The sequence below is a fragment of the Lepidochelys olivacea genome (genome assembly GCF_965140295.1).
Source record: "Lepidochelys olivacea isolate rLepOli2 genome assembly, chromosome: 2".
Taxonomy (NCBI): domain Eukaryota; kingdom Metazoa; phylum Chordata; order Testudines; family Cheloniidae; genus Lepidochelys; species Lepidochelys olivacea.
The window spans coordinates 156789322-156850269 of record NC_140412.1 but is presented as its reverse complement, the minus strand read 5'-3'; the positions used below and the strand labels follow the sequence as shown (position 1 = coordinate 156850269).

At 44.8% G+C, this 60948-nt stretch overlaps 1 protein-coding gene across 1 annotated transcript; it reads left to right on the top strand.

Annotated features, from left to right (window-relative positions):
* The first annotated feature begins 1729 nt into the window (after positions 1-1729).
* Positions 1730-44788, top strand: GLIPR2 (GLI pathogenesis related 2). The gene is made up of 5 exons (XM_084619927.1): positions 1730-1895; positions 17608-17716; positions 22823-22926; positions 41725-41802; positions 42965-44788. The coding sequence occupies exons 1-5, from the start codon at positions 1883-1885 to the stop codon at positions 43123-43125; spliced, it is 465 nt and encodes a 154-aa protein (XP_084476053.1). The 5' UTR covers positions 1730-1882; the 3' UTR covers positions 43126-44788.
* The last annotated feature ends 16160 nt before the right edge of the window (positions 44789-60948 follow it).

Below are 60948 nucleotides of genomic sequence, written 5' to 3'. Positions count from 1 at the left end.
AAGGCCAGGAGATATGCCTCTGTGTCATCCTCCCCCGTTATTTTCTGCAGGCAATTGCTGGCCCGTATGATCCGCGTCCCATCACGGCCGTGGTTCATCTCCGTAAGGGCTTTCACTTGATTTACCAGTTCCCTCAACATAGCACGGTCTTGAGCAGCCTGGTCCATCAGATGGCGATTAGTCTCTTGCTGCAGCCATACTGCCTCCTGTTGGGCGGCTGCCTGGACACGGGTAGCCTCCTGCTGGGCAGCTTTGGCTTGTATCAGTGTTCGCACTACCTCCTCCATGGTGGTGAAAAAAAATAAATAAACCCTCTCTCTTTTTTTTTTAAATAATAACACCCTCCTTCTGCTGCGCTGTGCGCACCAAATCCCACTCCTGACACGAGTTGTGACAAAGTTCCTCCTCTGCCTTGGTGGGTCCTGTGCTTATTGGCGGATTTTCTCGCCTCAGAGGTTCACAGCAGCCCTCAGTTGGCCACTTTCGTGGCTCAAATCTGCCGTGCACTCAGTTAGCCTCATCACTGGCCAGCATGGGGAAAGGAAGAAGAACAATCCCCGCAGTCTCTGCTGATCCACCTAGTAGACTGGGGAACAGGCCAGAGACCTTCCCCTCTGGTGGAACCCACAGTCCAGTTCAACTCCTCTGGTATGAAGTAGGGAGTTGCGGGGGATGGAGGGATGGGGGGGAACCCGGGCCCACCCTCTACTGCATTGTATACAGTAAGGTGGTTACTCTTCCCTTTATATTTATGACAACCTTACCCAGGGAAAAGGGACCAACTTAACCTGGGGCTAATATATCTGCCTTCTATTACTCTCCTGTTGCCATCTGGACCGACCCTGTCACATGCTTTACAAACATAGGAAAGAAAAGTCCTTAGTGCTAAACATTCATAATTGAATATCTATATACCAAAAAGAAAAAACAGCAGCAACAACAACAAAAACTGGTTGTTTGAGGTGATAGTGTAACAAACCAGGAGGAGACATGAAAACTTTAGTATGAGGGATGTGATAGGATGACTCCCCAGTTCAAAATTAGTTTATACGACTTGGTAGTTTTGCTAGATTTACATTCTTATTTCCTCTGTTTATACAGACTCCGGGTGGCTGGGCAGTGCAGCCGCAGCGCTCCCAGCCCCATGTGCTGGACGGCCAGCCCCAGAGTGCCGGCTGGCACAGCTGCAGCACCCCCAGCCCTGGTGCGCCAGCTCAGCACCAGCTGCCCTGAGTGTGGGAGGCAGACAAGCCAGCCATGGCAGAGCACTGGGCACTGCATGGGGGGCCTGGCCTGGGGCCAGAGCGTGGGTGGGGCCATGCTAGGCTGTTTGGGGAGGCACAGCCTCCCCCTGCCTACCATACCCACCACCCATGCCCCCAGGGCCCCAGTCACACTCTAAAATATCTAGTTATTTTTACCTTAATGAAATTGACACACCCAATTTAAAGTAAGTTAACTTCTTTTTTATTGTACTGTTGTGAAGCCTGTTGTGCCAGTTCCCATATGGTTTAGTATTTTGTTTGTAACAACTTAGTGTATCAGCAATGGTCTGTTATTACTAAACTAAATTGGTATGTGGATGCACATGGTGGTTTTTGAGCTGCTTGGTTTCTGTGGAAGATAAATAACCCCAACTCTAAGCTGGAATCTTGCTAAGAAAAGAATTTGCCTTATTCCTTATAAGGCATGGGCAGGCTCATAAATGGGTGTAGTTACACTTTCTTTGTGCTGTGAGCGCACTCTAGCACTGTCAGCTCTGCAGGCAGTCTCTGCAGGCTTGGAGCTCTACAAGGAAATTACAGTCAGCTCAAAACACATCTTAATCTTATAAGAGAAACTAAGTCAACAGAAGCTTCAGGTAACAATCAAGAACGTGGTCATGGGAAAGTCAGGTTGGTGAATATTTATATGGAGCTTGTTGTGAATACTTAATCTGTAGATTATGTAAACAAAGCTTGTATGCTAAAATCTTTCCTTGTGGTTTAAGAATTGCAAAAATGTTAGTGGCTTTGTCTTGTATAAGCTGATTGCTTTTATGCATACAATAACAGGAGTTTCTTTGTTTTGTGACAAAGGAATGTTTTCATTAGATTTAAAAATACTGTACAAAATGTATAAGACAAAACCAGTTACCATATTAGATATGACAGGTTTCAGAGTAACAGCCGTGTTAGTCTGTATTCGCAAAAAGAAAAGGAGTACTTGTGGTTAGTCTCTAAGGTGCCACAAATACTCCTTTTTGCATATTAGATATGGTGACTTTAATATTTAAGGTAGCTTTGCTTTTATGTATGCAGTTAGACTAACTATACAGTATTTGAAGCAGGATATTTATAATGATAAGCACCTTAGTTTTAAAACTGCAGTTGGTGTGTGGCTCTTACGTATAACTGAGGCAAATCATGTAGTTATAAATACGCTTATTGAATTAAGTTAAGTATTTCTTGCCTAGATGACCATATTCAGGAAACTGTTAGGATCAGCCTTTGGCTACAATTCAGCAGAATATAGTCTCTGGCTCTGCAGGGTTCATAGGTTTCACAGCTGTGTATCCTCCTCCCTGTTGTGAGGATGAAATCTACCCCCTCTGCTGCATTAGACATTCCACAGCTGTCCTCTTTGCACGGCTGAAGTCTGTGGATATGATTCTGATATCTCTAATGCTGGTGTAGATCAGAACAAATTCCACTGAAGTCACTGGAAATACACCTGTTTTACACCAGTGTGTCTGAGATCAGAACTGGGCCTAGGGCCAGCATGATGTCTTTATATTAGTTATCAGATTTATGGAGCCGATGGAGATTTGCTTATTATGTTCAGTCGAGTCTATTAATGTGGGGATATGAGTTTTACCCAGTTGATTTTATATCTGTTAGTCTGAAGAATTTGAAAGGGCTCATGCCGCAAAGATACTAAACTATCTCACTGAAACTGCATTTCAGAGAAGGGGAAGAAGGGCATTATGCAATTTAAAGATTAATGCTCTGTCTACACACACAGTTGACAGGAACTGAAAACCAAACATAGCAGAAGAGGAGTTCTGACTCCAGTAAAATAGCTTTTAGATGGTGGAACAGAAGTTTCCTCTAATACAAATAGGTAACTTGAAAAAAAAATAGTCTAAGCACAGGCCAGGCCAGGCTTCAATCATGCCGTCCCCTGGCGGACACACAGGAGAAGTTACTCCACTAGAACACTTGTAACTCTCTTGCTCACATGGGGATATTGACTGTTCTGAGAAAAATAAGGGGCTAGTTGGGCATGAAAAATGGGGAACTTATTTACATATTCTCACCGCTGTGAAGCTGAATCATTTCTTTTGACACAAACAATGGATGGTCACCAATAAATGGCATATATAGGGCCTAGAAACTAGAACAGAGGACTTTCAGTTCTTAAAAATGCAGGCCTCTCCCAGTTAAGCTCAAGAAACATCTTCATTATCTGTCAGTTATGGTAGGGCTTTTTGACCTTATCTGTTTATTGGGAGTTGAATTGTGCCTTTAATCCTTGGAAGACCATATACCAGGTGCCATATCGTCAAAACCACTCAGCACCAATAATTAGGATCAGATTTTCAGACAGCTTATCATGTTGAGTGCTGAGGTCTTTAGAAAATCTGGTCATAAAAGATGAGACAATTGCAAAAACCTGAGCAGGACTTAATCCATCCAACAGAGGGAAGTAGGATACATACATTCTATGTCAGATGTTACGTGGCTAGCAAGTGAGTGCTCTTTGTAGTCACATGGCTCTGAAGGCTATAGACATTTTCAAATGGATTAGGTCCTTAGTAAATATGTTTGTGATTTAAATACCTATCCTGGTTCACCACTTCCAAATTTAACTATACAATTTTTAGATTGGAATAACAGTTTTATGCTATCAAGTTTTATGCTATCAAGTTAGTCTGTATCCACAAAAACAACAAGGAGTCTGGTAGCACCTTAAAGACTAACTGATTTATTTGGCCATGCATCTGAAGAAGTGCTTTTTTACCCACGAAAGCTTATGTCCAAATAAATCTGTTAGTCTTTAAGGTGCCACCAGACTCCTTGTTACTTTTATGGTAGTAGAATAAAAACAACAATCATCAGATAAATTAATAACTCAGTGCTACACCAATAAAGATTATGTTTAATTGGGCAAAAGTGGTGGAAATCAAAATAGGTGGAATCCAATTACAATTTGATTAAAATCTTTTTATCTTGGCATGGACATGGTCCATGTTTGAATACTGGTAATTCTGTGGATGATGAGATTAATCTCTGTAATAAATAACCGATTATGTTTCCCTGATACTTATTATTGAGCGTCAGTTGTGGCTTTTTTTCTGAAATTACTTCCAGTCTCTTACTGGTTTTTTTTAGTTTGCCAATCTTGACCGTTCTTGTGGGTGTAGTTTTTAGATAACCATTATACAAATACATCCCAGAAGTGGATTTTCTTTGGTTACTTAATAGGTGGTCCTCCTCCTTTTGAATCAGCACTGGGTGACCCAGCATGCTATCAGTGGGCAGTGTGTGTTGCTGGGGGTACATTCAGATATGATATATAAGTGAGGTCCTCATAGGTGCTGCTACAACCCCTGGCTTGACGTGGTTTCCATCACATACAGGACGTACAGTTTGGTTCAATCTCTCCGTACCTGCACTATACAAATTGTTCCAGCACCACTGGAGATCCTGACCATCTATCATTAAAAATCTTCCAGGCATACAATAAGAGTAGGGGTGTTGAGCCCTATGTCCTGGCCCTGTTCCCTCTTAGACAATTAGATTCACTGACTAATTTCTCTGTGCAATTTCAATTTGATGTAGTATTCTTCATTTCCTGTCCTGAACCATTCTGTGGTCTTTGCTCTTTAAATAACTGTGTGTTCCATACAGGTGGCTGCATTTCAGTGATAGGTGAACTGATTCCTAGTATATATTCAATGTTGTGAAGCTTAATTAATATTTGTAAAGCCCTTTAGGTAAAGATCCAAACTCCTGTGCAAATGTAATGTGCTCCACAGATCACATTTCTCATCCCAAATACCAAAGCATTCAATTAATGCTACCTCCTCACCAGCTACAAACTAAATCAGTTTATGAGTTCCCTAGGACAAGTAAATGCTAAACAGCCCTTACCTCCTTAACAAATTGATTTGTGCTGGCCCTACACACACAACCTTCTGGTGAGAGGATGGGGCAGGAGGCTTCCCCCCATTCCCCTACTCAGCCCTTGATGGGGCAGTATTGGCAGGAGGCCCCCCATACAAGCAGAGCTTTCTGCTCCAGGAGCTATATAGAACAAATTTTTTTTCAATGAAGAGTACATTTACCGAAAAATGCATTTGTGGAGGCACCCAAACTGTTTATGAATTCAAGTCAAATTTGGCAAATAGTTTAACCTGGAAAAACAGCCAGAAAACAAAAGTTTTGAAAATATTGAAATGTTTTGAATCAACATTTCAGGAAAGAAATGAAGATTTGACTTGACAGTTTGTTTGACATTCCGAATTTTCCGTTTCAACTCAAATGACTTTTTTTGTTTTGAGAAAAACCGAAAGAGTTGTTTCTGTTTGAAATTAATTTGTTTTTCCAGTTTGCCCATGGAACCAAAAGAAATCAATGATTCACTCAGTTCAGAGTCACAGGCTGGCCAAAGAACCGTACTCCTAACAGCAGCAGCTGTGCCCCTCCTACCGAGCACCTAATCTCAGTGGTTCTCAAAGTTTTGTTCTGGTGATCCCTTTCACACAGGAAGCCTCTGAGTACAACCCCCCTTATAAATTAAAAACACGTTTTAAATATATCTAACACTATTATAAATGCTGGAGGCAAAGCAGGATTTGGGGTGAAGGCTGATAGCTCACAACCCCCTGTGTAATAACCTCACGACCCCCAGTTTGAGCACCCCTGCCTTATCTGCAATGCCAGCCAGGTTCCCCCCTTACAGAGGCAGTTGCTCTCACCCTGCTCCCAAACAGTGGTGTGGGTAGTAGAACCATCTCTCTGAGCCTGCGGACAGATATCGCTACATGGGATATGTTTAGAAGATTTTGTTTGAAACTTTAAGGGCATTTTTAAAAAAAAAGGTAAGCCGAGGTTCTGCAGAAATTGATGCAAAGATTGCTATTTGCTGTGGGTGAGTGGGTTTTTCAAGCCCTAGTAGCGATATTTCTAAATTCCTAGCCTAGCAGTCAGACTGCCTTCTCGCTTTGTAATTTTAGAACATTGAACATGATAGCAATACTCCCGTCAGGACTAGAACATCCCCTCCCATGAAAATAACCCACTGGAGGACACACCAGTCAGGAAACTCCCCAGATTTTACCTACGTTTTCAGGAAATCATTCCTTTGGGGACAGTATTTGGGGCAGCCTTTCAACTCCATGAATCCTGGGGATCTGAAAGGAAAAGAATCTCTACATACTTCTTGACAAGAAATGACCACACCAGGGGCTGGCAATTCTATGCTGCTCTGTTGCTGTTGACCTCCACTCAGCAAGATTCCTAACAGCTGAATCCACTGCAGCTGTGCAGGGGCTCTGCAGCTTTAACTCCCATTTGGATGTCTGTAGGGCCAGCTGGCAATGATGTTTCAGAGAGGAGCTGGTTGCCAACCCCACCCTAGGCTCTGAGGAGCCTGATCCTTGCTGAGAACCCATAAATAAGCTTCTAAAGGTCCCTAGTGAAGGGGTGGAAGAATATTGCAAAACTGGCACTGCCTTTCTCTCCCTCCCCCTGCCCACTTTCCAGGCTCCAAGAAAGGCATTTTTAATTTGGGCGTTTTCTACTCCTGAGCAGACGGGATGGCCCGGGGATCTGTCACTAACTGCTCTTTGAAGTAATCTTGTTAATGTGGTATAAAATAACATCACATTAGGGGAGATTCAATAAGGAGTGACTCAGTAGATATTTTTCAGAGTAACAGCCGTGTTAGTCTGTATTCGCAAAAAGAAAAGGAGTACTTGTGGCACCTTAGAGACTAACCAATTTATTAGAGCATAAGCTTTCGTGAGCTACAGCTCACTTCATCAGATGCATATCGTGGAAACTGCAGCAGACTTTATATATACACAGAGAATATGAACCAATACCTCCTCCCACCCCACTGTCCTGCTGGTAATAGCTTATCTAAAGTGATCATCAGGTGGGCCATTTCCAGCACAAATCCAGGTTTTCTCACCGTCCACCCCCCCCACACAAATTCACTCTCCTGCTGGTGATAGCCCATCCAAAGTGACAACTCTTTACACAATGTGCATGACAATCAAGTTGGGCTATTGCAAGGTAGCCTGTTTCCTCTTGTTTTTTCCTACCCCCCCCTCCAGATGTTCTGGTTTAACTTGGATTTAAACTTGAAGAGTGGTCAGTTTGGATGAGCTATTACCAGCAGGAGAGTGAGTTTGTGTGTGTATGGGGGTGGGGGGATGTGAGAACCTGGATTTGTGCAGGAAATAGCCCAACTTGACCCACTCCCCCACACCCTGCCTCCCAGCCACACTCACCTACTCTGCTGGGAGGCTGAGACAGCAGCATAGCCAGGGCTGGTCCCGGGGTGGGGAATCGCTCTGGCCCCTCGGGAGTGACGTGATCAGCCGGCCCTAGCTGGGCTCCCTCAAAACGCACTTGCCTGGAGAGGCCCAGCCAAGCCCCCCACATTGTTCCCCCCACCCCCACCTGGCTGAGACTGGCCGGGCTTCTGCACCAGTCCCAGGTGGCTCAGGTCTGGGTGCCCCACAGGTGGTAGGAAGCAGAGACTTCCTGGAGCCGGAGATGCATTGGGGTCTGGCCAGGGGGCAGAGAGGAGCGGGGGAGTGGCGTGGGGGGGGTGGGGCCAGGGGTCGGAGAGAAGCCCTCGGCCAAGTGGTGGGCAGGCCAAGAGGAGCAACTGGTGGGCGGGGGGAACCAGTGGGGTCTCGGGGCGCAGTGCAAGTGGAGCAGGCTGGGGCCCCTTATGAGCATGGGCCCGGCTCCATGGCGCCACTGACGCCATTGTAAACCCGGCACTGCCTTTGGCGGTTCCCGGTCAGCCACGCAGCGGGGTGATAAGGCAGGCTTCCTGCCTGTCCTGGCATCGCGGACCCAGAAGGGGCCAGCAGCAGGTCCGGCTCCAACCCGCAGTTTAAAAACCACTGTTGTATATCCTCTTACATAGCCTTCTGTAAATATGAGTCAGAATTGAAAACAAAATAACTGTATCCGTGAGAAGTGAGTGAGCACTAGGAGTATCCTAGGTTGTACTGCCAGTTGAGCCAGTACAACAAATAAATAACTGATAAAATCCAAAAAGAATACAAATGATTACAAAAGAAAAACAAATTACTTTTCAGAATTTGTTTTAAACACAGTTACAGCTTTAGAAGCAAATGTCATTTTTCTCTTTAAGAAATGGGGGATAAATGCAACTTCTGGAAATATTCAAATGCCTTCCATTTCTTTATGCAGAGTGAGATACATCTTAAAGTGAGCTAAAATTCATGTCCCTGTTATGAAGCTGTTACACAAAATGTCTTTCGACACTTGTTGCAACTGCCTTGTTCTCGCTCGTAAGGAAAGTATCACAAGTTCACTGGAGACCCCATCTATTCATTTTCTGTGAAACCTGATGCACACAGGCTACCAAAATGATCATTCATTTTCTGTGTTTGTATGTTTTACCAGACCAGAGGGGATAGACAGGAGATGATGAATTAGTCTGTTAGCAACAGGATGTCCATGTTCAGGACCATTAGGGCAATTGCTGATCTTAGAAATGTTATCTCTTCTTATTATCTAAGGCTCTTTCTATACAAGGGATAGACTAAAAAAAGTGCTTTTTTTAAATCAAGCTACTTAATCCAGTTAAAAACACACAGACCTGCTTTTAGTCTGTTCCTTGTGTGGAAAGGCCCTAAATCAAACAAAGGATTCGAGATGCTATGTTTAAAAAAAATCAAAATACAGTATTCCTAACCAGCAAATAATGCTTTAGGCCAAAATCTGTCTTGCACTCCATGTAACCCTGCTGAAGTCAAAGGAGCTGCATGGTGTGTAAGAGAGTGCAGAATTTGGCTCTAATTTTGCATAGCACTTGCCCTTTAAACATGAGACTCACCAATGTTGCAGTAGATTGTGGCATATCTCCAATTCTTCCTGTTTATTGAAGGTTAAGTGCAGCCCACCTGTGCTCAAAACTGAAAAATGCTTAGAGCAAACATATCCGAGCAATTTAAAAGAGCAAGACAGACTGTACTTGTATGCAGTTCTATCTCAAGGTTCTTCATAAAGTAGAACTGCAAAACATGCTCTCTTTGTTGCTTTCTCCTAATCCAAAGGAAAACCGTTGGGTTTTTTTCAACAAGTTAATAAGGCATCACAAACATTTTTCCTTTACTAAAATTAGGTGAAAGTTATTCATCCAAGCAATGAGTCTTCTGGCGGTGTTGCCAAGTGGACAGAGCACTGGACTAGGATTGAGACCTGTGTTCTGTTCCCAGCTATGCCACTGGTTTCCTAGGTGACCTTGTACAGGTCACTTCAACACTGTGCTTTAGCTTGCCTGTCTGTACAATGGAGGTAATGATATTTATCTCCTTTGTACATTGTTTTGAGATCTAGTGATGACAAATGCTATATGAATGTGAGGTATTATTATTGTTATTATTATTATTTTATTTATTAATACAGTGGTAGTTTCTGCCTTTGCTTGTGTGGGTTTGAATTGCACATAATCACTGCTTCATATACACTGGAGAATCAGAAGTTTGGGTGGGAGAGAGTGTGCTATTTTGTATGTGTGCCATGCAGACTTAAGAGTGTGCCCACCTTCAGGAAGGTCATCATAGTAGTAGAGATAGCATCTGGTGCAAAAACTGCTGACAGGACCTTATGCATACAAAGACCACCCGATTGCAGTAATCCAGCCTTCAGGGCTTTATTGTGTCTATGTTGTGCACGTGTTCCAGAGTGTTCTGTGATATCTGACCCCAGAGTGAGGTAAGTCACATAAGTGCTAGCAGTGGGACTGAAGGAGTATTTCATAGTTCTAGTTTCATAGTGCAGCAGAAATCCAGGGATGTGAGTGTGCAAGGTAGATTACCAACTCCTTTTAAAGATTCATCCCATGGATTTAGAGGATGGCACACTGGTGTCCCCTCCCCCCTTGAGTTTCCTTTCCCCACTCTCCTCCCCAAGGGAAGGGCCCGATGTCAGGTAGCTGCTCCCCTAAAGAAATATGGAGGTGAGGGAGGGGGCCTGTAGGGGCAAGGTTGTGGAAGATTGGCGAGGAGCTAAGTGGTGGACTATGTGACTGGATGTAAGCGGAGGATGCAGGCAGTTTCAATTAACTTTCTCTGACAGACCCTGCCAAAATATATTGTTGCATAGCTCAGCATAGTTTTGCCTGTAAACAAGTTAGTTTATATAATAAGCATAAAGCAAACATATAAGAATGTAACCAGCTGTTGACCCCATGTAACCCCGAGATAAGCGCGGAGAATATAGCGCCGCAGAGGACTCCCCCCTGGCGGAGTCCTGCCTGGTCAACTGTCCCGAACGGCCAGAGTCCCCTGCAGCCCCTCCGCGCGTCCTAGGGGCTCTCCACGCAGATTGGAGCGTAAGTTCTTCTTTCCTTCCTTCAATAAAGCGTAGTTTACTATTCTTAGGCCTGAGTGTCCTCCTTTCACTGGTGTCTCCCGCCCAGCCCTTGCGGGCACAGGGCCAAAGGCTGCTATTCTCCCCCAAACCCTCAGAAGATCAAAATAAGGAAGGAGCAGGATGAGTCATTTGGAGGAAGAGGTTTTGGGCCTGCCTGAGGTCAACACAAATCTCTAAAGTTCACTGACAAGGAACCAGAATGAGTTTTAGATTTCCATAGAAACCATGTAATTTTCATGTGGTCTCAGGTTTCAGTGTGATCAGTTCACACAGCCATGTGTACTGCGCAAATAAATTATGGTATGATAAGGTAACTTGGAAGATAACCTGTGCCATCACTCTGGAGTCTTATGCAGCTGTTACTGTGATGGAGGGGTTCACAAATGATTTTATAATTAGAAAAAGCTCTTTAGGGTATGGACTGCTTCTGAATGTGTTTGTACAGTGGTTAGCCCAAATGGGGCCCAATCCTGGCTGGAGTCTCTAGGTCCTACTGTCATACAAATACTGTAATGAAATAAATTGGACCACATCTTCACAGAGTGTTGTGTGGACATTTTCCGTCCCTGTGGCAAATACAACAATTGTCTATGTGGTAAAAAAAAGTTAGGAAACTATTTAATGTATTTTAAGCGTATTTTAATGTGATCTAGAAACTGGAAAGAAGGAGCAATAAATCTCCATGGACAAGCAGCAAGACCTTGTTACGTGATGTGGCACATATACTATTGCATAGCCAGTGTAATGTAGAGAGAAATAGTGTGATGAGAAGAGATTCTGTCTTAACTTTAATGAGAGCTTGAGAGACATGAGCCTCACTGAAAATATAGCCCCCCCCCATGTTGAGAAATGTGTAAGAAAAGGCAAGATGGGAGGGGAAAAAAATACAAAAATAGATCAAGGAAAATCCTCACCAAAAGGGATCTCATAGATTGAAATGAATGCTATTTTGAGCAGGTCTAACACACACACAAGAAAGTCCAGCATAAAAAAAAAAAACCCAGTGTTCCTGGAAACTGCGTCCCTTCCAGTCCATGTATAACTATAACCCCAAAACCTCTAGTGCCTTTTGGCAATACTTTCTCTGTGAACTTGAGGTACCGCACCAGGAGGTATTTTTTCTTAACTCCTGCCATGTGCAGGAAGTTACAAGAATGCTCCTCCCATTTTCTGGAAAGATGGAGTTGCCTCTTTGCTCTCCTAATACAGCATCCTTCACCCTGTGCGTACATAACTTTTTATTGCTTCTGTGTTTCCCATAATTATTGCAATTATTTCTTTTATTTGAAAGAGGGGAGCCTTAACAGTGGGAAAATTCAAAGTTTTGAAATGAGGGGAAGGAGAAATTCTATAATATTAAAATGGAGTAAGAAATATGAAATTTTAACTCCTTGATAGCATTCCAAAAGGTTTCATAATTAAAGTAGCAAAAATCCCCAATGGCCATGTGGTACTAGATGGAGAGGGCTCTAAGTTACTACAGATAATTCTTTCCCAGGTATCTGCCTTATGGGTCTTGCTCAAATGCTCAGGGTCTAACTGATTGCCATATTTGGGGTTAGGAAGGAATTTCTCCCCAGATCAGATTGGCAGAGACTCTGGGAGCTTTTTGCCTTCTTCTGCAGCATGGGGCACTGGTCACTTGCAGGTTTAAACTACTGTAAATGGTGGATTCTGTGTAACTTGAAGTCTTTAAACCATGATCTGAGGACTAGTAACTCATCCAGAGGTTATGGGTCTATTTCAGAAGTGGATGAGTGAGGTTCTGTGGCCTGCAACGTGCAGGAGGTCAGACTAGATGATCACAATGGTCCCTTCTGGCCTTAGAGTCTATAAAGACCATCCTGAGGCCTTTGGGACCTTAGGCATGTGGAACAAAGTGAGGCACAGGATAGGTATAGCTGTGGACTTTTAACTTCTCACCCAAATCAGAAATCTCAGGTATTTCTCCACAGAAGGGCTGTTATTGTAGGGGAATAAAATGATTAAATAAAGATTACTGTAGCTGGTCTTGCTTCAGAGTAGGACGTTTGTCCCAGTACATTTAATTATATCTGTACTATGTGTTATGATATTCCCATTTTTATTTCAGAGTCATAGCTTTACTAATAAAAGGTAAGTTATAAAATACCTATCATAGGTGAACACAATATGACATGTACAAACCAGCACAGCTTCTACTAAGGCTCTGAAGCACCTTTCTAATCCCCTGATCCTGGGTCAAACAAAGACCAAGAGAGCTCCTGGCATAATTTAGCCTGGAAATTCTCACTAACTCTTACTTTCAGTGTCTGGCTTCTCAGTTAATGGCATGTCACTGAAATGGAAAACTAGAATTCCTTCCAAAACAAACTAAAAGATTTTTGGCAGTTTGGAGTCTCTACTTGCATATCAGAGCACACAGATCCTTGGGTGGGACGGGGGGAGCAAAAATAGCACATGGCCCTGAGATCATGGTGGATAATTGCTCATTTATATAGTTGTTCTATAGTAGCTTTTTTGTGGGAGTGGGAAAAGAGCAGAGAAAGAGACAGAGAAACTCTAGGCAAAATTAAGTAATCTTTGCTAAGCCTTGAGGAAATTGTTGGTATTGTCAGCTGTGTCTGTTACTTATTTGCTTTTGTAAGCCAAAATGTGAGTGCAAAAATAATTTTCAGTGCTATGTTTCTGCTAATACGTTGAGTGACTATTTACATGATCTTGTAAATCTCTGGACTCTTTGGCTAGTATTTTTCTCTTTTGCTCTTGCTGTTATTGGAGATATTTGTGTCACAGTTCCTGAGTTAACTATACTTCCAAACCTCCATGGTCCCCATGAGTGTATCTCATTAGGTCTTAGGCCTTTAGCTGTCACCTTTCTCAGGGCAAGATCCCACAATCCTCTCCCTCCAGACATGACTACATACCTGTCATTCTGTGATCACCTCAGCACCTCTCACTTCAGAGGCAATGACAAGGTTATTCAGTGACCAACCAGCTCTCATAAAGTAGCATACTATTTTTTTAGAACAAAAACATTTCAGCTCAAACATATCTTAAAAAACAATAAACAGCTCATAAGCTCATGGTTTTTCAGGTGGTCATCCATCTTTCATATGGAAACCCTGGCAGGCTTTAAAGCACTTCAGGTCCTCTCACAGGGCCTGTCTATGGGCACAGACTCATGTCAGCTCTTTGATCAAGTGTGAATGACCCTCTCCCAGGTCAGGGCTGTCACTGTGTACAGTTTCAGGTCCTCTGTATTCATAGGCTTCTTGAACTAGGTCAAACCAATATACGCTATTTCTGCAAGGAGACGTAATTTCAAAAACTTATCTGCATTGTTTCAGAATTGGGGATGTTCATTAACTGTCATCCATTGATTTACTGCAGGAAACATTTTTAACTTACCCATTGAGCCAGGGATGCTCACTTGCAAGCCCACAAAGATACATATAACATTTATATAATAGTCATTGAATAGTCCATGTTGTTAGGGGGCTTATTCCTTCACCCGCTTACTTCCATGGTCCTTCTCGCATGAACAGAGAGCAACAATAACCGAAGTCCGAAGGTGCAAACAATTCAATGTTTATTGGGGTAAACTTCCAGCAAGCAATGATTCCAATTTCCTTCCTTAGTGTCCCCCTTCCCAGCTCTGACACCACAGAGCCTTGCCTGTGTCCCTGTTCCCATTCCCCCCTTCAGCAAAACATGATTCCAATTCCCCCACCCCCATTCCTTGTTCCCATTCCACCCCTTACTTCCTGATTGACTGTAGACTATATAGTAAAACTTGAGTTCGGCTGAGCTATACCTTAACCAATCATTTTACTGAAATTTAACTAACCAATCCTAACATATTGTAACATGATTATCTAACCAATTATATCCCACCACCTTATTTAGTTTACACCCAGCAAAATTAATTATACAGCAGACAGAAACAATCACAGAACCAAACAGAGATTATACAGACAAACAATAGGGAAATAGGGACTACAGTGATAGAACAACAAAGAAATGAGGATTTCACATCCCACCTATTGATAAGTGAGTTCTTGCCGGATAGGGTGCTATCAAACTAAGTTTCCTTTAAATCTTCTAGGCTCTTCCCTTTCTCTGGAGGTGATAGATCCGATCACCTTTTTAAGAGCCCTAGATTGCCTTATTTCAATGTGACGAGTTTGATATGTGAGGATGTGACCATACACTTCCCAGCTTATGGCTGCCTCTGCTGCTTAGCCAAAGATCTTAGCCTAAGAACATGGCCTTAGACGATCATAGTGAGAGAAGGCCTATAAACAGGTAGACTGTGATTTTGATTCTTGTTTTGTACCTCTATAACTAGCTAAGTGATAAGAATACACCTAAAGTTTTAAAGTATAGGCCTTTACAGATAGGCCTGAATATCTATATCCTAACACATGTTTCAAAAGCATCTGTCACAATTTGTATTTGAATAAAAGCTCTCTCCCTTGCTGTCCAAGATTTTCCACTGTTTGATACAGGACAGAAGTGCTAATCCACTGTAGATGACATCAGTCAGTCATCGTGGAATTTGATTAGTTGTTGCATGCAGTAGTATGGCTCTTATTCCGGCAAGTGCAGCTTGGAGCATGCAGATGCAACTCCTAAAGCAATCTCTGAGCCAAATTCAGTGATAACAAAAATGGTGGCGTAAATTGTTCAGAAAATGGGTGTATGTGAGTTTAAGAGGAAAAGTGGTATAACTGGCACCAATTTGGCATTTAAAGGTATGAAAAGTGAGTACAGAATACAAGTGGAAGGAAAAACATCTTACAGGAAGATGTAGGGGAGGATGCTAGGCTGGTTTCTTTTAATAAAGTTACATCACCCAGAAAACTCCCATTGCCAAATTCAGACCTGCATAAGTGAACACAAGTCACATTGACTTCAGTGGAAGTTGTTAATCTTTATTTCAGGGATTAGTTTAATGTTTATTTAATGTCAAACTGGTGCAAATCACACTGTTCTGCCACTCAACACTCATTCATAGTGTCTTCTGACGAATGTACACCTGTCATTTTACTGTACATAACTAAGGCTAAAATTTTTCCATGGAGGTCACAGAAGACACGGAATCCATGACTTCCAGCGACCTCCATGAATTCAGCCCTGTCAGCCAGGAGCTGCAGGTTCTCCTGCCACCCTCCGTGGCCACAGGCCCCTCGGAGCGTCCAGCCGCCACGGGAGCGGGGATGTAGCTCCTGGCCGCCGCAGGCAGCAGGGGCCCCCAGTAGCTCCCGGCCAGTGGTGTGGGCCCTCTGAGAGCTCCTGGCCGATGTGGTCGGCAGGGGCCCCCACAGCTCTGAGCTGTTTCAGGTGGCCGCCTCCCTCCCCCGCTCCCAGCCCAACGCAGGCGGTGGGGCCCCCAGAGCTCGGAGCGGCAAGGGACCCAGGAGCTTCGAGCCACCCTGGGTCCTTCAAAGCTCCCGGCCCCTGCAGGTGGTGGGGGGACCCTGGAGCTCCGAACCTGCACAGGCAGTGGGGGCCCCCAGAGCTCGGAGTGGCCCACTCAGCTCCCCAGCCTCTGCAGGCAGTGTATTGAGAAGAAATTTAGGAAAACATAAGGTTAATAACAGGAAAAACTTCCCAACCAGGAGGTGAAATAAACTGGAAATGATTTTACAGGGGAAGAGTTGGAAGTCCTGTTGTTTAGGATATTTAAAAATAGACTCGATAAAACATAATTAAATGGATAATAGTGAACAATTCTGCATCACTGGGGAGTTGGAATTAACATTCTAATGGGAATTGTCCTCTTGTAGAGCAGCAGTAGTTAAAGTTGAAACTAGCTTCCCATTTAAGGTTTGTATATATATTTTTTTCTTTTTCAAATCCAAACCGTCTCCAAAAGAAACTGAAACTTCACACACCACAGCTTATCCTAAAGTATAGTTTCTCTGTGAAGTTTGGAAAAATTCAGCAAAACCGTTGTAAATCTATGATGTCTCAAAATTTCCCTTGTTCATTTTTTGAAACCTTTCCTAATGGCTTTTTGGCTCATTGCATCTAGGAAACTCCAGTCTCTGCAAACTTCTTACTGCCGTCAACAAAGTGAGTTGCTCCTGCTTCACTATTCCAGTGACACCATATATCACTACTTATTCACCCCTTGTTTGCTGTCTTAAAGGTGAAGATTACCAGGGTATAAAAATAAACATCTTAAAGTTTTTGAAAAAGCAAATTTTTACAAGAAACAAAACAATCCTTTCCTGTCTCGCCTCTCAATATTTGTGGTGATTGTTTCAGTCTTTAACCCCTGATTTGTATTTTCAATTCCTCATACATTTTTTTTCTAGTACTGGGTGATGGGGAGTGGTGTTGGGGGGAGAGTGACTTTATGCAATGTATACTTCAAAATATTTGCATATATCTTAACATAGTCTTTTGACTATCTGTACAGGGGGAGTTGACATATGTAGAATGGTCCTGTATAAAAAACTCCTTTATTTTTATTCATCATCATAATATAATGCTACTTATATAGTGTCCTTCCAAAAAAGTATCTCAAAGGGCCTGATTCTGATTTACACTCAGGTTACACTTATGACCTAGCAGTATAAAAGGGCCTTAAATTATGCTTACTTTAAGACCTCTTTACACTGCTACCGTGGTGTAAAAGAGCCTTATTGTTCTGTGTTCTGCAGGCATTAATCAATAATGATCAATTAATAATCAATTAACCCACATAACTCCCTCTTGAGATCATAGGTAGGTATTTAAATATATATAACACCTTTCGAAATTCTTAGATGTAAAGCACTTGCTATATTTCTGGCTTCATTTCATTCTGCTCATAGGTAATTAGGGTGGTACAGCTCTGTTGTTATTTCACTGAACAGCGCACACAGTATTCTTTGGATTCATTCAGAGTGCTCTACCAGCTTCCCAATATATTTCAAGTTTTCTTTTCCTGATTTTAATGAAGCCTGTATTTGATAGACCTTTCCAATATTTTGCATTATTTCAGCTTCCAAACAATTTGCTGAAGAGGTCTTAAAAGCCCACAATGACTACAGGAAGAAGCATGGCGTCCCGCCACTGAAGCTTTGCAAGAAGTTAAACAGTGGAGCACAACAGTGAGTTCAACCTTTCCTTTCTTGTAATGAGACTTTTATCACATATATGAATTACGCATAGCACATTCTATTTATTCTATTACCCAGCGCTGGGATTGCCTATGCATAGCCCAGAAATATGTGCACTTTGCCATGTATTGTCTTTTGTTGAGGTGTTGCCTCCAATGTATGATGCTTCCATAAATGATGCTTCCGTACCAGTGAATCTCTCATGGTGGTGGAGGTATTCATATTCCTAGCTTCTAAGGCCAGAAGGGACCATTCTGATAGTCTAGTCTGACCTCCTGTATAGCACAGACCATAGAACTTCCCCCAAATAATTCCTAAAGCAGATCTTTTAGCAAAACATCCAGTTTTGATTTTAAAAATGCCAGTAATGGAGAACCCACCACGACCTTTGGTAAAATTGTTCCAATGGTTAATTACTCTCACTGTTAAAAATTTACACCTTATTTCCAGTCTGAATTGGTCTAACTTCAACTTCCATCCATTGGAGTGTGTTACATCTTTCTCTGTTAGACTGAAGAGTCCATTATTAAATATTGGTTTCCCTCATAGGTACTTATACATGGCAATCAAGTTACCTCTTAATCTTCTCTTAAGATAAATAGATTTTGCTTCTTGAGTCTTATCACTGTAAGGCATGTTTTCTAATGCTTTAATCATTCTTATGGTTCTTCTCTGAACCCTCTCCAGTTTATCAACATTCTTCACAAATTGTGGGCACCAGAATTGGACACAGTATTCCACTAGTGGTTGCACCAGTACCAAATACAGGGATAAAATAACCTCTCTACTCCTACTCGAGATTCCCCTGTCTATGCATCCCAGGATCCTACTCTTGTCATCTCCAAAAGTACCCTATTCTGGAGATGGAATAGTGGAGAGATACAATAATTTCACATAGCTTTGACTAATATAATAAGACCAGAGCTTTGATTAATACACATTTTTGTGAGACTACTATTTTGTGCTCTGAGGGAAGGAGGACGGAAGAAATCCTCTTTTAGAAACGTAGGAACTACCACACTGCATCAGCACACTAGTCTTTCTAGGGTCCCTGAAAGTAGGTGTACTAGAACATACAAAAGAAGGTATACAAAATCTGAGAATGGACAATATATGAAATAACCGACCCTTAAAATAAGTTTCTTTCTACTCCTGACAGATAGATAGTGGTTGGTTTGTGTCCTAAAGCATGTAAGCTTATATCCTTTTATCCTTCTAATGTAACTGTGTAGTAAACAAGTCTTCTTGTTATCTATATCAATAAATCATTTTTGAGTATTACTAAATTTTGACCTCAATAAATCATGCAGTAGTGAGAACCCCAGGTTAATTAGGGCTTGATTTTAAAAAATGCTTCAAAATTTGTTGTGTTATAATTATATCTGATGTCCCCTTGTTTTATTTGAGATGCTTCCAATTGCCTTTCTCTACACCATTAATTATTGTACATCTCTCTTGGGTTCCCTTATATTTGTCTTCTCTCTAAAATGAATAGTCCTGCTATTTTCAGTCTTTCCTTCAGGAGCCTCCCCATTTCTACAGTCCTTTTCATTGGCCACTTTTGGACGACTCCTACTTCTCTCATATTCTTTTTGAGATGCAGTGACCAGTATGCAGTTTCCACAGTATGCATCCGAGTCCTGTAGTGAGCTGTAGCTCACGAAAGCTTATGCTCAAATAAATTGGTTAGTCTCTAAGGTGCCACAAGTATTCCTTTTCTTTAAGTGACCAGAACTTAGCCCCATATTCCAGGTGGTGCCACACTATTGATTGTATATAAACAGTAATATTCTTACTGTTCTCTAACCCATTCTTTATGCATCCTAAATTTTTGGTATTTTAACTGATTGCCTTACACTGGGTTGTCCACAGCCACCCTAGGTCTTCTCGTGCATGATTACAGTTAATATAAACAACAATGTTTATGAATAGCTCAAATTATTCTTTCAAATGTGTATTACCTTGCATTTGTCTCTATTGAATGTCATCTGCCATTGTGCTGCCCAATTGTGTAGTATTGTTAAGTTCTGGAATTCCTCACAATCCTCTCTGTTCTTGACTAATTTACCACTTAACTTTTCCCAGTATGGCATGGAACGGAGAGAAACCTTTGCTTGACTGATGTTAGTCGCCTTGGTGTACAGTATTTATTTATTTTAACTTTGGAAGGCACTCAGATACTAGTGTAAACAGGCACTACAAGCACCTAATAACTTTTGTGTCATTGCAGATGTAAGCCCCTATTCCAATCATTAATATATTAAATACCGGTCCTAGTAGAGCACCTTGGACAACTTCGCTGTACACCCTCAATCAAGCAATTCCCTGTCATTAACTGATGCCTCCCACTGTGCAGAAGACTTCACAGAAAACTTGGGCATTGGTGGCACCTTGGTCTCTCCTCTTCTGCTTGTGGCACACAACAGTTTAGTCTCCTGATGACTGAAATGCTTTTTTTATTAAAAAAAATTAATACATCACTGGGTTCAGTTTAGAGGTCTCTGTGTGAAATGCCGAGTGATAGACATGAGGACAGAGTAGATCTATGGCTCCCAAACTGGACTGATTCACATACTACCTTCCTAAAAAAATTTATGTTTGAGATACCACATGAAAATTTGTCCTTGTTGTGCATATTTATTTTAGGCCTTAATAGGCTTACCTTATGCATTTCCAGAATCTATAGAAAAATAAATGCATACAGAAGCCTAAAATATTTGATTATAATATCATTTGAAAACATCTCAGGTTTTTAGACAGTGCAACAAGAAGCAGCACATTGAAGCAGCCATTATTATAATTGGCCTTTTGTAGTACTCGGATTACAAGGAAACAGTTAAATATCTCATCCATGATGCATTGATCTGTGTCAGTATGCGGTTGTACTACATGCAGTGGCTTGACTTTTTAAATCATCTCATTTAAATTCAGAGTTCCTGCTAATTCTTATCTGGATGGTCACTGAACACAAGCCAAAGGTCACGTTGTTTTCCTTTCGCAAGATGTAAATCAAGAAAAACACAAAATACTTTGAGTAGCTCTCAGAGAAAAAGAACAGTACCATTAATGAAAAGGGGGCGTATATGTGTGAAAGGGCTGGGGGACTCAGGGGGTAGGGTAGAGAGGTGAGGACAGTGCTTAAAGTTGTCTGAAAGAAGGGGTGGGGGTTCTATCATAACCTGGGAGCAGCACCTTTGGTAAAACAGTGCTTACAGTGCACCCCTCAGCAACCCAGCTTGAGTTTAAATTTCTTTTGCTAGGTCTGTCATCTTTTGCATGCTCCTTCCTGCCCCCTCCACTTTAAGCGATGGTGGAAGAGTCTTTGCTGGAAGTTGGGGCCTTTATCTGGGCACCAGGCAGGTTCAGCTCCAGGAGACCTTTTGCTCCTCAGCAGTTCTAGCCTCCACGCCCAAACAGGGCCCATGGACATCTGCAATCCTGGGCAAACTGCACAGTGGCCCCCACTCTTAGGATGAAGCTCAGATTGCAGCCAGAGCACTGTGACTCTGCTTAGTCCTGTAGCCAGGCTTTTATTCACTGGACTTGACCAGCTGCCACCCCACCCTCCTGGCCTCCCTGCAGAGACAGGGGGCATTCTGCATGCATCCCCTGCCTTCCAGCTCTGCAGGGGTCAGGCCTCAGCCTCTGTGGGGCAGGAAGTGCAAAGGAACTCTGCAGCGGTTACTTATGTGTGTGGTGGGGGTAAGGAGGCCTTCAATCCCATGGTTCCCTGTGACTGTGAGCTTTGCAGCTGCCCTGAACCAGCCCTGCCTGTCTGTGTCTTTTCGGATGAGAGGAGCTCTTGTGGCACGACAGGGAACTTTGCGAGTTTGCTACAATAACTTGAGCAGTGCAGCCCAGTACAAGTAGAAGACTAGTCTGGCCTTCTGTTCTGTGTGCAGTGCCTAGCACAACTGGGGCCTTGTCCGTGACTGAGGCTCCTAGGCACTACAGTGACGCAAATAATAATATATCAGAAAGGCAGCTAGCTGGGTGTCTGGTGAGAGTAGAGCGCCCCTGTGGACAGCCACAGCACTCAGCACACCACCGAATAAAACTACTGCACCGGAGCAATTGGCAAGTCATTCACCTTTGTGGCTGAAAGTGCCATGTGGCTTCTTGAAGTCCAGTGGCACCTTAAAGACTAACAGATTTATTGGGGTAAAAAAAAGCTTTCATGGTGCATCTGAAGAAGTGGGTTTTTTAGCCACGAAAGCCTTTGCCCAAATAAATCTATTAGTCTTTAAGGTGCCACCAGACTCCTCATTGGTTTTGTGGACACAGACTAACATGGCTACCCCCGATACATGTTGCTTCTTGGGCATTTTTTGGCCTCCGCAGTGCAGGCAACGACTGTTCCTTTGAAACCGAAAGGGTTTTTTAGAGTTTTGGATGTAACCCTTCCAACAGGCTCCCATCCCGTGTTCATGTACTGCGGTTTGGGAGTCGCTGGACTAGATGATCTAATGGTTCTTCTGGGCTTAAATGCTTTGAAATCACCTCTGTCCACACTGAAAATGGACTATTTATTTACTGCTCACTCTTTTTTGTCTCTTAAACAGTCTCTAATCCATGACTATTTACCTCTTATACCACAATTAATTTGTTCTCTTAATAGCTTCTGGCCGGGGACTTGGGAACCCTGCCCCCAAATATATTCTAATTTATAATCCATATTGTCCCTATGCAGATTTTTCCTATACAGGGGACTAAAAACTATAGGAATTGGCACTTACAGCAGTTTCTGCAGGCTCTTCTCCATACACAGAAGTGGCAGAGGCTGCAGCTCCTGGATTCTCCAGGATCTACGCAGATCTCAGTGACATGAGACTTTGTACCTTGTTGCCTCCAAAGCCTCTGTGGCAGAGAGTCATGCTGTAATAGAAGTGCAGAGGCCCTAGAGGCAATAAGAAGGCAGAAGGGCTCTGGACTCTTCTCCTCATGCTGCTGAGATCTGTGTTGATCTCGGAGCACCCACTACTTTAGGCACCTGGAAATTCAGTAACAGGATTATAAACCCCCAGGTCAGTGTGACTGCTCTCTGCATGCGATATTAGCTGGTACTGCTCTGTCACTGGCATATGATTCCTTTGCTAGGTATGCAGAAACACTGGCTAGCACCAGGGTCCTCCAACACAGCCCTGAGTCTTCAAATGGAAAATGTGGAGAAAATCTAGCGTGGGCTTCCTATGATCAGCCAGGTAAGTTTGGTCTTTGCTCCTAACTCATAGATGTTAAGTAAACAAGCCTCCTTAAAGAAAAGGAGTACTTGTGGCACCTTAGAGACTAACCAAAATTGGTTAGTCTCTAAGGTGCCACAAGTACTCCTTTTCTTTTTGCGAATACAGACTAACACAGCTGTTACTCTGAAGCCTCCTTAGTCATTTTGAATTAGGAATGTAAATACTTATAATACAAAGGCCCAGATCCCATCCTGGCTGTTCGGGTGGCTCAGAGCAATGGCACTGGTAGATATTTCTTCAGCTCCAGAAATCTTGACAGTATGGACATGGTTCCATGGGACTGGCTTAGGGGATGTGCAGTGGTGGACACTTAAACTGCTGTGCTGAAAAGAAGATGTGCATGCTGCAGCTAGCATGGTCTGCTAACGGCAGGTGACAGACAGCTAGTGTGCTGGGTCTGCGTGGTGTGAGTAGCAGGCCATGCCCCTTTGGTGCTGTGGTGCACGGGCTGACTTAGTAGCCAAGCCCCAGACCTAGAGCTCTCCAGAGTGCTCAAGGGATATTCTCCCTGCTGCTTGCATGGGAGCAGAGAAGACGAAGGCTCCTACGCCTTCTCTATTCCCTGTCCCAATTTTGCACCAGCGCAGCAAAGGAGAGTCGTTGGCCCAACATTGCCAAGAAGCTTAAGGGCTTGTCTGCCCTTGAAACACTACATTGGCACAGCTGCAGCAACACTTCAGTGTAGACCCATACTACAGCAACCGGAGGGATTCCACACACCCCTGAGAGATGTAGTTAGGCTGATGTAGGATTTCAGTGTAGATCAGCCCTAAGTGAATGCTAATTGCTCCTGCATTCTCCTCTCTAAGTATGGGAACTGCTATGTGAATAAATACTTTCTAAAGACCTTTGCCCTGGTCTACACTAGGACTTTAGGTCGAATTTAGCAGCGTTAAATTGATGTAAACCTGCACCTGTCCACACGATGAAGCCCTTTATTTCGGGCTCTTATAAAGGGCTCTTAAAATCGATTTCCTTACTCCACCCCTGACAAGTGGATTAGCGCTTAAATCGGCCTTGCCGGCTCGAATTTGGGGTACTGTGGACACAGATCGATGGTATTGGCCTCCGGGAGCTATCCCAGAGTGCTCCCTTGTGACCGCTCTAGACAGCACTCTCAACTCAGATGCACTGGCCAGGTAGACAGGAAAAGAACCGTGAACTTCTGAATCTCATTTCCTGTTTGGCCAGCGTGGCAAGATGCAGGTGACCATGCAGAGCTCATCAGCAGAGGTGACCATGATGGAGTCCCAGAATTGCAAAAGAGCTCCAGCATGGACCGAACGGGAGGTATGGGATCTGATTCCTGTATGGGGAGAGGAATCCGTGCTATCAGAACTCCGTTCCAGTTTTCGAAATGCCAAAACCTTTGTCAAAATCTCCCAGGGCATGAAGGACAGAGGCCATAACAGGGACCCGAAGCAGTGCCGCATGAAACTTAAGGAGCTGAGGCAAGCCTACCAGAAAACCAGAGAGGCGAACGGCCGCTCCGGGTCAGAGCCCCAAACATACCGCTTCTATGATGAGCTGCATGCCATTTTAGGAGGTTCAGCCACCACTACCCCAGCCGTGTTGTTTGACTCCTTCAATGGAGATGGAGGCAACACGGAAGCAGGTTTTGGGGATGAGAAGATAGCTCACAGCAAGCAAGCGGAGAAACCGGTTTTCCCGACAGCCAGGAATTGTTTCTCACCCTGGACCTGGACCCAGTACTTCCTGAACCCACCCAAGGCTGCTTCCTGGACCCGGCAGGTGGAGAAGGGACCTCCGGTGAGTGTACCTTTTAAAATACTATACATGGTTTAAAAGCAAGCATGTGAAAGGATTACTTTGCCCTGGCATTCGCGGCTCTCCTGGATGTACTCCCAAAGCCTTTGCAAAAGGTTTCTGGGGAGGGCAGCCTTATTGCATCCTTCATGGTAGGACACTTTACCACTCCAGGCCAGTAACACGTACTCGGGAATCATTGTACAACAAAGCATTGCAGTGTATGTTTGCTGGCGTTCAAACAACATCCATTCTTTATCTCTCTGTGTTATCCTCAGGAGAGTGAGATATAATTCATGGTCACCTGGTTGAAATAGGGTGCTTGTCTTCAGGGGACACTCAGCGGAGCCCGTTCCTGCTGGGCTGTTTGCCTGTGGCTAAACAGAAATGTTTCCCCGCTGTTAGCCACGGGGAGGGGGGAGGGTTGAGGGGTAGCCACGCGGTGGGGGGAGGCAAAATGTGACCTCGTAACGAAAGCACATGTGCTATGTATGTAATGTTAACAGCAAGGTTTACCCTGAAAGAGTGTAGCCACTGTTTTATAAAATGTGTCTTTTTAAATACCGCTGTCCCTTTTTTTTTCTCCACCAGCTGCATATGTTTCAGTGATCACAGGATCTTCTCCTTCCCAGAGGCTAGTGAAGCTTAGAAAGAAAAAAAAAACGCACTCGCGATGAAATGTTCTCCGAGCTCATGCTGTCCTCCCACACTGACAGAGAACAGACGAATGCGTGGAGGCAAATAATGTCAGAGTGCAGGAAAGCACAAAATGACCGGAGGAGAGGTGGCGGGCTGAAGAGAGTAAGTGGCGGGCTGAAGACAGGGCTGAAGCTCAAATGTGGCGGCAGCGTGATGAGAGGAGGCAGGATTCAACACTGAGGCTGCTGGAGGACCAAACCAGTATGCTCCAGTGTATGGTTGAGCTGCAGCAAAGGCAGCTGGAGCACAGACGGCCACTACAGTCCCTGTGTAACCAACCGCCCTCCTCCCCAAGTTCCATAGCCTCCACACCCAGACGCCCAAGAATGCAGCGGGGGGGCCACCGGCCAACCAGCCACTCCACCACAGAGGATTGCCCCAAAAAAAGAAGGCTGGCATTCAATAAATTTTAAAGTTGTAAACTTTTAAAGTGCTGTGTGGCATTTTCCTTCCCTCTTCCACCACCCCTCCTGGGCTACCTTGGTAGTCATCCCCCTATTTGTGTGATGAATGAATAAAGAATGCATGAATGTGAAGCAACAATGACTTTATTGCCTCTGCAAGCGGTGATCGAAGGAAGGAGGGGAGGGTGGTTAGCTTACAGGGAAGTAGAATGAACCAAGGGGCAGGGGGTTTCATCAAGGAGAAACAAACAGAACTTTCACACCGTAGCCTGGCCAGTCATGAAACTGGTTTTCAAAGCTTCTCTTATGCGTACCGTGCCCTCCTGTGTTCTTCTAACCGCCCTGGTGTCTGGCTGCGCGTAACCAGCAGCCAGGCGATTTGCCTCAACCTCCGACCCCGCCATAAACATCTCCCCCTTACTCTCACAGATATTGTGGAGCACACAGCAAGCAGTAATAACAGTGGGAATGTTGGTTTCGCTGAGGTCTAAGCGAGTCAGTAAACTGCGCCAGCGCGCCTTTAAACGTCCAAATGCACATTCTACCACCATTCTGCACTTGCTCAGCCTGTAGTTGAACAGCTCCTGACTACTGTCCAGGCTGCCTGTGTACGGCCCTGGCATTAAGGGGTAGGCTGGGTCCCCAACGATACATATAGGCATTTCAACATCCCCAACAGTTATTTTCTGGTCTGGGAATAAAGTCCCTTCCTGCAGCTTTTGAAACAGTCCAGAGTTCCTGAAGATGCGAGCGTCATGTACCTTTCCCGGCCTTCCCACGTTGATGTTGGTGAAACGTCCCTTGTGATCCACCAGAGCTTGCAGTACTATTGAAAAGTACCCCTTGCGGTTTATGTACTCGGCGGCTTGGTGCTCCGGTGCCAAGATAGGGATATGGGTTCCGTCTATGGCCCCACCACAGTTAGGGAATCCCATTGCAGCAAAGCCATCCACTATGACCTGCACATTTCCCAGGGTCACTACCCTTGATATCAGCAGATCTTTGATTGAGTGGGCTACTTGCATCACAGCAGCCCCAACAGTAGATTTGCCCAATCCAAATTGATTCCCAACTGACCGGTAGCTGTCTGGCGTTGCAAGCTTCCACAGGGCTATCGCCACTCACTTCTCAACTGTGAGGGCTGCTCTCATCTTGGTATTCATGCGCTTCAGGGCAGGGGAAAGCAAGTCACAAAGTTCCATGAAAGTGCCCTTACGCATGCGAAAGTTTCGCAGCCACTGGGAATCGTCCGAGACCTGCAACACTATGCGGTCCCACCAGTCTGTGCTTGTTTCCCGAGCCCAGAATTGGCGTTCCACAGCATGAACCTGCCCCATTAGCACCATGATGCATGCATTGGCAGAGCCCATGCTTTCAGAGAAATCTGTGTCCATGTCCTGATCACTCACGTGACCACGCTGACGTCGCCTCCTCGCCCGGTATCACTTTGCCAGGTTCTGGTGCTGCATATACTGCTGGATAATGTGTGTGGTGTTTAATGTGCTCCTAATTGCCAAAGTGAGCTGAGCGGCCTCCATGCTTGCCTTGGTATGGCGTCCGCACAGAAAAAAGGCGCGGAACGATTGTCTGCCGTTGCACTGATGGAGGGAGGGGCGACTGACGACACAGCTTACAGGGTTGGCTTCAGGGAGCTAAAATCAACAAAGGGGGTGGCTTCATATCAAGGAGTATTTCAGGCAGGACTTCACGGAGGGTTCCAATAAGAAATGGTGCACCTGAGTTATTGTTCTTATTGGAACAAGGAGGTTAGTCTGGCCTCTGATTGATACATGGCTAGATTTACCTCGCTGCACCTTCTCTGTGAGTGACTCCAGTGTGACCTAGAGGAATGAGTCCCCTAGATGGGGGAGGAGGCAAATGAGTACAAAACAAATCTGGTCTATTTCTTGTTTTGATCCACTCCATTTATCTTTTACATCTTTGGCTGGCAGCAGACGGTGCAGAAGGACTGCATGCCATCCACATCTCATGGCTGCTCGGCAGAAGATGGTGCAGTAGGACTGCTAGCCATCCTCATCTCTTGCCTGCCCGGCAGAAGATGATACAATAGGACAGCTAGCAATCCGTATCGCCTGCCTGCTCACCATAAGACGGTTCAATAGGACTGACTGCAGGACTAAAGAGAATGACCTGGTCAAGTCACTCCAAATTTAGTCCCTGCGCCCATGTCTGCCCAGGCGCTCATGGCCGACGTGGCCAGGAGCACCTCGGACATGACGATGACGGCTACCAGTCGCACTGTACCGTCTGCTGCCACAGGGCAATGGGTTGCTGCTACTGTGTAGCAATGCAGTACCACGTCTGCCAGCACCCAGGAGACATACGGTGACGGTTACCTGAGCGGGCTCCATGCTTGCCGTGGTATGGCATCTGCACAGGTAACTCAGGAAAAAGGCGCGAAACAATTGTCTGCCCTTGCTTTCACGGAGGGAGGGAGGGAAGGGGGGCCTGACGATATATACCCAGAACCACCCGCGACAATGTTTTAGCCCCATCAGGCATTGGGATCTCAACCCAGAATTCCAATGGGCGGTGGAGACTGCGGGAACTGTGGGATAGCTACCCACAGTGCAACGCTCCGGAAGTCGACTCTAGCCTCGGTACTGTGGAAGCGCTCCGCCGAGTTAATGCACTTAATGCACTTAGAGCATTTTCTGTGGGGACACACACACTCGAATATATAAAACCGATTTCTAAAAAACCGACTTCTATAAATTGGACCTTATTCCATAGTGTAGACATACCCTTTGTGTCAACACCTTTGTGATCCCTCTTGAATCACCAGTGCAAATACTTTCTGACCTAAAAGAGAGATGACTTTTATGTGGGTTAGTTTAGACACGTGTGACGAACTGAGCTCTTAGTAAAACTATCTCACATAGGCAGCATGTGGTGAGTGCTCAGGAAGAACAATTTTCACTGAGCTCCCATTCATCCCTTCTCCAGTCCCTTATTTTAGTGACTTTAAGGCTTGCTTTCCCGCTGCTGGGACCCAGCAATGCAGTAGGTTAGGAAGAGCATTTGACTTAGAAGAAACATAGTTTCATACTGTCACCTTAGACCATGATTTTCAAAAGAGCCCTGGGGAGGTCGGAACCCAAATCCCATTGTTATTAGGCCTCTAAGCGCCTTTGAAAATCCCAGACATCCCTTAATGGATATTCGTTCACAGTGAAAAATCATTAAACGCTTTGGCTCACTTCAGAACTATTAGCATGATGTCCTTTGGAATAGCATGAAACGTGCTTTTGGGGCAACATGGGGGAGCATAGTTGTTTGAAGTTAGCACAGGGCTTGTCCCTTGCTAGCTGTACTTTATTTCCTCCTTTTTATTAGCACTAATGTTCCAAAAACATTTTTTAACAGTTTATATGATGACTTTGTTCGACAACTTAGCAAAGAAAAAAAAAACCCTCTACATTATATAATCCGTACTTCTTCACGGAGCAGCTTTTTCTTCTACATGCTGTTTCCACAGCTGTTTTGTCTACTCTGCACCGAGAGCTTTTTACATGGCTGTATCTAATTTATTTATTTACAGTGTTGCACATCCTGCTGAGCAGTCTGAGCCATGTCCTCTCCTTTTTCCCCAAAATGATAACTTTTATGATACAAATCTTTTGAGACAACTACACTGTCTATAGAGCAGGGCCTTTTTAAGCACTTGTGAGTGAAAACTAGTTGTGTGCAGAAAATTGTTCTCAGCTGTTGGCTTAGGCTATGCCCCTGTGGAGTTGGTTCTCTTTCCACTTTTTTCCTTGTCCAGTTCCATCCAAATAATTAATTTGTGTCATGCTGAATGAGGCTGGAAACTGGCTGTATTATGGAGTCTATTCAAGTAGTTAACAAAGGGAGTTAGTGTCTTCCAATTTCCTTTCCAGATGAAGGAAACATCAGTAAGTCTCCAACTTGGCATGCAGTCTCTCTAAAAAGAGCTGTTGCATTGCTGGATTCTTAGTGTTCGACAAGAATGCTGGCATAGTTGGGTTTCATGTGTCAGAAAAAAATTAGGGTTTGAAAATGTAATGCCTTAACTGTGCGTTTTTAGAATTTCTTTACATTTCATTATAAGAGTTCCAGAGTAAAACGGTCTGTGGCTGTTGTTTGAAATTTATTTAGCCCTGTATTCTACCAAGTATGCATCGGTCATTTGCTCCCTCTGATCTTGAGGAAGTTGAGTTGCAGACTTTCTTTTTCTATGCTCAGATGAGTGACATCATCATCACTATTTACCTAGTGTATTCTACCTCTCTCTTCTTTGGACTGCTCTGGTACACCACACACCTGATGGCATGCCAGGTGTCTCGTGAACTTGAAGGCAGGTACTAGAGACGCTTAGGACAATATTCTGACTAGACCCTATGTGGTGGGAAGTACAAGAGGGCACCTTGTGATCCATGAAAGGGCCATAGAGGAATGCAGGCTGTGCATTCTGGGGAGAAAAGGGACTTCACTATTCTACTGCCCAGGGGACACATGATTTCCCAAAGGATTGGAAGGATGCAGGCCCTAGCCTATGGAGATGGATCAGCATGCAGAAGGGAACAAGCTTCACCACAATAAAGGAGTGTAGTAGCAGGCATGCCTTGAGACTTCCCGATACGCCTCGTGGCAAGGATGGCTCCTTACCACTCAGTGCAGAGTCGCACACTACGGACTTGATCAGTATAAAGGTTTGTATAGGCTGGAGCACCTGGTGCGTTGCAGCAGCACACACTGCATGTCTACTAGAAAGACCTGTATGAGGGCTGGCAAAAAAGAAAGTTTCAATATTATAAATAAATATTGGTTACAGTAAGCAAATACGTGGTTTATTTTTGAGGGGAAACAAATCTACATTTCCTCATAATTCTAAGACAGTTTTTGTTTAAAAATGAAATTAGAAAAATGTTATTTTTTTTAAAATCAAGCCCAATTCCGCTGCTTTTCTTTACAAGGAATAATATCTAACTCTGTTAGTCTACTTATGAAAATCACTAGGATTACTCATGGAGTAACGTACTACTCAGTATGAGGAAAGGCACCACAAGATATTAAGGAAGTGTACAAAAAAGCGAGTGAGAGAGAGAAGAGGTTTTAGAGGGAGCAGTATAATGCATACCTCTTCTCCATCTTCACTATAAAATCACTATCATCACAATAGAGCAGTATCAACTCTTAGAACATAAAGTTTCTGCTTATCGGGTTGACCTGTTCTTATTATCCATGTTCTGTCATCAACATGCTATATGGGATTTTAGCAGCTTTTCCTCACAGCCAGGACATGTCAAAAACCATCCAAGACTGTCAGTTCACACTTCAGAGAGGCATGCCAGGATTGCTGTCTAGTAGGGGCCATCAGTCAGACATTGTCAGGAACAGCTGTGTTTCCTTAGAAAAGTTTTGCAATTTCAGCTGTGGTTCACAGCAGTAAAATCAAGTAAAGTTGTTTTTTTTTTAAAGTGTTAGCACATTGCTCTGCAACTAAGCCCAGCAGAAAGGAAGCTCCGGAAGTGATTTAAAAAAAGATCACATCTGTTTGCACACTGCTTGCACCCACCACTTCCACTATGATCTGGTAACTGTCATCTAGGGTAGGTGGGTGTGGTTGGTTTGTTTGGCTTTTTCCTTTAAACTAAAATGTACTTCTTAGGAGTGCCAGCTCAGCCAAATGTTTCCTTTTTGGGGTTTTGTTTGTTTGTTGTTGCTGTTGTTTTACAAAAGGTTTATTCAAATGTAAAGTAAAACGGTGGCATTTAATATAAAATTACGTTGCTCAATAAAAAATCAGTTCAGGTGGGTTAACTAGAAATGTGGTGGTGAGTTCTCTATATCATCAAACTTGGGGAAATAGATGATGTTACAGTTACTGGCTAACTGCACTTCTGACACCCCTTCCCGCCCCCCCCCCCCCGGTCTCTTGGCGTTCACCCCTTCTCAGATCTCTAGCCATCACCTGTCTTAAAGTGGAATTGTGCCATTCTCCTATTCTCAGGCTGGTCTCTGGCTGCAGTCTTCTGTGCATGATTCTGTGCTTATCTGAGCAGGTCTGAATTTATATCCAGCACCTGCAAGCCTGTTCCCTCTGGAAGCTATGACAGTGGTACCCAGTGACCGGACAGGCTTTTTAAAGTAAAGTGTCAAATATTAACACACAAGCATTTAAGAGAAAAAAAGATCTTAAGAACAATACTGCCAACCTTATGCGATCAAAAATAATAAGTCAGACCCTCTCTTGAGATCCAAACTCATGAATCATGCCCTCAAATCATGAGATTGGCCCCCAAAATAGTCTTTTTTTTTAAATCAAATCATGGTTTTTATTCTGTCTTTTGACTTTTTAAGTCTCCTTTATTCCCCTGCCAATGTGTGTGGGACAATTTCAGGTAGAAAAGTCAACCTGTAATGCACACAACAATTCATACCTCTCCAGGCTGCTCAGATGGAAACTCCACTTGCCCTCTCCTCACCCTTAACCTAGAGGAACTGCCATTCATCTCATGTTTTGAATAAGGGAAAATTCATGAGTTGGCAACCAATCATCATATTTTTATGAAACAGATAAACACCCCAAAATTGCTAAAGTGATGATAAAATTGTGAATAATAAAGCAGATTGTACTTATAGCTAGTTTACAAGGTATTTAACTATTATCCATATGGGGCTCCTCATAGGGCTAAGCTTCCGATAAATCCCACAAAACCTCTGGGGTCTGGCTGGCATAATTACTTCCATTAATGCAACCCATTTCTCTCTCCCAGCCTCAGCAAAAACAGTGGCTCTCCCTGCAGCTCCCAGCTGTTTGCTGCTGCCTCACCTGACAGCTGCAGTTGCCATCTTGCTGGCTCCAGCAGCTGCCGTGCAGGGAGGGGGCCCAGCAGCACCACGTGACCAAGCACCACCAGCAAACCATGGCAAAAATCAGGGGGGACGACATGATCCCATGTGCTTCCCTATGCATCACCTCTGTGCCCAGAGGGAGGGGGGTTTCAGGGCTTCAGCCCTGAGGAGTGCACCTGTCGGGGCTCGGGGCTTCAGCAAGAGCAGGGCTGAAGCCCTGAGTCCCAGGAGGTGCTTCCCATGGGTCTGAAGCCCCGAGATCCTCCTCCCCACAGGGCCGAATCCCCAAGGCCCGGCAGGCAAACCCTAGTCCTTGAATTTCTGAAGATTGTCATATGCATCTTAGAGGGTCAGTGAGTTTGACCACCCCCAGTATGCATTAGATTAAGGCATTCATACAGAAAATTCTAATAGCCCAGTATAAAGTAACTTTACCTCACTGACCAGGTCACATAGAGAATTCATAAAATTCTTACCTAGTAGAATTCTTAAAATATTACATAACAACTCCATGTCTGTCATTGGTTCGTCATCTCTTGCATATTCTCTGTTCTGTTCCTGGTAAGTTCTTTCTTCATATGAAGTCTGAAAGCATCTATCAGACCTAGAATAAAGACTGTGGGCTTAATTCATTCCTGTGTTACTGTGTAATGCTGTGCATTTACACTGACCTATAGCAGGAATAACATAGGGTGCATTCAGATTCTGCAGCTGAAGAAAAGGTTGCAATTGGAGCCACTTAACCAGGAAGAATTATATTTTGACATGCACTCGATTTAACGGAGATGTTGATACAAAAACATCACATTCAAAATAAGCTCATAGCATCAAGAAGATCTTGGTTTGGGCCTCATTGATTGATTGAGCAATTTATTTTAGACACGTTACTCTTGAATGAAGCACAAAGCGTCTATGATTTGTCTTCAGTGTGCAGGTGTAACTTCTGTTAGCATTAATGGGAATCACACTTGCAAATCTAGGTGCACAGAGATCACCCCACCCCGCCTATGCAGCTCCGAAACAGGTCTTGTTTCAATGGCTTTTCTTGGGCCAAAACTCAAGAGAAGGCAGAGGGGGAGAGAGAAGAGCCCATAATTATGCTTGAAACAATTGCTTCAGAAAGTGTCTGAGTGAGATGCAGTTTACTTTTACCACCAGTTTATGTGTCAAATGTAAACTAACACCTGCTGGAGAGCACCAGGATGGCAAACAGTCATGTGCAGGTCACTACATAATGCATTCAGTTCATAGATTTGTATCACAGACAGCACTTCACTTGCTCTTTGTCTTCAGGGCGGAGCATTGACTTAACCCTCTTGCAGTGATGAGCTGCCAAAATCTTAACTACGGGTTCCCTCCTCACCCCACGAGGGGGTCATTGCCCGCCCCCTGGGACTACTGCCCCATCCAACCCCCACGTTCCTTGACGCCCGCCCCCCAGGACCCCTGCCCCATCCACCCCTGTCCCCTGACTGCCCCCAGAACCAGGCAGGAGGGTCTCGTGGGCCACCATAGTGCGTGCCCACCCCACCCCTAAGAGCCAGAGGGACCTGCCGGGGGGGCGAGGTGGGGAGTCCTGCGGTCCTTACTTGGGGCAGCTCCCAGGAAGCATCCAGCAGGTCACTCTGGCTCCTAGGGGTGCGGGAGCATAGCTGGGGGGGGAGCAGGGGGAGCAGCCACTCCCCCCACTGATCACATCAAAAGTGGCGCCTTAGGTGCCGACTCTGTGGGTGCTCCAGGGCTGGAGCACCCATGGGGAAAATTTGGTGGGTGCAGAGCACCCACCAGCAGCTCCCCACCCTGTGCCCGGCCCCAGATCACCTCACCTCCGCTCTGCCTCCACCCCTGAACGCACCGCCCTGCTCTGTTTCTCTGCGCCCCGCACCCACCCACTTCCCACGAATCAGCTGTTCAGCGGGAAGCCTGGGAGGGCTGAGAAGCAGGCGGCGGCTTCCCGCTCAGGCTGAGGGTAGCAGAGGTGAGCTGGGGTGGGAAGCGGTTCCCCTACGTGCCGCCCCGCCCAGGTTACCTGCTGTGGCGCAGGCGGCCCTCCTCGCGTCCCCCCGCCCCAGCTCACCTCTGCCTCCCTGGGCCTGAGTGCGAAGCCGCCGCCTGCTTCTCAGCCCGCCCCGGCTTCCCACGTGAACAGCTGATTCGCGGGAAGCCTGGGTGGGGCGGAGAAGCAGAGCGGGGCACTGCGTTCAGGGGAGGAGGCGGAGGCAGAGCGGAGGTGAACTGTGGCCGGGGGTGGGGTGGGGAGCTGCTGATGGGTGCTCTGCACCCACCAAATTTTCCCCTTGGGTGCTCCAGACCTGGAGCACCCATGGAGTCGGTGCCTAAGGCGCCACTTCTGGCCGGTTAAATTTAGAAGCCTTTTTAGAACCGGTTGTCCTTCACGGAACAACTGGTTCTAAAAGGGCTTCTAAATTTAACAACTGGTTCTAGCGAACTGGTGCAAACCGGCTCCAGCTCACCACTGCCCTCTTGTCAACTAAGGCCGGGAGGTTAGTGAAGTCATAATTCTATGGGAGCATGTAAGTGGAGGGGTTGAGTGTGTTGCATCCTGAGAACTGAAGCCACACACATATGAACAGTAGAGTTCAGTTTGAGAAATTGGTAGCTGTCGAAGACTAAAACTGCCTGTGAAATAGCAAAACATGAGTCATTGCTGTTCTGCAGTCAGAGAATTAACTAGGGCCCAACATTGTGCATGTTTGTAGGCCTATCAGCTTTGGCAGCATTAACTGACTTATTACTCTCCTTCCTGGAATGTTAAGCAGAGATAACATAGCTGATGGGGGTGGGAGACAAATCTAGGCCCTTTGATGCTTGTTATAAGCAATCTCTGAAAATTGTGGTTGTGGGGTTTTTTTTCAAATTGACTTCAGAGAGAGTGCTTTGCATCTGCAAATTGTGTTTGGAGCCCCTGCCTTCAGTATTTTCTGTTCTGGCTTACTTATTACAGATTAATCGACTGGGAAACCAGATACACGAAAGCATAAATTAGAGCAGGGTTATTTATTTGATAAACTTTTCCTTGTCCACAGAGCGACATTCATCTGTGGTGCTGCATAAATTATCGTAATTATGTAAAAATCACCCCCTTTCCGCTTTGGGTTGGTCGGGAGCAGGCAGCACTCACCTGTGTGCTGGAGAACCTGATGTTGACAATAAAGGAGATCCTGAGTATTCCAGTGGTGGTGTTGGATAGGTGGAAATCCTGACACCCTCCACTGCAGTCCTTTTATTTGTAGAGGAAATTAAAATTGGTGGTGCCTCCCCCTGGCTGGGCCCTGTCCACACTCAATGGTGTGCCTTGGGAACCTCCAGGAGTAACCCTGAGCTAATCTGTGCAATTGGTCTAACTCAACAATTCCAATTATAAACAATGTACTCCCAATATACACTTAGATTTGAATTAACACACCTTTACTTAACAACTTTAAAAAACATGATATAACAGACTGAGATTAAATGTCACCTCTAATTTAAATCGGCAGGGGGAGCAGTTCAATAAATCAATTAACAAATATAGTTTACAATAGTAAATGAAACGTATCTAACTTGCCTTTACCCTGCCACCATTTGCCCTTCCCCAAAGTGGACATTCCTCTGGATTTCAGAGTTCTCAACACTTGCTTGGCTGGGCGTGCTTGGAGATCTTGAAACTGGAGATAGCACTCCCTTGGTCCAGTGAATCCATCCAGCCAAGGCAACAAGCTGCACAACCCCTCTGAAGATTGTTTCAACCAAATGTCAGAAATCCTGGTTCTTGTTTGATGAGAAGACCACTCTGCCTCTTCTCAGACTCAGACAACCCCTTAGAGTCTCTTTGCTGTGCCCCTTCCCATACAAATGCTTTCCCAAACCAGGCTGATGGTTACTCACACACTGCCTTCACCTGAGGCCCACCTCAGTCAGCTCCAGGAACAGCAACAGTCTCTTCCCTGGCTCCAGTGAAGCCACCAACCACCTCTGAGGCTCCCTGTTTGGTCAAAGCCGCAGCAGGCTCTCAGTAGTAGCTTCTGGCTTCCTGGCAGTAGGTTAGCAGCAGCTCCTGGGATGGACAGTGATCCACAAAAGCAATCTCAGCTCTTCTCCCAAAAACGGAGCCCACCACACGCTCCCCCTGCACTCCCTGGGAGAGGATGACTCTCTCCCTTCCCCAAGGCATTATGGGAGTTGTAATCTCCAAGGCGGGATTGCAGCACTCAGGATCTTCCCAGTTAAATTCAGAGGTATGGAGAGGCAGCTCAAAACTCAGTTGGTACCCATGGAAGCCACCCAAAATACAGCTAGACTCCCTATGGTCTGAGTTTGCAAATCCCCCAGGACACTCTCAATTTATTGATCCTGCAAGTTCTTGATTGGTTCCTGAGGGGTGCAAAGCACCTTCAACTCCCATTTTGAATTCCAACAGTTAACAACTGTCAGGAAGTAATGGTGAACTTGCAGGATTAGTCCCTCATGGAAGAGAGGCAAAATGAAATGGCTGTTGGCCTCCTCAAAGTTGCAGACACAAAAGAACCTGACAGTAAACAGAAGAGCAAATAAACCTTCCATCCTCAACAGCTTTCCCCTTCCTCCCCCAAAACAAAGAACGAAAATAGAGCCAAATTCATCACTTAAGTAAACTCAAAGCCAGCCTTAGAGGCAGTCAAGTTGTATGCCAACCTTTTTCTCAGCTGATCTGCTTGTATGTGTGCATGCATGCCAAAAACATTTTCCTCCCTGGGTGGCAAAACGCCTAGGCCAGCCTTGCTCCATGCACTGCCATACAGTTTAGTGGAACTACATGGTCAATGATCAGTTCGCCCCATTAAACACAATCTGTTCCACATAAAATGTCTTGTTAGGGGGCTTATTCGTTCACCCAGTTTCTTCCCTGGTCCTTCTCGCATGAACAGAGAGCAACAATACCCGAAGTCCAAAGGTGCAAACAATTCAATGTTTATTGGGATGAACTTCCAGCAAGCATGATTCCAGTTTCCTTCCTTAGTGTCCCCCTTCCCAGCTCTGACACCACCGAGCCTTACCTGTGTCCCTGTTCCCATTCCTGCCCTTAGCCAAACATGATTCCAATTCCCCCACCCCCATTCCCTGTTCCCATTTCCCCCTTTAGTAAAACATGATTCCAATTTCCCCACCCCCATTCCCTGTTCCCATTTCCCACCCACTTCCTGATTGACTGCAGACTATATAGTAAATCTTGAGTTCTGCTTAGCTATACCTTAACCAATCATTTTCCTGAAATTTAACTAACCGATCCTAACATATTGTAACATGATTATTTAACCAATTATATCCCCCAACCTTAATTAGTTTACACCCAGCAAAATTAATTATACAGCAGACAGAAACAATCACAGAACCAGACAGAGATTATACAGACAAACAATGGGGAAATGGGGACTACAGTGATAGAACAAACACAGAAATGAGGATTTCACATCCCAGCTATCGATAAGTGAGTTCTTGCCAGACAGGATGCTATCAAACTAAGTTTCCTTTTACGTCCTCTAGGCACTCCCCTTTCTCTGGAGGTGATAGGCATTATCAGGACAGGACTGTATTCCTAACAGCCCAATAGCACCTTATTTCAATGTGACTAGTTTGGAATGTGAGGATGTGATCGTTTGATTCCCAGCTTATGGCTGCCTCTGTTGCTTAGCCAAAGGCCTTAGCCCAAGAACAGGGTTATTTCAACGTGACTAGTTTGGAATGTGAGGAGGTGACCATTCGCTTCCCAGCTTATGGCTGCCTCAGTTGCTTAGCCAAAGATCTTAGCCTAAGAACAGAGCCTCAGACTGTCACAGTAAGACAAGGCTCTTACACCGGCAGACAGTGATTTTAATTCTTTCTTGTATACCTCTATAACTAGCTAAGTGATAAGAATACACCTAATTTCTTAGAGTATAGGTCTTTACAGACAGGCCTGAATATCTATATCCTAACACCTCTGAACTCCAACAAACTGCAAGCCTTGTTTTGCCAAGGCTGGGAATAAACAGATCACAGGGCTATAAACATTAACAAAGCCACGATGCAATGCTACTAACAAATGATAAAACTCTTAACTCAAGACAGAGCTTGCCTGAGTCATTTTTTTTGTTCTAAGGATTTGTGTAGTATAATCAAAGTTTCTTAATTTCATTGCAGGACAAAAAAGGATTAAAATAGCAGAAGATGGTAAATAGTAAAAACAGCTATTGAAATATGGTTCTGGTCAGATAGCTCCTGGAGTGGAGGTGAACAGTGCCGCTCAGGTGTGTCAGCAAGGGTAGCTTAAAGCTCACATTGTTACCTCCCTGATCCTGGTACTGGCTTTATGCAGGGCCAGTCCCTGTGAACTGAAGGCTACCCTAAGAAATGGCCCCAGGGATTTTAACTGCAGCCAAGGATTGGTGTATCACAGAGGTGTCTTTGCCTTGCCCCCCTTTCCCTAATCTACTTGCAGTAGGGAATGGTGCAGGACTCTCTACATCAGCTCTGTCCCACCAGAGGATTACCCTCACACTGACATGATCTTCCCTGGTTCACTTACATTGGTTTAGATCAAGACTATGCTTTCCATGTGACTCCAAGCACCTACACTGCACTGGCTAATCTGGTCTAGTGTCTTTAATAACTCATTCAAAAAGTTTAGAAGAGCAGCTGTAGTAGTTGACTGTATCAGAAGCTTAACAAGAAAATTGGACCACATAGATGTTCTCCAAATGGTGCAGGAGCTGTATAGAATTAAAATGCCGGGGACAGGGATTGACTGCACAACAGCCAGCATTGAAAAACACACACACAACACAAACTCTACAGCACAGGCACAGTATTCGGTAAGTTCAGTGCTTACAATGGGGAGGGGGTGTTACACTTATCCCTGATCAAAAGAATACTGCAGAGGAGACCTGCTTTGAATTTTTTGTAGAGTCTCAAGTGGCTCCTTCTTTCCTTTAACTGGCTTTTCTTTGGTGGTGGATAGAGGAACCTTCTTGACGCTCTGTGACTTTTTCCTTACTGACTTCTGGAGTGCACCTGCTGTGACGCTTCCCAGCTTACCCAGGGTTGTGAGGCACCTCGCTGTCACCTGCCCTTCGCATGAGGAAGTCTTATCTGCCTGGTGTGGATCAGCACCATAACTCCACCAGCCTCTGGCAAAACAAGCACTGCCTTCCAGGCCTCCACAGGCTTCACTCTCTCTGTATGGGTTAGCAATAGGCACACACCAATCCCCAAGTCCTCTGTGCATCCCTCTGCAGTGCCCAGCCCCTATTCCACTGAACACTCACAGAACTATCAGGTTGGCTACTCCCAAAGGAATAGTACGCAGCAGCTTACTAGTTTCACCTCAGGATCACCATTCCACTTAACACGGAGCACTTGGATACATTTATAGTGAAAGCAAGTTTGTCATCAAAGAATGGAGATTCAAATGATAGTCAGAAAGAATACTGGAAACAACTGGTTACGTGTAAAACAAAATGATAATATGCTTGCTAGAGCCTATAACACACAAGACGAATAGCCCTGCCTCACAAAGATTAGCTTCCCCCAAGTCCTTTCCCCAGCCTTTTCAACCAGAATGGCTGAGACCTGCTTTCATAAGATCAAGCCTGCTGGCAGCTTGTCCTCACAGACTGAAGGATACCTGGTGTACCTCCGTACCCCCAGTTTTGCCCCCAAAAGTTCATTGTCTTTACTCATAAACAGGATAACCCCTGCTGGTTTTGTTTTTTCCTGCAGCACTCGCAGTCTGACTGAAAGACTTCCTTTGTAAGATTCACAATGGTCGTCTCCCACCTCCTATCTGGAGAAGTCTGTCTCAGTGACACTACCTCTAAGTGGCCAGCCTTTAGCTACAAGGCCTTATGAATATAATTTTCAGTATACATTTCCACATTCTGCCCATACATTTCACAATGATTTGATGACCACTGTGACACAGGCTTTCAGCAAAGACTTTATCTGACCTGCTTTGGTGAACCCCTGTGCCCTCTGCCAATGGACATCAAGAGGTTCTTGGGTCACACCTGCCATCCAGAGAGGGCCCAATAATTTGAACTGCAAGCCTTTTCATATTCTTCTCTAGCCGAAGTTCATTGAGACAGAGGAAATTGTCTCAAAGATATCAGGGAAATTAAGTCTTCCCAGTGAATGCATTAGCTTAAAGCTGCTGGTAACTGCTTTATATTGGGACCAAATATTATCATTGCTTTTGATTTATTGCTTTTCTATTTTTTCATGTTTTGAGGGGGTTATAAATCTGACAGGCTTGGATTACCATTGGGGTTTTTGGTGGGGTTGGGAAAGGGGTATTTCTGCTTTATTTGGTGGATAAATTTGCTAGGTGTAATAATCATACTGCCCTCTGCTATTCGGATCACAGGGAATAAATAAGACTAGAAATCACCCAGACATGTGGAAATGGGGGTGGTGGGAGCATTGCCCTTGTCCACAAATCCCCAAGCAGAAACCCCTCTGTAAAAGACCAGCACTTCATCCTTAACTTATTCTGTTCTGTGTAAATAATACAGACAGTGGATAATTTTACTGTACATGTCATCAGCCAACAGGGTGAGTTAATCTTTCTGAAACCTCACTTTAGTGCTCATCCTTTTGGGTAGGTTTGTGGTTTTTAATTTTAATTCTCTCTGAAAGTACATCATCCTGTTTAGGGTGTGGCCTTTTATGTCTCTTTCTGTTGCTGTTTCTCAGAAAGGGCCTAGGGTTTTCTTCTGTTACAGAAAGCATCCATCAGCACACTGTTTCTCTTTTCTTGCTCTAATTCCTTTTATAATGGAATGCTGTATTTGAGTATGATGGTAATTGGGGAGTGGGACGGGAAGGCCACTTGTAACTAAGAACTTCCCTTGATTCAAGAAGAAGCTTAAAATTATTACTCATTCTATGTTTATATGACTCCATTGAATCATCAAGAGTTCTTGCTGATCTATTAACAGAAGAATCTTGTGGGCAAGGAGATGTGAGTTGCAGTTTGCTGAGTTCACTCTGTCTGTTGCAATTCCACAGCATCATTTATTTTGTCTTGCAGGAAAGGAAGTAGCTGAAAGATGGTACACTGAAATAAAAAATTACAGCTTTCAAAACCCAGGGTTTTCTTCTGGGACAGGTGAGCTCAGGCTGTGCACTGCTCCTTCAAAGATGCAGCTCTTACTTTAAAAAGTTGTTAAAGCTACTTTCTCACTATTTTTCAAAAATCAGCTGTTTAAAAAAAAATTCAGGTGTGTGTGTAAAAGACCAGTGTTAGAATTGCTCACAGGAAAATGACAAGAACTGGAAGGATAAAAGGAAACTGTGACTCTGAGGGGAATGAGAAAGTAAACAAAATTTGTATTAGAAACAAAGTAGATATATTTTTTAAAATGTCTCAGTCTTTTTCCTTCAACTGTCATTATTAAAAGGTGTTGGTTTTGAGGACAAATGCACTTTATTTCCCACAAATTATCAAAATTGTAATAATAGAAACCGTACAGCTGTTTAATTAAAGATACTGTGCTGATGTGTGCCTTGGTTTACATCTCCTATCATCTAATTCCATTGATGTCAATGAAGTGTTACCTAGAGTAGAAATTGGGGCCAAATGTTGGCTCCTTAGTTGCCTGTTAGCAACTTAGTATGAGATGAAAATACCGTTGTTCTTGGAATTGGCAGGAAACAATGAGAGAGATTTCAAAAGTTTTTCATAGGAAAGTTCATTTATCTGTAACTGTGCATAGAGGGAACAGCTGGTGGAATAGGTTCTGAGAGACAGCCACTCCACAACTGTCAGAAGAGACTAGAAAAAAGCCAGGGAAGTTAATGTTTCACTAATGCTATTAACTTATGCTGTGCACCATGGAAACATAGTCGGAGGAATCAGAACGTTGAAGCAGGTGGGGAACAGTCAGTGGTAGGATGGTTACTTTGTCAGCCATACTGCTGGGAGAGAAGGGGCTGGGATCATTGCTGGGCATGGTATGATGCCTACCCAGGGTCTTGAATCTGGGGCTTTTGTACTTGATGTTCATCAAGGCCTGGTTATCTCCACGTAACTTTTCCTATGTATTTTGGTTTTGGAACAGAGCAAGGAGCTCATGAGTGCAGTGGAGAACCATATTGGCTGTCTTTCTAAAAACAAACTATTCGATCAGCTGCATTTTTTTTTTCACCCTCTAGGCTTGTTATCCTGTCAGAGAAAGAAACTAACTTAGTTTGGTGTGACTTGTTTTTGCTCAATCACTAGAAATCCAAAGTCCAAAGATAATGTGTTTATTTGACCTTTTTCCTCTTAGGTCACTTTACAGCAATGGTTTGGAAGAACACAAAGAAGATGGGAATTGGAAAAGCCACAGCAAATGATGGCTCCACATTTGTGGTGGCCAGATACGATCCACCTGGAAATGTAGTAAATCCAGGTTTCTATGAAGAAAACGTTCTTCCTCCAAAGAAATAATAAAAAGACAGTTTTTTTGGTTAATGAAAAGTGTACTTGTGGACTGAAGACATCTTTAAAATTAAATAAAATCAAATGATATTCCGTGCTTGATACTACCGCTCACCTGTCACTACGAGGCAACAACTATGTTACTTGAATGAGTCCATACAGTAGATCTATACAACTTCAGAGATATGTCCTTGTTCTGAACTAATTCATTTGAGAAGTACTAAAGCATGGATATGTGCAAACTCCAAGATTTTGATTTTGCCAAACATGTAAAGGGCAAGAATTTATGTGGATTTTTAATAGTTTGTGTGAACTGTGTGTGGCTTTTTTGTAAAGCAAACAAGTTTGTAACTTTATAACTTTGTAACTAAAAATATCACCTTGTAATAATCTATCACTGTATTCCAGTTTTCCAGTATTTTTTAATGCGACGCCATCTGTACGTTATTGTTTTAGGATCCAATTCTGCAGTCTTGAGCCACGCAACACTCTCTTAGACTTCAGTAGGAAGTTACATACAAGTAAGGGCGGCGGGACCAGATCCATAAATATCTATCAAGAGTAAAATCTTGTTGAATGCTATCCGAAACACAGCCGGTGAAACCATACAAATCAATCAGCTCTGTAATTAATGTCTGGTACAAAAGTTGTCAAAAATGTTTATATTCAATTGGTAGATTTTAAGTTTTAGTAGCTAAACTAGTTTTTGAACAGAATATATTTTCAATTCATATAATCCCTTAGATTTTACAGTACTTATGTTGCCTTACTTTAATATACATCAAATTGGAGATAGATATTAAATGCACATGTCCTGTTTATTTCATTACAAAAAAAACGAAATATCCCCCTTTCTTTAGCTTCTTGCACTCTCTGACTCACTAAATGTTGCCACAACTTGCCCTTTTAGAACTAATCTAAGGAACTACTAGTTTACTTACCATCAAAATGTACTAAACTTTCTCTTAGACATCTATTGCCTGACATAGGTCCAGAGATTGTGCTGGTGGCTCGTGCTCCCATGCAGAGGGAATAATACTTAGTACTGGGGCCCTAGAGGAAGAATTTCAGTGGAGCGTCTTGGATTTTGCATTTTTGTTCAATGAACTAATTTTTGCTGCCAAATGAATATCAGGTACATCCCTCATACTAGAAGATCAGTAATGTTCCAGAGTCCTATTCTGTTATCCCCTAGAACAATCCTATGGGGTTGCACTGGATATAAATGAGGCAACACTTTGGTCCACAGTGTTTACTTTGAGTTTGGACTATGCAGTAATAAGAAAATAAGAATAATATTTTTCTATGCAGGATGAATGTGTGAACCAATCCAAGGTTAAATTATCTCTTTAAAAATTGGCTGCAGGCATTTTCCCCCCTATTAAATATAAAAAGGGGATCAGTGTTATCGCAGAGCTAGAAGGCCATGCACTGATACCCTGACTCCTATTGGGTACTCCTATTCGTAGGTCAGAATCTGGCCCACAGAGAGTATCAGTATGGAAAGGCTTTTTGTTTACACAATTTTGGTATATTGCAGTGTTACGGCTTAGTTATAGGTCACTGTAGTAGTGTGTTAGATTCCTTTTGCTGTAACCCAAGAATTTAACACCAAAAAGTGAAAATCTGAAAATGAAAATAAATATTTTTCTTACGAATTACTGCTAGATAATTGTAGCCTAATTTGAATCACTTATCTCAGGCTATATCAGGGGCGGCCAACCTGTGACTCCGGAGCCGCATGCGGCTCTTCAGAGGTTAACATGCGGCTCCTTGCCTAGGCGCTGACTCTGGGGCTGGAGCTACAGGCACCAACTTACCAATGTGCTGGGGGGTGCTCACTCCTCAACCCCCTGCTCTGCCCCAGGCCCTGCCCCCACTCCGCCCCTTCCACCAAGGCCCCTGCCCCTTCCCCCAAGCCTGCCATGCCCTCGCTCCTCCCCCTCCCCCACAGAGCCTCCTGCGCATGCGAAACAGCTGATTGCGGCAGGTGGGAGGAGCTGGGGGGCTGGAGGGTGGGATCTGATGGGGGGCTGCTGGCGTATTACTGTGGCTCTTTGGCAATGTACATTGGTAAATTCTGGCTCCTTCTCAGGCTCAGGTTGGCCACCCCTGGTCTATATTAACGAATCCAGAAGCTTTATTTTCAGAATTAATTATATTGTTATAACTTTTACAATGCAGTGCACGGGAGTGGTGATTGTTTTGATCCAGTAAAGAAAGGAGTGGGGGGGAAACCCCCAACAAGTTGTAGATGATACAGCAGATCACAAATATTGCATACCTCCTGTATGAGGTCTGAATTAACACTTGCTCCCAGATAGGTGCAAGGTTGCACACATCTTAGAAGCAGGACTTACAATGTTCTTTTCATCTTTTTATTTATTTTAATTTCACACATGCTCAGTAGAAGAGTCTCACTTTGGCCCTGATCCTGGCAAACTCTTACATAGGGTACCTAAGTGTTCGCAAGTTTGGGGACTTCGTGTCCAAGAACTCAGTCTGAGAAATGCTGGAACCAAGCAACTCCAGAAAGTCTCCTACCATCCGTGCAACATACTATCTTCTCCAGAGGTGAAAATGGAAGAGTTTTAACAAAATTTTAGACAAAACTGATCATTTGAAACACCAACTTTATTACCTTATTTGAATAAATATATGCTTGTTATACTGACAGCCCTGAGACTGGCTGTATTGTTTCTTGAACAAGGAACTAGACCCAGGAAAACTTGGCCACCTATAGATCTGTTAGTGTGAATCGTTATGCATCCTAGGTTAGTAAAAGAATTGGCTAGTGAACTTTCTCTGCCTGCTAACAATTTCTTAAATATCATGGAGAACTTGGGGGATAGGGACAAGGATAACCAAGTAAATCAAAACCTAGCAACAATCTTAAAAAAATTTAGTGACAAGAAGTTGTTCTCCAAACGGTTCATAAGCTGTTTAGAAATAGCAGTCTGTGGCAGTTTAGCTGTGCAAAACAGAATAAAAATTGAAAAACACATAAAGACATTCAGACACAAACAACTCTACAGCAGTCACAATAAGCCAGTTCCATGTTTACAAAGCAAGTTCTCAAACATGGCAAGCAGCCAAGAAATGCCAATGTGGTTCTCAGTGCCCCACACATAAGACATGGAATGTTGATACACAGAGTGTGTGCATAATGTGTTCAGTCCACACCCTAAATCCTGGTCCAGGTTTGATTCCATGTTCATTGGGAGTGGTAGCATCTCCCAAAGAGAACTGGAGCTTTGGGTAGTTCCATGATTGAGCCCAGCTAGTCAGAGCCTATAGAGAATAACCTCCAAATGATCATGTTTATTAGTGCAGGTCAACTTATGTAAAGCAAATCATTCCCACCTTCTCTTAGCGGGATATGAAGCTGACTGGGGGATTAGGAGCATGGTAACAATAGTTACATGCTGTACTAATGTAGAGTTGTGTTTACAATAGGGCTCCTTTGGGGCTATACCCGTAGCAAGAGTTGCAACAGTCCTAGGAACAGGCTTGATCTAATGCCACTGAAGTCAATGGAAAGATTCCTGCTGACTTTACTGGGCTCAGGATCAAACCCCAAGTTTTCTCTATGCAGTCACAGGTAGGATGCTAACTAGAGCTGGCCTCCATCTCTAATCAACCAGGCTACGTAGTAAAAAAATGTACAAGATGGGTAAATGTTCTCCCACGCCTGATCACAAAGTATGCTGGACAGGAATCCTGCCTCTAATCACCATTTTATTTTGGTAGCCTCCCCACTTCACCTCTCATGGGTGTAGAGACAACTGCAGGCTTTAACCTCTCCCCGCCCAGAAATTCAGGGATTGCATTAACAAATAAAGGAAACGCTGAGTTTGGCACAGAACATCGTTTATTCCAGTTTACTAAAAGTGGACACATTTAGCCATGATACAGTACTACTAATTATAGCATTACTTTTTAAAACTTAAGAAAAATGAATGGCTTACAAATGTGAAAAAGTTCCAAATGACGGTTTTCACCCTGGGTTTGTGGAATGAATTCTTCTGGAACATCTATAAGTTGTACATCTGCACTTTTGTGCTTATGTACACGTAAAGTCATACACCTGTTGAGCTATGATTGTCACATTGTAATTAGAAACCATTTTTAATACAATGTAGAGCACTGAAACTATGCTCACTTACAGCACGGCTTGCCAGTTCATCAAAATCATTTTTATCAACTTCACCACTTTGGAAATCAGCCAGCCCTCAGTTTGGCTGAGCAAACTAAGCTATTTCTGAACTGATTTCAGTGACTGTTCTGTAAAATGATAGTTGGCTTGCAAGAGATGAAGCTGAGTAATTAATCTATCGTGGCTGAAATTAGAACCAGGCACCTCAAGTACATCTCAAACTTGCATTTCTGTTATGTTTGGAGTCATTATTAGAGTTTCAAGATTTTGAATAGATTTTAGTATCTGTACAAATCTTGATTGAATACCAGACATTGTAAAATCAGCTATTTAGAAGTAGGTGTATTTATAAAATTCCTTTGCTAAGTTTGGGTAGCTGGGTTCTCCTATTCCCATTTGCTTTTTCTTGGGAACTTTTCTCTTCCTTGGAAGCTCAGGCATTCGGACTATCTCCAATTTTTGACTTTTCTGGTGGAGTTGCTCCCAGAATAAATTGTAAGTGTTTATCTGATCAGATGGACTGACGTGAATTAGGTGCCATTTATTTAAGAGATTGGCTTTCTGTTGCTGAAAACCTCCAGCCCTTGCAGAATTTGGGGCAGACTGACTACCATGTTTAGGACTTTTTGACCTAGTTCAATACCAGAGAAGAAGTTAAGTTTCAATTTGAGCTTCTATGATACCATAGCTCTCATTTCAGGATCTTTTGCAACATCCTTCACAACCTCCCAAGTTGCACACAATCCAAGGTAGTTCTCAGAAACTGAAACCAATGCTTCTACTTGGAAAGTCCATCTTGTCAGACAGGAGACACAGATGCCAGGTAATTTACTTAACACTTCATATTTTATGTCATGAAATATAGTATCTCATCTGAGTGATTTTTTTTAAATTATGATTTAATGCACAGTTTCAAGAGTATTTCTTCGGAGAGTAGCATTTTTAATAAGGTCCTGGCATGCCAAATTCAAAGCATCCCGATAGCAATGAGCATGTCACTTAGGGTTCTTCCTGTTGTAATCTGGTTGCTACACTTGATTCTAAGCGTGCCATGGTAGTAGCACCGCCATAGCATTGTCCATGACAACTGTTGATCCTCCAATTTAGAGGCAATTATATCTTTAATTACTGATGCGATTACCTCCACCAATTTGCAGGCTTCATTGTACAATCCAGTGACCTCTTCATGACCATCTCACCGTCCATATATTGCAGGCACAACCATTACTGGAGAACTCTACCATAGTTGTAGAGCACTTTGCAGATTTTTTTTCAGAAACAGCCCTCGCAGTTTGAAGAGTCATGATTTCCACCATCTCATTTTGAATAACCAACTTGTCTTGACTCTTTTTTGACCACTTTGAAATATCAGGATCATATTCTTCCTGTAAACAAAGCAGCTGAATAATGTTGCACTCAAGCTCTCCACTTAAGAGTGTATTTTCAGTTTGTTCAGTATCATGGCAAGTCCTTGTCTGGAAAGACAACATATACTACTTAGTAGTTCCATTACAATCTTGCTTTTTTCTTCTTTCTTTTGAGTACTGAAAACTTAGCATGTCACCAATGTGCTCCATAGTCTTCTGAGGAATATCAACTACTTTGTGGTGACACAAAGAACCTTGGTGCCCCTTAAATTTGTCTTAAACCTTTTTCATCTGTATACTTGGTCAAAAATAGCTTGTGCCTAAAAGCTGTACAATAGCAGAAACGAAGTACACTGTCACTAGCTTCAGAATAATGGCTCCATTCAAAATCATTAAATCAGGATAAGCAGAAAGAATAGCCTTATTTTCCAAAGTTATGTGCAGGGAAAGACTTAAGTGGTGGTTGATGTGGTGTCTCAGAAATGCTAACTATCAGGCAACTGGCATTTGGTTCCTGTTGCAGGTGATGGAGGAGAGAACTCAGGACTACAAGCCGCAGAAATTGGTCCACTTCTTGTTGGAAGTGCAGTTTCCGCCTTTTTAATCAGCCAGGATTTAAGTGATTTCATTTAGCACTTTGAAAATACACCCTTTGTTTTTGTAGTTCACTCAATCAGTATTCAGTCAGAATGGTGCAACATCACAGGAGTAACAAACACACATAGTGTTCGCAAAAAGAAAAGGAGGACTTGTGGCACCTTAGAGACTAACCAATTTATTTGATGCGTCCGATGAAGTGAACTGTAGCTCACGAAAGCTTATGCGCAAATAAATTGGTTAGTCTCTAAGGTGCCACAAGTCCTCCTTTTCTTTTTGCGAATACAGACTAACACGGCTGTTACTCTGAAACCTGACACACAGTGTTGTATTGAAAAACTGAAGCATTTACTTGGTTTCTTCATTTTATATAGACACTATGTTCTTTGTAGAACAGTCTGGAATGTGGGAGAATGAAACGAGAGCAGCTTATACCTGAGTAGTTGATTAACAGGAAAATAACTGCTTTTATATTTTGCTTATGTAAGCTAGGGTTCCTCTCTCACCCAGAGACTCTGACAAGGACAAGACCACAAATAAGATGGCAGCTGGAGGATCTTTTACCCCTCCAGGCATGATGGGACTGGGGTCAGAGGCTGCAAAAGGACTGTCAAAATCATGGGGCCTATGATGTCTGGCTTCCACTTGCCTTTGTGAAAAGAACCCATGGAACTCATGCCAGGGGAGGGAGAGGGGAAGAAGAAAAGAACCAATCAGGGAAGCTCTCATTAGTCCCAGAGAAATGGCAGTGGGCTGGACCTGTCCCAGGTCTTCCTAAAGAGAGAGGATCAGAAATCCTTGAGTGGAATTCGGCTTGTTTTTTTTTTTTTTTAAAGTTGCTTTAATTTTATGAGAGTTGTAGGTTGCGGGCTTGTATTATTTGACAGTCACTTATCTGGGGTTTTTTGTAATAGGTGACAGCGGGCGCCCAGCTCTGAAGGCAGCGCCGCCAGCAAGAGCGCAGAAGTAAGGGTGCAGTGGTATGGTGTGTTGCCACCCTTACTTCTGCCCTGCTGCTGTTGGCGGCGCTGCCTTCAGAGCTGGGTGTCTGAGGATACCTATTACAAAAAGCCCAAATAATTTTTTTAAATCTCCAGGGATAATTTACTACTGGCTACGTGAGACCTCCCCAGTCTGTCTCCCATTAGGAAGTGCCCCATGCTAACCCAATTGTTTTCCCACAAGTCACAGACAGGTGCTAAAGGAGAACCTGAACATGCTCCCTGGTTTGGATTCAGTGAACTCTACCAGCCCCGCACTGGGCTGGGCTGGGCTGAGTTAGCAGATTGATCCTCGGATCTGGGATTCTCAATAACCAAGAACTTTAAACAGGTAATGATGTGTCTAATGTCAAGAGCCACCAAGCCCACAACTTTGCTCCTCTCTCCCCTTCCTATACAGGTTGTCACCAGTGACACTAACATTCCAGTCAGACACATGGTCCCCCCAGGTTTCCCAGTTCTACCCACTTTCCCCTCCTCAGTGAGAATTTCCAACTCCTCTTCCTTATTGCCCAGACTCCAGTGCTAACAGCAGTGTTCCTTCCCTTCACGCGTGAGTATCTTGCAGGGCACAGACACCGCAGCACAGCATTCCCCTGAGTCCACACTTTTGTTTCCGCAGGAGGGTTATCTGCAGAGAAGCTGCGTGGGGGAGGGAGCATGTGGGCTTAAGTGCCACCCCCCCCCCCCGAGTTGCTGCTTGGCTTGTACTCAGCATGCTCACATGGACTGAACATGCTCAGTAACACTGCTGAAGCCATCTGCCCTCATTCTGTCCCATCCCCTCCCCCAAACCATTGGAAGGCCTGGGTCATCCCGGGTTATCTGTAAGCCAGGGAGAGACTCCAAAACACACATCACATTCTTCCCACCATTGGAAGGTGCCGTGGGAGAAAGATAACATGTCCCCAGGGCTGAGGAAGAATGGGATTGCTGGCATTGCAGCATGCTCTCCAGGAATCCTCAAGCCTTCCGTATCAGCTCTGCAGCATCAGAACAGCAAAGCCTGGATTGGAGAATCCTTCTCTCAGGGCTGGAGCATTTAGAGCAGAAATCCCTGTGGGAGTTAATGGTGCTCTAAACAGACCTGCCAAGGGGTGTGCATCTTCTTGACACACCATGGGAAGTGATCAGTTTGTAGAGAGGCACAAAGCCCTACACGGATTGCTCTGAGAGTATCCCCCCCCCCCCAAGTAGTAGGGGGAGGAAACCTTATTCCTTACCTCTCATGACAGGGCTGTATGAGAGCTTGTAAAGAGCCAGAGGCAGCTCTCTAGGGGGTTAATTCAGAAATTCCCATGGAACCTAGAGGCTGCGGCCTATGCCAGGAAGGAGCCAGGTGGTTGTTGGAGTGACTCCAGGAGGAATGCTGTGGGATGGCTCTCTGATAACCTCTTCACTCTGCTTCTTCCCACACCCACTATAGGGGTAAGTCCACCACCTCCTCCTTAGCCCTCGGCTGCTGCGTGTGGCCTGGAATCCAGATAGGGCAGTAGAGAGTTGCCCACTCAGCCCGTGCACAGGGGGATCCATTGCAGCTCAAGACCTCCTGCTTTTCACAGCCCAAAGGAATTCATGGCACCCAGACTGGACTCTGTGACTGCATTAGTCTCCCACATGTGAGTGTGGCAGGAGAGAGCACTTGACATGTCTGCAAACAGCTTCTTCTGGACTGCTGGGGTGGAGGGAGAGAGGCCAGATGCCGCCTGGCTCCTTCAACGCTCTGAGGCACTCCAATGAACAGATCAGAAACAAAGGGTAGGAATAAATGGTCAGTCTTCAGAATGGTGAGAGGTAAATAGGGTGTCCCCCAGGGGTCTTTACTGGGACCAGTGCTGTTCAACATATTCCTCAGCGATCTGGAAAAAGGGATAAAGAATGAAGTGGCAACATTTGCAGATGATATAAAATAACTCAAGATAGTTAAGTCCAAAGCTGACTGCAAAGGGTTGCAAAAGGATCTCACAAAAGTGGGTGACTGGGCAACTCAATGGCAAATGAAATTCAGTGTTGATAAATGCAAAGTAAGGCACATGCCAAAATATAATCCCGACTTTACATACAAAATGATGGTATCTAAATTAGCTGTTACCTGTCAAGAAAGAGATCATGGAGTCACTGTGGATAGGTCTCTGAAAACATCTGCTTAACGTGCAGTGGTAAGCAAAAAAGGGAATAGAATGTTGGGAATCAATAGGAAAGGGATAGATAATAAGACAGAAAATATCATATTGCCTCTATATAAATCCATAGCATGTCCACATCATGAATGCTGCATGTGGATCTGGTCACCCCATCTCAAAAAAGATATATTGGCTTTGGGAAAGGTTCAGAGAAGGGCAACAGAAATGATTAGGGGTGTGGAACTGCTTCTGTATGAGGAGAGATGAAAAAGACAGGGACTTTTCAGCATAGAAAAGAGACGACTAAGGGGGATATGATAGAGGTCTATAAAACCATGACTGCTGTAGAGAAAATAAATAAGGAAGTGTTATTTACTCCTTCATATAATACAAGAACTAGGCGTCACCCAATGAAATTAATAGGCAGCAGATTTAAAACAAACAAAAGAAAGTATTTCTTCATAGTCAACCCGTGGCACTCTTTGCCAGGGGATGTTGTGAAGGCCAAAACTATAACAGGATTCAAAGAAGAACTAGATAAGTTGATGGAGAATAGGTCCATCAATGGCTCTTAGCCAGGATGGGCAAGGATGCAACACCATATTCGGCATGTCCCTAGCCTGTTTGGCAGAAGCTGGGAGCGGGCAACAGGGGATGAATCGCCTGACGATTGCCTGTTCTGTTCATTCCCTCTGAAGCACCTGCTATTGGCCACCGTTGGAAGACAAGATACTGGGCTAGATGGACCATTGGTCTGATGTTCTTCTATAGAAACCCAGATGTATCTGTCCCCCACTGTAACCCACTAGACACCCCCTCCCCTCCCAGAGCTGGGATAGAACCCAGAGGTCTTGATGGGGTCTCTCTCTCTCTCTCTCTCTCTCTCTGCAGAATTACTAACAAAGTCAGAATATACATTAAAATTTTAACCAGTGTCCCTTAAGTGACTTGCCACAAGATGTCAGAACATGTTAGTATAAAAGTTCATTGGGTCTAATATTTAATTTTCTCTCTTTTATATAGGAATTAGGTACAGTGCTCCTGTCAGCTAATTACTAAGTTATCTGCAAAAAAAACCCACCAAAAAACAAAAAAAACAAAAACCAGAGCTTTCAGGTGCCTAAATAGCCCCTGTGTGACTTTATCTAATTAAAATATGACCATGTAGATCATTGTTGCTACCACTGTTATATAATTGCAACAGATCTTGCACAAAGTATGTCAAATAAGGTGTCCATGGAAAGGTTATGATTTGTTGAATATGGTTATGCTATTTGTATGCATGTATCATTTTTGTATCTGAAGTTATGAATATTAACTATGGGCCTGTATTCCAAATGTTTGCTCCTGTGGTAACACCTACAAGGTATTTAGCCTGCACATCTTGAAGGGGCTATTCAAGTTAAATGGCTCATCCAGGTATACTTAACTCACAATGGACCATGGAAGACACCTATCTACACTTAATGGACTTTCCTGTGAACATTCTAACTATGACTAAGCGAAGCATGCATGGGCATGTGACTTACTCATGTGACTCCAAACCCCATCTTGTTACCTGTGATTTTCCACTAGCTGTGCTGAAGGCTTTGTTTGAAACAACGGGTTTCTGTCTACCTGGCAGAAACTATAAAAGGCCCTGGAAACATCTCCATTTTGCCTCTTTCCTGCTCAAAAAACTCTGGACTGTGGATTTATACTAATGGGAGCATTTTAACCAAGGGACTAAGGGCCTTCCAATGATTTGGAAGCAACCAGAGACTTAACAAGTCAGCAATTTATTCCATAACTGTTACAAGCCTGATTCAAGAACTTTGCTGCATTTCTGACTTCTTGTTAGCCAGTGTGGTGAGTTAGAAGTTTACTTTTGTTGCTGGTTTGGTATATCCCATGGAAGAATAGCCACCAGTTTTGGGTGGGTGTCTTCCGTGTCTCTCTCAGCAGTTTGTCGTGAATTTGGTATTCTCAGTTGTGACCCACGGAGGCACAGTGAGACACTGGAATCATGGATAAATTGCGCACCCCCCCCACCATCACCAAAATTTGAAATGGTGCCCCTGAGTCCACAGTACCCTGCCGTGCTCCCCCACAAGAGCTGCATTAACAGGTAACTCTGCAAGTGACCCCCATGCCCCTCTATAACCTTGGCCACATGTATTGTGTCCTTTTTCTGGTGGCTAGTTCAGAAACAGAGGACACGAGCTCTCTATTGCTGCCACCTGAGGGATTTGTTGGGTTGAGATTAGCTGGTAGAAGCATGCAATAGCAACAGCATCTGAGACTTCAAACTCCTAGAGGGACCTCTTACCTTTATAGACCTGCCCTTTCATCATACACAGCTATTTTAAAGTTTAGGGTGATAGTAAAGAGACCCATTTTCAATCCTTCACTACACAAGACAAAGCCCACAGTATTCATCATTAGCTATTTATTTCTACTCTCCTGACTTCCAAACTGCTTTTCTTCCCTGAGGGATAGCTCAGTGGTTTGAGCATTGGCCTGCTAAACCCAGGGTTGTGAGTTAAATCCTTGAGGGGGCCATTTAGGGATCTGGGGCAAAAATTGGGGACTGGTCCTGCTTTGAGCAGGGGGTTGGACTAGATGACCTCCTGAGGTCCCTTCCAACCCTGATATTCTATGATTACTGCCGCCAGTCACCTTTGAATTCTCCCTCTTCTGTCCCCGGCTCTGCTTACTTGATTGCAGCAGCTCAGCGGATGGTCCAGCTTTGCTCTTTCACTTCCATTCTTCACTTCTTTGGATGGCTGCATTTGCCATTGAGCAGCCTGATGGAAATACCTGAGTCCTCTGTCTAGGGATGCAGGCCCAGCAGCTAAAGCCAAAGCCCCACTGAGAGCAGTGGAAGATTAGCTTGGAGTGTCAGGAGTGGAGGCTTGGCCCATGGGGACCCCAGGCACTCCAGCTGCTGCCACCTACATGGTGAATCCTCCAACCCATCGCCAAACAGCTCTTCCACATTCTGCAAACTGGCCTCACTGGTTGACCGACTATCTAGGAGAAAATAAATCCTTTGTGAGACCAGGAGAGTCTCTTCAATGCAGCACACTTTCCACGGCTCCCAGAGGGTCACAGTGAAACACCTGCGAGTCTCTAGGAGTCTTTCAAGGAGTTCCCTGCTCAGTCTCTTGGCACCCACTAGCAATGGTCTCTGACAGTGGCATTGCAGAGTGGGACTCAGCACACAGTCCCTTCTATGGCTTCCTGAAAGGGAGGGAGTTTGCTCTTGTCATTTAAGTACTGGCTGTCAGAGGCAGGGCTCCTGGGTTCTCTGGCTTTGGAAGTGGGTGTGGTCTAGCGGTTGGAGCTGGACTGGTATCAGAACCGTGCTTCAGTCCTGCCTCTGTCAGTGACACTGTGGGTGGACTTTGCAGCCAGTTGCTTTCCATCCCTGTGCCCCAGCTAACAGGGACAATACTGACCCACCTCAGAGAGGCTGGCAGGGGTCACTACTGTCATGGGTCAAGTTGGAGTGAGTTGTGCTGGATGCCCAGGGTGTCTGTATGTGGCCGTGGTTTTACTCACCTAGCATTACAGGCTGTTTAGCCTGTTCCTGGCCATGCATGGAGCACCTGCTCGTGGCCCTCTCTGGCACACAGCTCCATCACACACAAGGACATGGCCCACCGAGGACAATCTATCAGCTCCCATCTGGTGTTCAGCTCTAGGATGGACGGTGAGCCCTAGTCAGACCATAGAAAGACAGGGTGGTGTCCTCCAGTGGGAACTGTTGGAGCTTCAGCCTCTGCCCCAACCTACACCTCTAAGCAAAGGATTTCAAAACTGGTCCCTGATCCCAGGTCAAGAAAGTAGCTCGGCCGAGGCCAGGGTGGGTGGAATTACTGCCGGGACTGATCCTAAGAGAAGAGGAGATTTCTCCTCCGCTCTAGGGAGATTCCCATAGGAAAAGCAGCTGGGTGGGGGTGGGGGCGATACAAGCACTGCCCATCAGCCCTGGAACAGCAGGCAACTAGGACTCTGGGAGCCAAGGGATTGGTGTGTCTTGCTAGAGGGAGCAGAGCTGGAGAGCAGAAAAGGGCATTGGAGAAATTGTACAAAAGTCAGTGTCACAGCCAGGTCAGGGGCAGCCAGACCTAGTGGCCAGGGGCAGAGTCCACACTCGCAAGACAGGAGTCAAGAGTCAGCTGGGTCAGGATACTGGAAGGTCCAAAGTAAAAGACAATATTGCAATCAGAACCACAAATCGGATGCCACGAGTCTCACCGAGTCTGGATGCCAGGAAATCAAGCCGGGGGAGCAGGAACAGGTAGCACCCGGTCCAGAAGAGGGAGGAGCTCGGGTGTTCAGACAGCTTCCTGTCCGTGCTGCTGGCTTAAGGAGGACCCATGAGCCAATTAGCTGGTCTGGGACTCCACCAATAGGCCTCCGGGCTGGAGCCTCAAAGTGGGGCTAGACTTCATGGGTCCTAGGTAAGCAGTTGTTAGTAGGCTTCCAGGTGGAGGGCTGGAGTGTGGCTGCTCCCATGAGCCCTGCAGACCCGGGTTAAAGACCCATGGGTTAAGACAGTGAGTGATCTCTCCCCGCTCAAACCTCCTGCAGGAAAGAATCTCCAGGATCCCAGACACATCCTCTGAGAATAAAAGAAGGATGTCATGATGACACATAGGTCTCTCTACTAGGGCTGGGATCAAAGAATAGGGAAAGTTCCCAGGCAGGCTATGTAGCAGGAGCGCCCTCTTTGTCGCAAACGCCCCAAATGCCCAGAAGAGTAAACAGTCTTTACCTCCAAGAGATGCATGGGATCTTCCATCTAAGCCTCAATGAGACCCATGTTGCTTGGTTTGACAGGATGAAATCACTGTCCCCACTGCTCCCTGAGCTGGGCTGGCTGCAGGATACATCTGTGTGAGAGGCTGGGACAGAGCCTGGAAGACAGATGTGACAATCAGGGTCCAGGCATCCCAGGGGGAGAACAGAGGGTCTGAAACCAAAAGCCTAAGCAATTAAATCAACTGATTTGATAGAGAATTATTGTACTATAGAGGGACATCAAGTAAGGTCTGTCAGGAGAACACACTGGTCAAGAATATCCTTGTGTGATCTAGGTCCAGATGGAGTATAAGGACTCGTGTATGTGTGCTGGAAGTGTCTCTGTTATTGGGGCAGGAAGAATAAATTGTTATTACCCTGATTATGGGAACTGTGCTTGGAACTGTACGTGGCCTTTTGTTATGATGGAGGGACTCACCATCAACTAAGTAGCACTCGCTAGGCAAAGGTCATGGGTTCCAAAACTGTGTGAACGGAGAGAGGCTGGGGACAAGTATTAATACTTGGTGGCATGGGCCCCTTGGTGAGGGCCTTACATGCTAATTGCACTTCCTCCTCTCTCTACTGTGGAATATCAGAGCTAATTTTGATTTCATTAGAAGTCTAGTTATAGGCTGCTGAGCTCACTTTGGGCTGACAGTGCACCAGCACTGGGGCTCCCCTACTACAAGCTGAATTCACCTAAGAGCTGAAATCACTGAGTGTTGTGTTAAGTAGTGGGGGAGCCTGAAGATATATTGTGGAGCAGTTGGCGGACCGGCTGGTGGAGCAGTTTGTGGCTGGCAGGAGCTGCTTGTGGGGCCGCGGAGCTGAGCGAAGGAGTTCGTGGGGCGGCTGGCGGAGCGGAGCGCTGCTATGGAGCTATGGGGCGGTCAGCTTCAGATCATGTAAGGTGCCTCTTACCCCCGTCCCATTTCCACCCAGGTTGGGAGGTAAAGCTCCGCAGATAAACTTTCGATCTCTGGGGCTGCCCTGACCAGGGACAGAGACTTTTGGGGCATTGGACTTTTGGGACTTTGGGTGATTTGGGGTTGCTGGACTCAAGAACCAAAGGGAAAAGGGCATGCCCCAATTTGCTTGGGGTGGGTTTTTTTGCTCATGGGTTGTGTTATGAATCCTGTTGGTGGTGTTTCCCCAACATAATGCCACATTGTTTCTCTCTGTTATTAAAAGGCTTTTGCTACACTCAGACTATGTGCTTGCGAGAGGGGAAGTATTGCCTCTTGGAGGCGCCCAGCGGGGGTGGTATATATTTGTCCCAGGTCACTGGGTGGGGGCTCGAGCCGGTTTGCATTGTGTTATTGGAATGGATCCCCTAGATATTGAACCCGGCCCTTGTTGCTGCCAACTCTGACGGGCAGAAGGGTTACATTTTTGGGGGCTCGTCCGGGATCGCCTGGGTCAGTACCCCTCGCAAGCACCTGTTGAGTGATCCACTACATTGGGAAACAATTTATATTTTTTTTTGTTTGTGCTTATATTTTGAGGAAATTACTGTTTGTATAATGGCTAATATGTCAGGTTTGTTGGGCCCTGGCTCAGCAGCTTCTAGCTCAGAGGCTGCAGCTTCGGCTGATGATTGGACAAAAGCTCTGGGGCAAACATTGGAAAAGGTTGTGCTGCCCCATGCTGAGTCAGACTCTTGTCGTAAGTTAAGATTATTTGCTGGGGAGGAGGAGTTTGAACCCTGGTTAGAGCATACCACTGAAATGCTGCAAGAGAGGGCCGTACCAGATGCAGAAAAGCAAAGATGCCTTATAGAGAGCCTTGGCGGCCCAGCATTAGATGTGATTCGCACCCTGAAGCTCATTGACCCTGGGGTCAGTGTGAAGGACTGCCTAGAGGCCCTTGAACACAACTTTGGGAGCGTAGAGGGCCCTGAAGACAGCTACTGTAAGTTCCTTAATTCCCGACAACAAAAGGGCGAGAAGGCTTCAGCCTACATACAGAGACTGGAGAGACTGCTTCAGAGAGCTGTCATGAGGGGAGCAGTGACTGCTGAGCAGATGGATCAGACCAGACTGGCTCAAATTGTAAGAGGAACTCAGTATCAGAACCCGATTCTACTTCATCTCCAGCTAAGAGAACGACGGGAACATCCCCCAAGTTACTCCCAGCTGATAAAAGAGGTCAGAGAGGAGGAAGAAAGGCAGGCTGCCAGTGAGTTTTGGGAAGCCCAAACATCGGAGCCAGCCAGCACAACACCACTGCAAACGGCCAGTGTACTGATGGTGAGCACCAGAGAGGAACTTGCCCAACAAATGCAGGTCCTGATGGAACGGATAGCTGAGCTGCAAAGTACCGTTGACCGAGTTAAGACTTCCAGGAATAAGAAGCCTCAACCTGTGGTGATTGAGAAGCCCGCACTTAGAGCCACCATCCCCCCCAGGCGAAGGGGGAAAAGGTCAATTCTTCTGCTACGATGTGGTCACGATGGACACAGTGCTGCCAAGTGCCGTAATGAAGAAAACCCCTCCTTAGTGTATGGAAAGCTGAGGATCAGTTGGGAGAGATCCGGTAGCTGCCAGAGGGTCTGGGGATGGGGACCCCCCAGGTCTGCAGGATTTGAAGATTCCCCCAGAAAAGACTGTCCAGCTGGGATCCCTGCAGGACTGATAGGGCCTCGAGCAAAGGTCACGGTGAGGATCGAAGGGGTGGAATGTAAAGCAGTGCTTGACACTGGATCTCAAGTGACTGTTATATTTCAGTCATTCTACCAACAGATGCTTAGGCACCTGCCTATACAGCCACTGACTGGCCTTGGCCTGTGTGGCCTCAGCATGGATGAATACCCCTACCAAGGGTATGTCATAGTGCACCTGGAATTCCCAGAGGAGGTTGCTGGGGTAAGAGAAGAGGTAGACACAGCTGCCTTAATATGCCCTGACCCTAAAGGGACTTCTGATGTGTCTGTACTGATAGGGACCAACTCCAGTCTCTTCAAGGTACTCGCGGATTACTGCAGAAGGCAGGCTGGGGACCAATACCTGAATACCCTGATGATCCATACGCTTTGTGCTGAAGCCTATAGGAAAATTGAGAGCGCTAAAAGGGACACATCTGAGCTACCGCTTGGGGCACTGAAGTACGCGGGCACAACCCCCTTAGTAGTGCCTGCAAGGACGGAGCAAGAAGTGCTTGTCGTGAGTACCTGTCTGAAAGGCAGTAAAGGGACGTTAGCAATGATAGAGCAGCCGATGGGAGGAGAGCTCCCTGAAGGAGTGCTGGTCCCCAGTGGAGTCATAACCCTACCTGCTGAAGCCCAGGAAAGGGTGACTATACTGATTGCTAATGAAACGAGTCGTGATGTTGTTGTGAAGCAAGGACAAAAGATAGCAGACCTCTTTGAGCCTGAGTCGATTGTAAAACCCCAGTGTGAAACTCAAGTTCTGACAATAGACCCAGCAAAGTTTGACTTTGGAGATTCACCAGTGTCCGAGGACTGGAAAGATCGCCTGAGGAAGAAACTTTGTGAAAGATCCAAGGTGTTCTCACTGCATGAGTGGGATGTGGGATGTGCAAAAGGAGTAGAGCACAATATCAGACTACATGACTCTCGACCTTTCAGGGAGAGATCTAGGAAGATTGCTCTCTCTGAGATGGAAGATGTGCGACATCATCTTCAGGAGCTGGCTGCGAATGGCATCATTACAGAGTCCCGCAGCCCATACGCCTCACCCATTGTGGTAGTCCACAAAAAGAATGGGAAAATCCGGATGTGTATTGACTACCGCACCCTAAACAGCCGTACTGTGGTCGACCAGTACACTATGCCTCGA

Coding starts and splice junctions, on each gene's coding strand:
- GLIPR2 (XM_084619927.1), top strand. Junction 22,927..41,724: donor GGCTTCCTATGATCAGCCAG/GTAAGTTTGGTC, acceptor TTTGTCTTGCAG/GAAAGGAAGTAGCTGAAAGA. Junction 41,803..42,964: donor AGGGTTTTCTTCTGGGACAG/GTGAGCTCAGGC, acceptor TTTTCCTCTTAG/GTCACTTTACAGCAATGGTT.